This window comes from Punica granatum, chromosome 4 (assembly GCF_007655135.1).
Source record: "Punica granatum isolate Tunisia-2019 chromosome 4, ASM765513v2, whole genome shotgun sequence".
NCBI classification, from domain to species: domain Eukaryota; kingdom Viridiplantae; phylum Streptophyta; class Magnoliopsida; order Myrtales; family Lythraceae; genus Punica; species Punica granatum.
In genome coordinates, this window is record NC_045130.1 from 29,402,288 (window position 1) to 29,474,376 (window position 72,089).

The 72,089-nt window shown below is 40.2% G+C and overlaps 2 protein-coding genes, 3 long non-coding RNA genes and 1 pseudogene across 7 annotated transcripts; 2 read left to right on the top strand and 4 right to left on the bottom strand.

The window, feature by feature from the left end:
- Positions 1-11,105: 11,105 nt before the first annotated feature.
- LOC116203697 lies at positions 11,106-13,385 on the bottom strand. The gene is made up of 3 exons (XR_004156294.1): positions 13,098-13,385; positions 11,648-11,716; positions 11,106-11,404 (listed from the first exon to the last, which is right to left on the bottom strand). It is a non-coding gene; the product is annotated as an uncharacterized LOC116203697 (long non-coding RNA).
- A 13,484-nt stretch (positions 13,386-26,869) lies between these two features.
- Positions 26,870-27,478, top strand: LOC116204301 (annotated as a pseudogene).
- A 1,304-nt stretch (positions 27,479-28,782) lies between these two features.
- LOC116203695 lies at positions 28,783-31,813 on the top strand. Its single transcript, XR_004156293.1, has 3 exons — positions 28,783-29,074; positions 30,199-30,262; positions 31,495-31,813. It is a non-coding gene; the product is annotated as an uncharacterized LOC116203695 (long non-coding RNA).
- A 4,471-nt stretch (positions 31,814-36,284) lies between these two features.
- Positions 36,285-38,967, bottom strand: LOC116204303 (G-type lectin S-receptor-like serine/threonine-protein kinase At1g11280). The gene is given in 7 exon segments (XM_031536394.1): positions 36,285-36,584; positions 36,666-36,816; positions 36,892-37,078; positions 37,081-37,128; positions 37,227-37,439; positions 37,523-37,682; positions 38,749-38,967. Coding segments are annotated over 7 exon segments (1,278 nt in total).
- Positions 38,968-40,457: 1,490 nt separating this feature from the next.
- On the bottom strand, positions 40,458-42,838 carry LOC116203698. Its single transcript, XR_004156295.1, has 3 exons — positions 41,587-42,838; positions 41,033-41,497; positions 40,458-40,929 (listed from the first exon to the last, which is right to left on the bottom strand). It is a non-coding gene; the product is annotated as an uncharacterized LOC116203698 (long non-coding RNA).
- An 11,401-nt stretch (positions 42,839-54,239) lies between these two features.
- Positions 54,240-57,921, bottom strand: LOC116203693 (G-type lectin S-receptor-like serine/threonine-protein kinase B120). Of its 3 annotated transcripts, none has more exons than XM_031535560.1 (8): positions 57,470-57,921; positions 56,259-57,376; positions 55,992-56,099; positions 55,680-55,909; positions 55,376-55,586; positions 55,033-55,273; positions 54,797-54,944; positions 54,240-54,698 (listed from the first exon to the last, which is right to left on the bottom strand). In XM_031535560.1, the coding sequence occupies exons 1-8, from the start codon at positions 57,733-57,735 to the stop codon at positions 54,387-54,389; spliced, it is 2,634 nt and encodes an 877-aa protein (XP_031391420.1). In that variant the 5' UTR covers positions 57,736-57,921; the 3' UTR covers positions 54,240-54,386. The 3 variants fall into 3 exon arrangements, with proteins under 3 accessions (XP_031391420.1, XP_031391421.1, XP_031391423.1); XM_031535561.1 differs by having other exon boundaries at positions 55,033-55,270; positions 57,470-57,920; XM_031535563.1 differs by having other exon boundaries at positions 57,477-57,616.
- Between the last annotated feature and the right edge of the window lie 14,168 nt (positions 57,922-72,089).

A 72,089-nucleotide genomic window follows, 5' to 3' on the forward strand; every position in this document is an offset into this window, starting at 1 on the left:
CTGCTAGATGAAATACCAATTGATCACGCCAGTGAGGATCATGTTGTCAAGTATAGAATCTACTTCAGTGTCTACTTTTACTAAAGCATGTAATAATAGAAATAGCCCACGCACATCAAGTAGGCTTCAAATATTGCCCCTAGTGCGAGGGGAGCATCTGCAAGATTGCCCTGAGGACCTGCCCGTTATCAAGTGAAGATCGCTCCACTTACTCAATCGAGGTAATTTAGACTCGAAGTAAATGATAATCACTTCACTTGATCTGTCAGCTATTGCTCAACTGGCTCCAAATCGTAGTCATGCTCGAACGTGATAACCTTTAGAAGGAAGTTGCTCAGTGGGGGAAAGCTTTGTGTGACAAAAAAAAGAAAAGGCGGCTGGATGCCTTCAAGAAGTCGTGGGATGAGCCTTTGGAGGAGATCGAGGCATTGAAGCACGAGCACAGGAGGGAGCTTCACCTCCATGGTGCCAAGGTATTAAGGCAAAGGGATCTCTACTCGTGAATCAGTTGAAGTTACCAACAAGCCTCATGCTGATGCTTTAATATGATGTATTTGCCTTTATTTTGGTAATCACTTGTAGGAGTTAGTCGAGGATAATATGACTTTCGTACTTCCTCTTTGAACTCTCGAGTGACACGCGTCTATTTTTCGAGCGAGTATCATATATACTTTTGCTCAACTACTGCTTTTGTTGTGAGCTCTTTCCCATGTATCTCGCTTTATTTACAAGTATTTGAATCAAGTTTTAAGTTTGAAACAATATTCACACGGGGATTAACTTCTCAACCAACTGCTTGGATGAGGCCAAGTTCTTTATTTTTGACTCGCAGCCAGCGATGCTTGTCGCTCTTACCCGATCAATTGATTGGATGAGACCGAATTATTTAGTTTAACTTGGATGGGTGAAGCTAGCTGCTTTCGCTCAGCCCATCTCTCAGTCGATGCCGAGGCATGGAATGTAACTAAAGCGAGCGCTAAATGTTGTATTGATTTATCCCAATACCAGTGAGAGCATTTCAGATGGTAGCATTAATGATGAAGATCCCAGCACATTAAGGAGCCTTTGCATATTGCCTCCAGTACAGCATAGCGTTTGTAAAATTAACACCCCCATCTCTCTGTACCAGTAGTGGAGTGGCTTGCTACCTTCAATCAGAAAAGGAAGATTGAGCAAGGCAAGGGAGAAAGAAGTCCCCTCTTCTCTGGTAACCCGCAGAGAGTACTGCACTAAAGAATTATTACGCTTGAAGATTACGACGCTTGATCATGTGAGGATTATTGTACCTTCCTCAGACAATCGCTTGGCCGAGGCCAAGCTATTTAGAGTTGACTTTGAGTGGACCTTATCGCTTTTTCTCAGTAAGTCGCTCAGACGAGACCAAGTTATTTAGTTGACTTGAAGGAAGTGAGGCCCCAGGCCTTCACTCTGCTAGCCTCTCAATCGAGGACGAGGTATGGAATTCAACTAGAGTGGGTGGAGCTAGTTGCTCCAACCCAGTCAGCCTACTTGTCAGTGCATAACTATCGAGTTACTTGTCACTGTCACTTAGCCAGTCGCCCGGACAAGGCCATGTTATTTAGTTGGATTGGAGCGAGCGAAACTTGTTGCTTTCGCTCAACTAGTTTATCCGATGAGACCGAGGTGTTTAATTTGACTGGAGCGAGTGGATCTCGTCGCTCCAACTCGACTACTTTCTCGGACAAGGCCGAGGTATTTAATTTAACTAGAATGAGTGGAGCTTGGTGCTCCGACTTGACTAGTTTCTCGGACGAGAACGAGCTATTTAAGGTGACTGTAGGTGATTGGAGCTTGGCGCTCTGACTTGGCCAGTCTGATGAAATGACCGGAGACGAGCAAAGGCTCGGCCAATCCGATGGAATGACTGGAGGCAAACGGAGGCAATGCTTCATCTTGGCCAGTCCGATGGAATGACTGGATGCGAGTGGAGTCTCGACCAGTCAGATGGAATGACTGTAGGTGAGCAGAGGCTCGGCCAGTCTGATGGAATGACAGGAGACGAGCGGACGTTGATGCTCCATCTCGGCCAGGCACTCAATCAGGTCAGGACAATTACACTTGCTCAGCCGAGTGGCGACAGGCTTGATGATGATTCCTTGATGTCGGCCGCAGTCTTCTCAAGCTTTTCGAAATCACATTTCGAGAAAATATAATAGTGGCACATAATAAGTGCATCTGTAGTCATTGTTCATCTAATAATTGCACCAAGTAACCAAAAGCACGATTAAAGAGATAAAAGAAGGGGTGCTCATCTGCATGTTAGGGTCTACCGCCCCCATAGTGCACCCAGTACACCGTCGGTTTATTAAATAGCAACTTGCCGTGGTTGTCGAAGCCTTTTGCTAGACTGTGATGGAACGGCCACCCTGGTAGAGAGTTAGCCTTGCTGTTTATTCTCGCTGCAGAGTGAAAGCTTGAGTTTAGATACTCTAGCCCTTGGCACCGTGAGTGCCTCATCTGGGGTTAGTGCTTTAAAAGCTTATAGGATATTTATAAACAAGAACTGAGAGCATAGATAGAGAAAGGCTTAGCTCATGATTTAGAGGAGGCGAAATCCACACATCACTCTTCCCAGCGTATGCACTACTCCTCTAAGGCATGATATAGCTTATGAATGCACGATGCGTCGACAAAGCTCTCATTCCCACGCGACTCCTTTGACATGCTTCAGCCATTGCTGGAACCGGGATCTCTCGATGCGTCTCATCCCACAAGTCACACCATTTGACACATTTTCTTGGCGTGTGACTTGTCTAGCCGGCACCTAATGAAGGTGCGGGGCTTGAACGGCGATTATGGGCTTTGTGCTCTCGCTAGTTGATGGCGACTGATTACGGTGGGTCTTTTGCATGGCAGATATATAACCAAGAAAGACTTGACTTTATTTCTTATTCATGGCTTGGCACGAGAAAGTGGAAAATATAGATAACAAAATATTAAATGAAATGGAAAACCAGAGAAATGGAAAAGCTGAGGTTATCTCATCTTCTTTGCAAGGGTGGAGCTGCTATGGAGGCTCTACGCCTGTGGTATTGGTCGTCCCCCTTTATGCTCCCTATTTCCCAAAGAACAGAGGAAAAAAAATTCTCTCCTTATCTGCTTTCCCTTATTGAGAGCTTTGAATCGAGTTTCGGGCCTCTCCCTCGCGTGGACTTGACAATCGTCCTCTCACCTTTACCGTTATGTTTCTCTGGTCCACGTTTCTTTGGCTATGCGCCATGGGGTTTTTTGTTTAGATTCTTCGCTGCGCGAGGGCTGTGTTGTTACGGTTGGCGCTTTTCATGCCTCACTGTTGGTACGTGGTCCCTAGCTGGTGCATGAGGTTTCCAACTGGTTATCAACGAGCCTAGGAATCTGTGCAAACTTCTTGTTGCTAAGTGACATGCGGACTCTAGCACTGTCACTTGCTGCAGCTGCTTCGGATTTTATCGGTCGAAATTTTGGTCATGGCGTTTGCTACCCCTGTTCCACCCGACTATTCAAATTGCTGCTTGTTTGCCTCCCAGCTCTTTGCACTTGGACCTTTGATCTGGTTCATTCGAGGAGGTACCCAACATGAATTTTGAAATCAAAGGGTCGCTCATGTATTCCTGGGGATCGCAATTCGTAGTTCTTGCTTGTAGTTTGTGACTCCTTTGCCTCCTTGGTTGTACAATCGGCTCCTTTCATGGGTACACAATGTTTCTCAAGAACAATTCTGGTGAAATCATACACTTCGTAATTGCGTATAAACAAAATATAAAAGGAGCCACTCGTTTTATTTCTTCATGAATATTGTGAATATACAATATATGAAAGAGCATGAGAGACTTATCTCCTTAAGTCCTCAGCGTTTGACATCAATATTGTGCATGTTTCTTACACTGTGGAGTTGCTTTTTCGCATACACATGAAACATGGCTAGCACTTCGCTTTCGTTTCTAGCGGCGGAAGATACACTGAGTGCCTCGAGCAAGTCGTTTTGACAGCAAGCTCAAGCCGGTTCCTCCTTACCAAAAGGAATTATATTAAGAGGTTTCCCTACTTCCGCTTTGTTTTCATATTCCTGCCATTCACAATAATTAGTATACCGATATATGGACAAACGAATCTCGCATGGGACACTATCAAAATGAGCAGAGGGGCTGCCAAGTGACGTGGGACCAGAGGTACAAGGGCTGGGATGTGTAGTGAATCAACAAGAGCCATCACTGTTAGCCCGTCATCAGGCCAGCACATCCGACTTCGCGAGTACAAACGTCTCTCCGTGCCTTCTTTCTCCACATTGTTTAAGAACACGTCACACTTCGCACCGCAATTTCATGCTTCTCATATCATGTTGGTTGGCAAACACCACATCTCGCAAACCATACCTTCCATAAGTTACGTATTTTCTCATGCTATGGACCCAGAACCGATGCATGTGGTTTGCGACCTGTAATCAGTTTTTGCTTTGCTGTGCCCGAATAGGTGTTGCATCATGTAGAGCTTCCTGTCTCCTTGCTTAGACGTTGCTCACACGGTTTTGCTCGGTAGCACACTTAAGTTCCATGATGTTCAGCTCACACGGAATCCATGCCCCACGGCCCTGCTACTCCCTTGCTCGCTATCTGACAGTTCTCATCAAGTTTCATGGCTGGTGCTTTATAGGCACATCGACGCTTCTCGATAATTGTACAAAACCAAGAATTTTATGAATGGTTTTGTTTAAATTCATTAATATCATGTCTCTGTACATATAGCCATGAGCTAAAGAAATACAAGGAAAGAGTGCTAAATGTCACAAGTAATTAATCCTGACACCTATCTATCCCATAATACAATGTTATATACAAGGAAATAAATCATCGAAATCACGGGAGGGATGATTTCCAGTAATACTCCCCCTCAAGTTGGAGAATGAGGGTCTGGAATTCCCAACTTGCTGAGGAGAAACTGAAAACGATCACATCCCAAAGCCTTGGTGAAAAGGTCAGCAAGTTGAAGACGTGTGGATATCTGATTGGTAACGATCTTGTTGGATAGTAAGTGCTCCCTAATGAAATGGCAGTCAATTTTGATATTCTTTGTTCGTTCATGGAATATTGGATTAGCAGGGATGTGGAGTTGTCACAACTTGAAATTTCAGCAGAGTTTCCGCTATATTTCCCTCGATATTCATTATCACATAAACTATTCACATAAAAAACTTGTTTTCTCTAAATTTTCCAAAATATATAACCAATCCAGCAAGCTCTTACATATATACATACATTCCAAGAGAGCCACATCACTAAACCAACTAAACGAAAATTTTAGGTCGTAACATATTCGGTACATTTTATACAAAAATTATACTTATCAACTAACTAAGGTCTAACTAAAAAAATCCTTTCGTTAATCCCCGATATCTAAAAAGTTCTCATGTGCTTCTAGTCTAGCTCCTAGCTCATCTGAAAAATACATGCAGGGTGTGAGTTGCATCTCAGTGAGTACTATATTTCAAAGCAAAATGAATTATTATTATTAAATAAATATAATTGCAAACAATCAAATATTCAAATAAATAATACAATTACATCCAATCCAACTATTAGCTCACCCGCAAACATATACGATAGATATATATATATACAAACTATAATAATAATTATATCTAATATAGTGACTAAATCTAAGTCTTACTAACAAATGCGCACAGTTTTTCCAACCATTTTTCTAATATTTAATATCACATAAACATCAAATATCCATTCATTTAGTGTTCTATAGAAAATCACTATACAATCACTTAACAAATTAAACTCTAGCATCCCATGTGCATTCAAGTATAAGAACATATTCCGACAAGCTCAACAATTATCACATCCATCAAAATCAATCCGAACAAACAATGCACAACACTAGTTAAACAATATAGCCATAGGGTCGCATTTCCTTGCGACAATTTAGGATGGTACCGTGATCTTGACCGTGATCTTGTACATCTCACTCATAATATCATCAACTCCCAATATCCTTATCTCATAAGTGGGGGCCGCCTATTAACCTATGGAGGTAAGAGTTGACCTCAATTTATATCCCGCGCTTGTCTAGCGGCTGATAAGGCCCCTTTTTCTATCCTGCCGGGTTTAGCGACCGATCAGACCCCTATTTATAATATTCCATCGGGTCCAGCGGCCGATCAAGCCTCTATTTGTATATCGCCAGGTCCAGCGACTGATCAAGCCTCTTTTTATATCCCGCCAAGTCCAGCAGCCGATCAGGCCCATTTTGTAATCCGCTGGATCCAGCGGTCCCATAGCTATATAAAAACAATATCGGTATACACAAGCATAATCCCAATCACATTATAATGTTTGTCAGCACCCTATTCTGGCTCACCGACTCTAATAGAGACGACCAAGAGCGACCTGGTTCAAAACTCGACAGGCAAGGCAAAGGAAGGTCCAGCAGAAGCTCGAACCACTATTCACAGTCAGATCAACAGGAAAAAACACACAAGCACAGGCATGGACTACATAAGAGAAGCCAGGGCCACCATAAAGGTCACAGTGAGAAACCGGAGAAGCCGATCAGGCAATAGACATTGGGATCACAAAAATCGGCATTGTAGCACTATTCATCGTCGGATCGTCAGAGTGTCAGAAGGTATCCAATATCACTTCCGAGCGTATTTCGCAAATCATCTGCTTAAGCCGGGACACCCCGATCGGTCATAAACAACCTTTTTGACGGAGCTCTTGAGACTCCCGCTCCACAAGTAAATCAACGGCACCTGAAGACAGGCTTGGCCGCACCCAAGGGTTATCAAGACCAAGAAATGAGCCTCAGACTGTTTTCGGAGTCAACCTGATCACTCGAGTAGATCCTGACTCGAGAAAAAGGGCCATTTCTATAATAAAAGAAAACCATAACCGAAGACCTTTTTGACAAATCGGAAGTGCATGAAGTCTATGCCAATCAATCACAGGGACCTCAAAGGCTTGGGAAATAAACCCTAATCACATTGCATGAGTCATTTGGGTCTCCCGAGTACCGTTCAGGGGAAAAAATGGCCATTTTCAAGTGGAATCTCACATTCAAAACCTATTCAGTGAAATATTGATGTCCGAGCTTTGCACCACCCATTCCTAACAAAAACCAGGACCCATAAATCATTTCGGCTAGGACCACACAACTCACCAAGGTCCCTTGATAGCGTTAAAGTGGTCTCAAACGTTCCCAGCAAACCTTCGGGGCTCGTTCTCGACAAACGGAGATCACAGTGGTCTCCGAACACGTCAGAATATTCAGGAAATATTGAGAAAGCTCCGATCGCGGATTCCTATGATGTCTTCGGTTCTCGATCTCCGACAAAGGTCAACAGACCAATTGTTCCGCCTATAGTACAAAGCACGTCAATGTGAGTGGTACAACACGTAAAGACATGAAGAGGCGACAGAAACAATTAACTTCGCTCCAATCACCCAAACCGAACAAAACCAGCTTCCAAGCTTCTAGGCTACATGAGCATTCATTAAAGCAAAGCATGACAATATTGGGCTCATTGGAATCATTTTCGTGCGCACATTGACAATTCGTCGCTCAAGCGAGTCACGAAGTTCAAACACGCGACCAATCGAGACCGGAGCTTCCCCCGACTTCCTCCACAGCCAAGTGGGACCCATGGCTCAGCCAAGCAAGCCAAGTCAAGCCATGGCATCCATGACTTCCTCCATTTTCCCCCCCACCACACATTCAAAATATCTCTTACACCCCATCACCTCCATTCTTCCATCCATCATCTCCCATCACCTTTTTCTAGACATTTTCCCCTCTCTAATCCCTCTTGAAAATCCGGCCACCCCTAACCCTCTCCCTAATTGCACTATACTTCCACTAACTGAGCCATTAAGCTTGCCTATATATGCCTCAAGCATCATTAAGTTAATCACAACAAACCATCCACCTTCTCTCTAAGTCATTCTCTCTCAAAAACCTCTCGAACTCTTCCTCAATTCCTCTTGGGCGTCCAGAAGCAGTAGCCTTAGTAACAAGGCCAAAACAAGTCATTTTTATCGGAAAAGCACTCGGTTTTCCGGCGACCACCCACCCGACTCGCCCGAGCACCAAACAAACCACTTATCCCACACGTACTCGACCTCCCGAGTCCATTTTCAAGGTCCGTTTTAGTATTTGAAGCTCCTAGTATGCAATTCCAGAACCAGTTTCTTAGGAGCTTTTCCCGGGTTTCTTGGCTCTTCCTTCCTCCCACGACTTAGGCGAGTCATGCTATCACTCCTAAGGGTTTCTCACGACCCTCACTCTCGCCCATGACAAGGAGGTCACGGTCCAAGAGCCCTTCAACCTTGCACAACCACCCCTTTCTCCCTCTTTTCTTTCTCGGGTTTTTACCGTTTTTACAGGTCTTATTGTCAATTTTCGGACCAGCTCAGGTCCTTGCATGTCACGAGCCTTTCATAGCCACCTCCAGCAACCTCTAGGGAGTAGGAAACGTCCGTGCCGACTTAGTGAAGCCATCCCGAGTAACCCGTACAACCTCAGTTAACTGCAGCTCTTCTTGGTTCCTTCTCAGGGTTGTTTCCGTACAGTCGGGTTAGCTAACCCTCCAGCCACTTCTCTGACTCTTTCCTCACATTTCGAGACTAGGTATAACACTCTTACGACTTAGAGGAGTAGGACTCTTAGTTTCCTAGGCTTGTGGAGTGATAAGGCGATCCATGACCAAACATATGTGTGATTATCATTAATATTTTTTTACCTCATTTATCATGCTCATATGTTGTCATAATGCATGTATCCTGGTTGGAAATGACCGAGTTCGAGGTGGAAGAGGCCACCATGGCTCGATAAGGCCATGGAGAGCTCACGGTTACGTCCCAAAGGAGGGAGTAGTGAGCCTCCTTAGCTCACCGAAGCCAAAAGAGCCTCTCTTTCCTCAAACTTAATCGTTTCTCGTGTTTTCGTGTTTTCCCATTTCATGAATTGGTGCCATTATATCGATTCCATTAAAATTTCGTGTATGCATGCTTGCGTGTTGGGTTGCGTTTCCAAAAGCATGGCGGCACTGGTTTTGCAAAACACGTGTTGCTTATCGTGTTTGGTGTCTTGTGCATGCAAGAAACGACTTGGAATTGGATAAAGAGACCGCTCGAGACTCGAGTCGGGTCAAGTTAGCTCATGGCCATCTCTTGAGGAGATGGCCAAGAGCTCTTGACCCCTCTCGGGTAAAGAATGGCCTCTTTTCCCAGTTTAGGGACGGTTCTTGGATTGGTTGTAATCGTATTTTCCATTTTCTCGTTAATCGCATGAAAATCTCATGTTGGACGTGTTAGTTTAAGTAATTTGCATGGATTTGAGTATCAATGACTATCTCGGGCCTGCGTCAGTCTAAGAGCATATTGGCCATCATTGGCCGAATGTTCTTGTCCTCGGGGGACCCACCTCGGTCATAGTGTCACAAATTGTCTCTACAACTGGCGCACCAAAGGAATTTGATAATAACCATTAAAATTCTCACACGCGGGAAAATAAGATGCAGCATTCAGCTAAGTAAACCACTCAACTTAAAATATATCACGTAAACCGGCTAGTAACTTGTAATCGTGTCAACGGCTCACGAACCGTTGGGAATGCCCTTTAAAAACTCACAATTTCAAGGCACCGAGACACACGACACATGTTGCATGAATGTCTAGGGAACATTCGTGTGCCTCAACTCGAGTCTAAGCCTAATTTGAGGCAGCTCAGGTCGGAGTGTGCGAGTCTTCCTTAGACCACTCCGTGTCACATGATCTCAATTTTGAACGAGCACTTTACACATTTTACACTTCAAGGGGACAACCGTCGTTTCGTGACTTGCCGACACCCTAGGCGTTAGGGTGATCGAAACACTTCGATTCACAATTGAAGGTGGGCAGCTTGTTCGGGTACAAGTCTCATTTGAATAGCCCTCTTCATCCGATTTAGGTGTTTCTGTCATCCTACTGTAGATACAGGTACTTAGATTTGTATCTCTGTCATAAAACATGCAAAATCTAATTAACCATTCATTTGACTTAATTGAACATTAGATAATGGTTAGAAGAAACTCTAGGTTCCAAATATATGGTCAAAACACGTGTTTGGCATAATCAATGAAGCCACATTGTCACCATACAGAACAAGCTTAAAACAAATCCACGTACGTATAGTCGAATTAGCGCCGCGTTCTAGCATGTTTCCTTCCTTGTCTAGGCTATAAAGTTGCTTGCCAATTAACCCCGATCCATAATTGGCTAATCATGTACATATGGCACAATAACACAACTTGTTTGTATTTATCAGTTTTTGTCTATTTTCATCTGTTTCTATCAGTTTCTCTATGTTTTTTGTTATTACTTGCTAATTTGTCGCAGTTCAAGTCCAAGCCCGTAGGTCACGCTTTGCATGGGGTCCAACGCCACAAACCATCGATCATGGGGTCCAATGCCTTCATGCACATCGAGCGCACACAACCCGAGTGCGGAATGGGGTCTAGCCTCGAGTTACCGCTTCACTCCGAATAGTGTCCAAGTGGAAGACAACTCGAATTGAGTGTGTGAATCATAACTTGACAATCGCCCAGGAGCTCGACCGGTCCCATGGCCGTCTTGAGAGTCAATCGATTTTTTTGTTATCCGTCGATCTGGTCGGACCCAACCCTCGGCTTTTTGAGCCCATGTTGCTTTAATTTATTTGTTGGTCATTCGACACCTCATGGTGAGCCAAAACGGAATATTGGTCCAATGCAAACCGATCGAGATCCATGTACATTTTTGTGTATTCTGTAATTATTTGATAGTATATTTGTAAGGATTTTATTTGTACATTCCATTCATTCGTTATAAGGATCCCTGGTCGGTGAGCAAGAGGTCTGAGTGTAGAACCGGTTGAGTCAATCCATTAAACCCAAAGACATTAGATTCCATAAGTCGCGGTTTCGATTCGCACGGGGAATCGACCACCATGGTTCGGTGAGCCGTAGAGCGAGGATAGTGAACCGATTCCTCGACGTAAGAGCTTACTTTTCTCTTGGGTTCTTAATCCGAATGAATCGTTTCACCGAATTTACGGTGTCAAAACGGGCAAAAAGAGCACAACCCTAAATCAAGCGGTAAATAAATAAAAACGACAAGCCCTAGGCAAATAAATTACCAAAAGGGCGTGCAGGATATAGGCCCGAATGTAATCGAACCCTCGAACTCGGAATTTTCAGTTCTGCATGACCATTGCCTTAGCATACTAGGTGTATCCCTTACCCCCTAGACCTTGGTAACTTACCGGCCCTCAACCCTCGGATCGTAAAATAGTAAGTGGCAACTCCTTCTCACGCGTGTCCATCACGCACCCCTGGGAAGGTGGACATTCCCAAGCCGTGCACATAGGCGCGCGCATGCAGACCCTGATGAGAGCACATTCCGATCCTCACAATGTTATTACATTGTCATCACATACCTCATACACAACCAACATACATAATCACACCGCATACCTCAAGTCAAAATGAAATATAAAATGGCAATATCTCTCAAATCCTTTCACACAATATAACAAGATTGATTCCTTAACCTAACTATCACAATATTCTTCTTAAATAATTTATATAACTATAATATATCATTTCACAAGGGAATAAAGGACTCACCGATAACTCCAAGAAAAATAGCTCATTAGGTCGCACCTTCAGAGTGCAAGAATTCAGTCTGCTCGATCCCTATGATTTGCAAACATAAATTTAGAGAATAATTAACATAGCACCGTTACGGCTTCCACACCTCCTACAATCTTCTTTAGAGCCTATTATTTTCAGTAAGTCCCGATTTATATATGTATAGATATACATATATCATATTCATTATAGCCATTTCTCATCTATGTCAAAAACTACTTAAAACAATCTCCATAATTCTTATTTAAACAAACCTGATTGTTCTTGTCAATTTCAAGGTAAATGAGAGATTCATAAAAGACCAAAAATATATAATCACAGTAATAGCAATAACCAAATAATACTCTATACAAGAAATTTGACATCATGAAACTCAAGGCAGTAAAGAATAATCTCCTAGCATTGCCTATCCAATATTATTTATAAAAATTTATAATAACTTGTCTAAACTAAAATAGCAATAACTAGAACTTTAGTAATTTAACAACAATAGATATAATTGAATTCAGTAACCATATCTAGTTAGTACAAATTGAACAACAATCGTTATTCTTTAGCTACCTCACCAACTCACATATCTAGCTAGCTCCCAACTTCCCCAAATTTTCACCTCAACTAACGGTCATTCTAAAACTCAATTTTTGATCCATTTCATCTAATTCCCTAAATTCATTATTTCATTCGGATCATAACTCAAGCAAATGAAATGTGTTCTTAATTACTTCACAAACACAACTCCCATTTTAACTCAATAAACTAACTATAGAACATTGAAGCAATAGCTAGCAATAAAGGAAAAACCGAATGCCTCGAAGGTCCTAAGACCCTGAATAAAATACAAATCCTACTTATTAACTAACTACTTGAACAGATTTTCACTTCATAGCCCATAGAAACAGTTAACGTTAAGTAAAATGGAGATCTAACCAAACGAAAGAAAACAAGAATGCAACTATATACATACCCAAACTCTGTCAATATCCAACTGAAAATGCAATACTAACTCTTCCTTGTGAGATGACATCTATCTCGATAGTTCTCTCTCCCTCGTTGTTCGCCATCTCAATAAGACTAAAAAATACTTCCATGGAAAAGTCTATTGCTTATATTTACTATGCTTCTATAAGAATATAAATGATAAGAATGAAACTTCCCCTACCTTCCACTAATCTATTTACAGTACTTTACCTCAAACAAATCTAAGGAAAAATGCTTCTTGCAATAACCAACCAAATCAATATCTAGCTCACAAATTTAAGCACCATCAATGTGGCCTAGCTTAGTTCACTAAACGTTCAAATGTATTAGTCTAAGTTATTCCATCAATTTCTCTAATTTAGTCATTCAACTAACTTCTTGTTTCTAAATCCATAGCAAGAACACAATCAAATAAATAAAGCTCAATCAAGAAGAATTGGCAACATACCTAAGCTATCCCATAACCTAATTCGATGCAGTTAAGCTTTTCCCCATTCGATGCCTCTCTCATCAGTGAGCTCCTCGACATCAGAACGAAGCCAAGCCAGCAAGAACAAGCAAGAGGAACATCAAATCGGTAAAGGTGAGAAGCTAGGGAATCAATTAGAAGCTCATGAGATAGAAAAAGAGAAGCACGGACAAGCTTGACGAAGCTCGAGCAGGTCGTCAATGGCAGGCTCTTGTTCTCCTCCGTCTATTATTCTCTCTCTCTCTCTCTCACCCTCTATTTCTTTCATTTCCCCCCAGCCCTAGGCAGAACAAGAAAAAGGAAAAGAAGGAAGTCAATGGCGGTGGGAGTTCGGCGAAGAATTTGGGTCCACGTGGAGCCCATGCCTCCATTTCTTTTCTTTTTTTTTTTCTCCAGCAGCATAAAAGTCCATATATATAACATATTTCTATATATATAAGTATATGTGTATGTATGCATATTGAAAAATATGTCGGGTCTCACATGGGTGCTACTTGGTGGTCACAATATAGTTGAGTAGGACCGGATAATGTGACACCAAATGATGAAAGTTGACTGTGTAGCCAAATAACTTCACTAACTATAGCTACCATAGCTATGTCAGCTTTAGTATATGAACGAGATACAGTTGTATGTTTCTTGGTCTTCCATGAAATTGGACTACCTCCGAGTGTTATGAAGTGGACCGTGACTGACCTTCGAGTCATGGGACAGCTAGCCCAATCAGAATCACAATAGGCTACTAGCTCCATGGATTGTGGTCGGAGAAAAATTCCCTATCCCAGTGATTGTTTCAAGTATCAAAGTATGCGCATTGCTGCCATCCAATTATCTTGGCGTGGATCCAGCATGAATTGAGATAAAATGTGAACATAATAAGATAACTCGGGACGAGTGATTGTCAGGTAGATGAGGCGACCAATGAGACAGCGATATCTGCAAGGATCAGACAATGAAGAACCCGAATCCGAAGATAATCTGTGATGTTGTTCCATGGGAAATGAAGAAGGTCGAGAACCGAGCACGCCACATTCTGTAAGTATATCAAGGACATATTTTCTCTAGTTAAGGAATAATCGTTTGTCCATCTGAGTGACTTCAATCTCAAGAAAATAGCGCAAAGGATGTAAATCCTTAATACGAAAACATGGCCAAATATTGCTTGAGCGAAGCGCAGAACTCTGAGTTATTTCCGACAATGATTAAATCGTCAACATACACTAGAACCGCAAGAAAATTCTCATCTTTCTGCGGAGTGAATAATGAGTGGTCGACGCTGGATTGAGCAAGTCCATAATTGTGAAGCGCGGTTGCAAATTTGGAGAACCAATTCCTAGATGCTTGTTGTAGGCAATAAAGAGATTTACGTAAGAGACATGCATATCCTGGACGCCGATAAGAAAATCCCGGCAGCATGCACATATAAACTTCCTCAGTTAAATCACCATGTAGAAATGCGTTATGAACATCTAATTGGTGCATTTCTCAATTGTGAACAACAACCAAAGATAAAAGTACCCGGACTGTGACTAGTTTAGCCACTGGAGCAAATGTCTCGGTGAAATTGATCCATTCAACTTGAGTAAATCCCTTGGCAGCAAGACTAGCTTTGAGCCTCTCGACACTCCCATCAGCATTTCTCTTGATTTTGAAGACCCATTTGCATCTTGTGGGTTCCTTATCAGGAGGTATTGGCTCGATCGTCCATGTCTCTTCATTCATGGTAGCACGCCAATGAGGATCTTGAAAAGCTTCTTTGTAAGACCTGGGCTCAACATCAGAGTCTAACACAGCAGTGAATGCAAGATGTCGGCTAGTAAACTTCGAATAAGAAAATAATTGCTCAAGGGAGGCGGACTTACTCGAGCAGGACGAAGGAGCTGGTAAGATGAAGGGGGGAGGGGGTTCGAACGATAGCTGTGTTACACACGAAATCCTTCAGATAGTCGAGGGGATTACGAATTCTTTTTGAGCAACAAGATTGTTGTGTCAAATGTGTCTTTGTTCCAGGTAAAACTGGAGCCAATGGAAGCCCTTCTTTTACACGATAATTCGATTCTATAGACTATGGGATCGCTGTCATAGATGTTAAACCTCTAGTGGAAAGCTTTTGCGACAAATTCTGCTTTGTTGCAGGCAAACTCGAAGCAGGAGAAAGCTCATGCTCTGTAAATGAAGCCATATATGCAGATTAGGGAAGAAAAATCCCAATCTCGAGGGATAACCTTCTAAAAGGGTGAGAAGCTGATATGGGTTGTGGGTTTCTCTATGGGCCTGTAATGTCTGGGCTACGATTTGTTGGTGAAAAGGATTCAGCCCGTCGCACTGTATTGGGCTGAAGTCTTTCTTTAATGGGATGTGGAAAGGGGCCCGGCTCATGTGAATTGTCCAGCCCAAAATTAAACTCTCCTCATCCTCATGGTTCGGCTAAGCCAGGAACAAAGGAGTATCCCTTGAATTGAGGTCATGTGAAACTCGATTATCTCGAGACAAAGAAAAAACGTCCTAATAGAATTGCATATCACTCAAAATAAATATCTCATGAGATTGTATATCATAAAGACGCCATCCTCTTTTTCCATATGGGTATCCTACGAAAATGCATTTACGCGAACTTTCTCCAAGCTTATCTCTATTTCGAGGCTGATCATGTGCATAGCATAATGAGCCAAATACCCATAGATGTGAATAATTGGGTGTCTTATTGAACAACACTTCATAAGGAGATTTACCCGATAAAGCCGATGTTGGTGTGAGATTGATTCAGTATGCCGCGGTAGAAACGCATTCGCCCCCAAAGCAAGTAGAAAGCTCGGCTTGAAAAAGGAGTGATCTAGCCACGTTGAGAGTGTGGTGATGTTTTCTTTCCACATGCCCGTTCTATTCCGTTGTGTTTGAGCAAGATGCCTGATGAATTATTCTATTCTGAAGAAAATACTCCCTGTAATTCCTTGGAAAGAAATTCTAAGCCATTATCGCTTCGAATGATTTTAACAAATTTCTCAAATTGGTTCTTCACTAAGTTACAGAAACCAATTAACTTCTGTTTAGCCTTGGTTTTATCGGGCAACGGGTAAAGCCATACTACTCTACTAAAATCATCAACTACTGTCGGGAAGTAATAAGCACCGGTAATCGATTTAACTCGATATGGTCCCCATAAGTCACAGTGGACCAATTGAAATAAATGACTTGCTTTATTAATACAAATAGGAAACGAAGATCGAGTCTGTTTTTCCCTATGACAAATATCACAAACTTTGTCCCCAGTTTTATTTGAATCATATGCAAGTCCTTTGAAATTAACACCTTTTGATGGGTGTCGCAACCGCCTGTGCCATAATTCACTGTCCTCATGAGTAGCCGGTGAAGCAAAGGCCGATGAAGACATATGTCTCAAATAATAGAGAACCCCCACCCCTAACCCCCCCCCCCCCCCCTCCCCGCGGACTATTCACCCACTCCAAACATCTTCCTCATGGCTAGGTCCTGTATCAAGCACATGTCAGTGAGAAATACCACTCAGCAATTCAAATTAGATGATAATTGAGTAATTGAGATTAAATTGCATTGGAAGGATGGAATTCCTAAGACTTCATTTAAAATGAATTTATCCCAAATATGTATATCTCCAATTTGAGCAGCTCGAACCGATTGCCCAAGAGGAATTGTAACCCAAAAATTCTAAATGGGCCGTATGGACTTAGATAAGAGATTAGCCGAGCCAGTCATGTGGTGTGATGCTCCTGTATCAATAATCCAACTAACACTTGGATCAGGTGAAATGAAATTATTACCAACAAGAGGCTTGGTGGTCTCATCTTAATTTCCTATCATATTCAGATTTGTCTGGAATAGAGCGAACTAGGCCGGAGAGAGCTCAGATAGTTGATTGGGCTACCATGTGCACTGGGCCAACTGTTCATTTGTTTGGACAACATTAACCTGGCCTGATTGCCTGTTGGGCCGTGTGGCTTGGGATTATTTGTTGGCTCCTCTCCTCATCTGCTCATAATCTGTCTGCTTCGTCTTCCCTTTGGCTTTCCAGTTCGTTGGTTTGTCGTGTAGTTTCTAGCAGGTACTTCGAATAGGGCCGATAAGATGGCAGCAGTCGCAGAACAGGCGGCCATTTGAATGGATCTCTGGCCGGCCTCCCTCTTCTTTTACAAAGAAAGTAGCCACATCTGTTCCTGTCTCATTCACATGGGATACAATCTTCTGCCTCTCCTTGTGTACAACCATGGAGAATATCTTTTTAAGAGAAGGAAACGGTTCCATAGTCAAGATATTAGATCGTACCATACTGAATTCGAGGTTGAGCCCCATAAGAAATTAATAGGATTTCTCCTTCTCCCTTTGCAATGCATTAGATGTTATAGCTTCACAGGTACAATGAGTCATCTCAAGAAAATTCTCGAGTTCATCCCACAACCCTTTTGACGCCGAATAACACATGGAGACGACTAGCCCTTCCTGCTTCATAAGACAAATTTGAGACTTGAGTTCATAGGCTCTCATTTCATTACCTTAGAAAAACCTTTCATTGAGATCATCCCATAGATTCTTTGCATTTTGAATGCTGGAAACATTGGGCTGGAGCTCCTGATCAATAGAATTGGACGGCCACGTCACCACCATGGAATTGCAGGTAATCCACTGTTGATAATTGGCATTCCCTTCATTCAGCTTCTATATCGTTCCATTAATGAAGCCTATCTTGTTCTTTGCAGCCAGTGTTGTCCACATAAGTTTCGACCAGGTGAGATAGTTCTCGTCATTGAGAATGCACAAGATCAGTTGATTTCCTGATCCATCAGAAGAAGACACAATGTAGGGAGATGGAGTGTTGAAAGCCATCAAATGATTGATGAACAGAAAACGAATATCAATGATAATGTGATCGGTCTCAAGCAAACTTATCTCTAATACCATGTACAAAATCGAGAATTTTACGAATGATTTTGTTTAAATTCATTGATATAGCCATGAGCTAAAGAAATACAAGGAAAGAGTGCTAAATGTTACAAGTAATTAATCATGTCACCTATCTATCCCATAATACAATACTATATACAAGGAAATAAATCATGGAAATCACGGGAGGGATGATATCCCGTAATAATAATAGTATAATTATCTCGAAGTTGGCAGGCTCTATCGCTCGTTAGCTTGCAGGTCATTGTACGAATTCACACAACCGTGCCTTGCTTGGTGGTGACAGGACTTGCAAATCGGAATGACCACCTGTACTCCACTGTTCGTTTCATGTCGATGCACCTCGTTGTTCACTCGATAAGCTTCCTCTAACGGGTGCTTGAACTGGAATCACTATGACATGTATCCTTGTGATATACATGGTTTATATAACATATACATATAATATGCATTGAGTCGAAGTCAGCCTAGTGGTTTTACGCCCTTGAGGCACAAAGACGTAGATCATTCACCATGAGCTACTCTTGGCAAAATCACTTTGAGAGAAGGTTAGCTGAGTTGGACTCCGAGGGGGTCCACGGTTCCAATTATCGCTAGGGACTAACTCGAAAACGACTGATGTTGGATTGGTGCAACGATCACTCGGACTACAATTGTCGCTTTATGCCAAGCATGACGGGCGTGGAGCAGCCTGCGCCCCCGACAGGAAACACCTCGATGCCTACTCGATAATGCCACTCTTGGGTCAAAGCCTTTCGTGAATTTTGTCTTTCTGTCCCTCGCCTCCTTCCTCAATAGAGGAAAATCCAGGTGAAAGATAAGGTTTTCCAGACATACCTTGGGCTTTGCGATTGTGGAATCAAAACTAGGATATTCCATCACTTTGTCCACTCAAAATAATCTTAGATTCGCTCCATTCATACACACACACACACACACATATATATATATATATTTGCACATATGTATGTGCATCAATAGACTGCTGGGCGGAAGCAAGAACTTATTAGTCATGTCTCTGAATACGGTAAATTTGATGAATGATTCTCGAGAATAGTTCCGCTCATATCCTTTTGTATCGTTTCCCACATACGGTGCTAAATGATGGAGTCGAATTTGTACCTCAAAACCTGCAAACAAGGGAGATCGAGGGTTTTTGATGCGGCAAAAGACGTGGCAAATCGATATATCAAGAAAAACAGGTTCTGACAACCCTGTCTCAAGGGAAACGGCCTCCGAAGCCAAACAGGGAATTTTATGGCCTCAAACAGACAATTTTATGTTATTTGGGCGTTTTTTCAATTTTTAGGGAATAGTTTATTTTACTGAATAGTTTATATCCTTCGTTATAATTTCGTTTAAGCCTATTTAAGCGTTGTAAGCCCTAGGGCTAAAGACAATAGTTTTTTGGATGAATAAAATTTCAAGAGAGTACTTTCTCTATTATCCCAAATTCGGGATTGATTGAATCAACGAATTTGATACCTATTCCCTAGTATTCGTAGAATCAATAGTTTATAGAAGATTATTTTCTGGCATTCGTGCGCGAATCAACAAATTACAATTATTTTTTAATTCCACTGTGTCAATTGGTATCAAAGCCCATGGTAATGATCCTGGGGGCGTGTATGCGTAGGAGCCCACACCACGCTAGTGATTTCCGAGTTCAGAAGTAGAAGCCCAGCTCGTAGTCATTGACCCCTCTCGCCCGAGTGTGGAAGAAGAAGCCCACCTCGAGGTAGTTAAGGCCTGAGTCCGGAAGAGATAAGAGACCAGCTCGAGGTAAGTTATTGAGGGCGGACAGTTAAGGTTCACGTGACTTGTGTAGGCAAATCATGAGAAAGACCACACGGTGCCACGTGAGGGTGGGTGATGCGACAGAGGTAGTGGCAAATCGGTACCTAGAGAAAAATAGGCTCTGATGACTCTATTTCAAAGGAAATGGCCTCCGGAGTAAAACTCACTACTTTGCCATGATTTTTCGATATTTAAGGCAAATTTCATCGTTTAGGGCCTCAAACGGGCATTTTATAGTTATTTGGGTGTTTTTGCAATTTTAGGAAAGTTTATTTCTTTTCATGCAATTTAGGTTTTCTTAATCCCTATTTAAGCTTTGTAAGCCCTAGGGCTGAAACAATTAATTCGGATTTATCAATAAAGTTCAGTGCTTTCATGCTCTTTGTCCAATCTCGGAGTCTATTCAAGTTTGATGTCTATTTCCTAGTATTCATAGAATCAACAGGTAGTAGAAGGTCGTAGTTCATGTATTCGTGCACGAATCAACATGTCTATGATAGGTTACTTGCGTGTACGCTGCGTCAGTTGGTATCAAAACTGTGTTCGTTCTTGGATCAACGATGCCGCCCAAGAGGAGGGATCGTGTGGAAGATATTCATGATCATGAAAATCTGCGACATCTGGAGCAGAGGCTGGATCAGATGGATCAAAGGGATTAAAGGATGGATCGTATGATGGAGCAGCTAATACAGCATGTGGCTGCACTTATGGAGAACCAGAATCGGCGAAACCCTAACTTGAATTCAGACCTTGATCAAGAGGAAACTGAAGAGGAGTCAGAATGAGAGAATTATTTTGCTGATATTCCAAGAAGACAGCAAAGGGGGCCAATCGAGGGAGACAGGCAGCGATGGGAGGCGAGTATTCGGACCGATATTCCTGAATTCCAAGGGGGCTTGCAGCCAGAAGAGTTCCTAGATTGGCTAACGACAATAGAAGAGATTTTGGAGTTCAAGAAGTACCTGATGCTAAGCGGGTACAGCTTGTGGCGACTCGGTTACATGGTAGGGCGACGGCTTGGTGGCAGCAGGTGAAGCTTACCCGTAAAAGGATGGGCAAACGTAAGATCACGTCGTAGAAGAAGATGAAGAAAAAGATGAGGGCTGTCTTTCTGCCCTATAACTTTTAGCGGATCATGTACCAACACCTGCAGAATTTGAGGCAGGGCAGTAGGTTGGTGGACGATTACACCAACGAGTTCTACCAGTTGGTTGCTCGAAACGAGCTTCAGGAAACCGAGGATCAGCTAGTGGCGAGATATATTGGCGGGCTGAGAGTGTTACTACAGGACACGGTCAATTTGTTCGACCCTGTCAATGTGTCTTCTGCCCATCAGAGGGCCTTGATAGTTGAAAGACAGCAGAAGCGAGTCAACAACGGGATGTTCAGTGGAGGTGTCACCATTGCAGGAACTGGTGGGGTCGTACGGGTCGGTGGTATTAGTACTGTCCAAGGGGTTCCATCGAGGTCTGCTAGCATTGGTCCGAGCAGTAGTGGAGCGAAGTGCTTCAAGTGTGGAGAACCCGGACATCGACAATCTGAGTGCAGAAAAGGGGAAAAGATAGCGATGTTTATCGAAGATGATCAGTCTGATGACGCAATTTATGTAGCAGGAGGTGATAGAGAGGCCGAGTTTAACGAGGAGGAAGAAATTGTGACGAGATGGGGTGCCCAATCTGGTGGTGAGGAGGTCCTGTATGACCCCGAGAGCTGCGGACGAAGACTGGCTAAGTAACAGCATCTTCCAATCTACTTGCACCATCGGGAATAAAGTCTATCGTTTCATGATAGACTTGGGCAGTTGCGAGAATATCGTGTCTGCTGAGGCCGTGTAGAAGTTGGGCCTGTGCACTGAATAGCATCCCAAACCGTATAAGTTGACGTGGCTGAAGAAAGGAGGTGATGTTAGCGTGTCGAAGCGTGCCCTAGTGACGTTTTCTATTGGCTCATGATACAGAGATTTTGTTTGGTGTGATGTTGTTATAATGGATGCATGCCACTTGCTATTGGGGAGGCCCTGGCAGTTTGACAAGAGTGTGAGCCATGATAGGAGGACCAAAAAATACAGCTTCACGCATAAGGGTTTAAAGATTGTACTGGTTCCAAACAGAGACGGGGACACCAATGAGCCCCGACCTGCGAATCCAGCTTCCGCAACCAACTTGCTGTCCCTTGCTCGGTTTCAGGAGGAGTTGCATGATGCAGAGTTTATGTTTGCTCTCGTGGGCAGGGAAGTTGTGGAGGAGGGCGTTACGTCTTGTGAGTCCTTACCGATTTTGAAAGAATTTCAGAATGTCTTTCCTGAGGAACTGTCAAATGGTCTACCACTTTTACAGGACATCCAACACCTTATCGATCTACAGCCTGGTGCGTCCCTTCCGAACAGGCCACACTACAGGATGAGCCCGGCTGAACATGAGGAGTTAAGGAGACAGGTGGAGGAGTTGGTTTCGAAGGGGTTCATTCGAGAGAGTATTGGCCCATGTGCTGTACCGGCGCTTCTAGTGCCTAAGAATGATGGATCATGGCGTATGTGTGTGGACAGTCGAGCCATCAATAAGATAACAGTCAGGTATCGTTTTCCCATTCCTCGCTTGGATGATCTGCTTGACCAGCTGAGTGGTGCTAGGATTTTTACTAAGCTGGACTTGAAGAGCGGTTATCACCAGATTCGGATTCGTGTTGGAAATGAGTGGAAGACCGCATTCAAGACTAGGGAAGGGTTACATGAGTGGCTGGTGATGCCTTTCGGGCTGTCAAATGCGCCGAGTACGTTTATGATAGTAATGAATTAGATCCTACGGCCTTTCATTGGTAGGTGCGTGGTTGTGTATTTTGATGACATTTTGATCTACAGCCTCGACCCCAAGCAACATCTGACCCACTTGCGAGAAGTTCTTTCTGTCCTTCGACGCGAGAAATTTTATGATGCAGTGAAGAAGTGTATTTTTATGAGGTCGAAAGTTCTTTTTTTGGGTTATATTGTTTCTGCTGATGGCTTGAAGGTGGACTCGTCCAAGGTCGAGGCGGTCAGACAGTGGCCCAGACCTGCGAATATTACAGAAGTAAGGAGTTTCAATGGTTTAGCCTCCTTCTACAGGCGGTTTATTCCCCACTTCAGCAGTATTATGGCTCCATTAACTGACTGCATGAAGGGAGGTAGATTCGGGTGGACTAAGGGGGCAGAAACGGCATCCCAAAAGATTAAGGAGCGTTTGACGACCACCCCGATTCTTGTCCTGTCTGATTTTCAGCAGCCCTTTGAGCTGCATTATGATGCATTAAAGGTAGGGATTTGAGCAGTCTTGAGCCAAAACAACGGGCCAATTTCCTTTTTCAGCGAGAAGCTGACGAGGGCGAAAGTGAGATACAGTACATACGACGTGGAATTCTATGTTGTAGTGCAGGCGGTGAAGCATTGTCGACATTATCTTTTCCATAAGGAGTTCATCTTGTACACCGACCATGAGGCCCTTAAGCACCTCCATAGCCAGGATAAGATGTTAGCTCTTCATGCATCATGGGTGGCTTACCTGGAGCGTTTTACTTTCGTGGTAAAGCACAAGAGCGGAGTCACTGACCGCATTGCTGATGCTCTTAGTCGAAGGCGAAGCATTCTGAGCAGGATGACAGTTAAGGTACCTGGTTTTAGTTCTTTTGCTAAATTGCTTGAGGTCGATCCCTATTTTGCGGTGACGTTAGCTAAAGTTCGGGCTAGAGAAAGAACAGAATACGTGTTGCAGGATGGTTTTCTTTTCAGGGGAAATCAGCTTTGTATCCCTGAATGTAGTTTGAGGGTGCCCATTATTCAGCAATTACATGGCGAGGGGCATGTGGGGAGAGACAGGACCTTGCAGCTGGTCCGGATATCCTATTTCTGGCCTACAATTTGTAGAGAAGTGGAAAAATATGTGCAGCGTTATAAAGTTTGTCAAGTGTCTAAGGGTACTGCAACTAATGCAGGGTTGTACATGCCCCTGCCAATTCCCTCGCAGCCATGGGTGGATATCAGTATGGATTTCGTCCTAGGCTTGCCTCGGACCCAGCGAGGGAATGATTGTACATATGTGGTCGTCGATAGGTTTTCCAAGATGGCACACTTTATTCCGTGCCAGAAGCCTACTGATGCTGTGCGGATTGTTCAGTTGTATTTTTGGGAGGTATACTGTCTGCATGGTCTGTCGGTCTCTATTGTGTCTGATAGGGACACCCGTTTCCTAAGTCATTTATGGCAGAGCCTTTGGAAGATGGTGAACACCCAACTAAACTTCAGTATTGCGTATCACCCGCAGACAGATGGATAGACAGAAGTGGCTAACAGGTCCTTGGGCAATCTGTTGAGGGGTTTAGTAGGGGAGCACGTGAAGAGCTGGGATCAGAAGTTAAGCCAGGCAAAGTTTGCGCATAATCACGCTGTTAATCCAAGCACTGGTTTCAGTCCCTTTCAGGTGGTATACTCTGTTACCCCCATGGGTCCCCTTGATCTGTTACCTGTGCCGGGTAAGACCAAGGTCCATGGTAAGGCGGCTTACTTCGTTCACGGACTGCAAGAGATTCATGAGGCTATGCAGAATAATTTAGAGCAGTCTGCCAGGAAATACAAGACTGCTGCTGACAGAAAGCGAAGGCACGTGGAGTTTGAAGTTGGCGATTTTGTTTGGGCTATCCTTACGAAGAATCGTTTTTCTACTGGTGACTACCACAAGCTCGCAGCAAGAAAGATTGGTCCTGTGAAGATCGTGGAGAAGATCAATCCAAACGCCTATCGACTTAAACTTTCCAGCCACATTCGTACTGCCGATATGTTTAACGTGAAGCACCTAATTCCTTACACAGGTGACAGTTCGGATTACGACAATTTGAGGGTGAATTCTCTCCACCCAGGGGAGAATGATGCGGCAGAGGCAGCGACAAATCGGTACCTGGAGAAAAATAGGTTCTGATGACTCTATCTCAAAGGAAATGGCCTTCAGAGCAAAACTCATTGCTTTGCTGTGATTTTTCGATATTTAAAGCAAATTTCATCGTTTAGGACCTCAAATGGGCATTTTATTGGAAAGTTTATTTCTTTTCATGCAATTTAGGTTTTCTTAATCCCTTTTTAAGCTTTGTAAGCCCTAGGGCTGAAACAGTTAATTCATATTTATCAATAAAGTTCAGAGCTTTCGTGCACTTTGTCCAATCTCGGAGTCGATTCGAGTTTGATGCCTATTTTCTGATATTCTTAGAATCAACAGGTAGTAAAAGGTCGTAGTTCCGGTATTTGTGCTCAAATCAACGGCTCTGTGATAGGTTACTTGCGTGTACGTTGCGTCAGCGGGTGTTAAGAATATAAAAGAAAATAGAGTGGTTTATATGGGATTGGATCTCACAACTTATCAACTCGAGCTTTTAAGTTGAAAGTTGAGTTCAAACCCATGTAAGTCTGGTAGAATTTAGATGAAAAAATCCACTGGGCTATAAATTATTGGAGCCATCTCCAACCTAAAAGCTCGAGCTGGTAGATTGTGATACCCAATCTCTTATAAACCCGTAGATTTTTCTTTAATTTTTCCGTGTGGGACAATCTCTCTCAACACCCGCTCTCACGTGGTACCCTATGGTCTTTCTTACCATTTACCTACACGTGCCGCGTGAATACATAAACACTCGCCCTCAATAAACTTACCTTGAGTTGAGTTCTCCTCTCTTCCGAACTCAGGCCTTAACTACCTCGAGCTAGGCTTTCTCTTCCACACTCGGGGGAGAGAGGTCGAATAAACTGTGAGCCGGGCTTCCACTTCCGAACTTGGACTTCATTGGCCCCAAGTTCCACACTCTGGCATGTTGTAGTGTGAATCCCCACACGGGCGCGCGGAAGCTTAACCCGCTCTGATACCATATAAAAATCCATTGAACTATAAGTTATTGGATCCATCTCCAACCCAAAAGATCGAGTTGGTAGATTGTGAAATCCAATCTCTTATAAACCCGTGGATTTCTCATTAATTGACCACAAGCCTGTATGCGCCAAAGAACGAAAACGGATCAGGGCTTCCGGAGGTTATGTCTATGATAGGTACCTCAATGGCCAATTGAATGCAATTTTATATCCAGACTCCTAGGATGAATTCGAAAGCGAATTTTCTCTACCTATAGGAGAATGATGCGGCAGAAGACGTGACAAATCGGTATCTCGAGAAAAACAGGTTCTGACGATCGTGTTCGAGGGAAACGGCCTCCGAAGCCAAACGGGAAATTTCAGGGCCTCAAACAGTCAAGTTTATGTTACTTGAGCATTTTTACAATTCTTAGGGAATAGTTTATTTTACGGAATAGTTTATTTCCTTTGTTATAATTTCGTTTCCTTTGTTATAATTTCGTTTAAGCCTATTTAAGCGATGCAAGCCCTAAGGCTAAAGACAATTGTTTTTTAATTCCGTTGCGTCAGTTGATATCAGAGCCGCGTTTGCTCTTGGATCAGCGATGCCACCCCGAAGAACCTCAATCAACATCGTGTTGTGGAGGAGGACGAAGTATATCGGATAATCGAGCAAATTATTGATACCCGACTGGTGCGTAAGTTGGACGTGGTTTTGGACAGCCTAACTAAGAGGATGGGGGCGTTGATGGAGGCCCGACAGGCAATCGACCCGAGGCACGGCCGAGTCCCTAATCCGACTGCAGACTTGGATGATGTCAAGTATGAATCCTATTCTGAAGGGGACACAACTTTGTTTTCCGAAGAGGATTCGTCTGATGACGCATTTTTTGTAGCAGGAGACGATGGAGAGCCCGAGTTCGATGAGGAGGAGGAGGAAGATGAGGGAGATGACAAGGGTTATGATGAGAACCAAAAGTTCGATGAATTTTAGGGGAATGATGTGGGTCTCTTTGCTTCTGCTGGGTATGATGAGGACGATAAAGAGAATGATGCAGTCTGGGAGACCATCGACAAGAGGATGGACTCGCGAAGAAAAGATGGGAGGGAAGTGAGGCTGAATCAGGAAATTGAGAAGTACCATGCCTCGAATCAATAGATGAGAACGAGGATGTCAGATGTCTCTATCAAACCAATCACTGCGACAAAGTATTTTGAGTCAGGATTTTTTTCAATCATGCATTCTGGAGCATGGGCTGACATCGGTTTCCGGTCAAGTATGGAAAACGTGTATGTTTGTGTGGATAATTTTGCGCATGATTATGGATTCGAGAATCTAAGCGGTGGACCTAATACCTTCTATGGGGTTTTCGTTGGGCATGGGGGAAAGCATGCTGTTGATTTTGCCTGCTGTCACTTGTTGAGGATCATTCTTGAAGACAAAGACTTTCCTCATGAGATTGAGAATGTCATTTCTTCTGCCTTCTTACAAACGGATGCTGCCTTTGTCGAAGCATGCTCATTAGATGCAACCCTCGCTTCTGAAACAACAGCATTGGCAACAACAATCAAGGGGAGATTACTAGTGATGGCTAACGCTGGAGATTGTAGAGCAGTCCTATTTCGCCTAGGGAAAGCAATTGAGATGTGAAGGGACCACAAGCCTGTATGGGCCAAAGAATGGAAACGGATCGAGGCTTTCGGAGGTTATGTCTATCATGGGTACCTCAATGGGCAACTGAACGCAACTTTATCTTTGGACTCCTAGGGCGAATTCTCTCCACCCAGGGGAGAACGATGTGGCAGAAAATGTGGCAAATCGGTATCTTGAGAAAAACAAGTTCTGACGACCCTGTCTCAAGGGAAACGACCTCCATAGCCAAACGAGAAATTTTAGGGCCTCAAATAGTCAATTTTATGTCATTTGGGCGTTTTTACAATTTTTAAGCAATAGTTTATTTTACAAAATAGTTTATTTACTTCGTTATAATTATGTTTCATTTTTTATAATTTCGTTTAAGCATATTTAAGCGTTGTAAGCCCTAGAGCTAAAGATAATAGTTTTTGAATGAATAAAATTTCGAGAGAATATTTTCTCTATTTTTCCAAATTCGGCATTGATTGAATCAAAGAATTTGATGTCTATTCCATGGTATTCGTAAAATCAACATGTTATAGAAGATTATTTTCTGGTATTCGTGCACAAATCAACAGATTACAATTGTTCTTTAGTTACGCTGCGTCAGTTGGTGTTAGAGCCTAAGGTAACGATCCAAGGGAAGTGCACATGCTATGCGTGGATACCAATTTGTCACGTCTTCTGCCGCATCAGTTTTCCCGAAATTTCTTATGCTTAAGTCAAATCTATGTCTGAGATTGTATAATATTGTTTGGAATTAAATAACATACCTTCTAGGGTTTATATAGGAGGGGTATGAGGTGATTGGACCCCGAGATATTTGGGATATTTGATATATTCCACATATATTTGATGTGATCTTCCCAAAATATATTATGAAAATATATATTATAAGAGATAGATATTATTTCTCGCTTAGGCCAGCACATGAACCTTATTTAGTTAGAGTGGACGCATGCCTTGTTGGCCTACTCAGTGGGCGCTAGGACGGAGTCCGTCATTAATCAAACAACTTTTGCGTAAATTTGAGCTCATGGAAATAAGTTTTGTTATTCAATGGAATTAATTACATGTGACCATGCTCAAATTTGCAACTACAAAATTGGTCTAGTTCGTTAACCGATTCGTAAATCTGCAAATCAAGTACATATATGAATGTGAAGACTTCCCTGACCGTAATGTAAAATGTGCAAGAAACATGTTTCGGGCAAAATAACAATCGGTCAAGATGTGAGACCTGACATTTATTTTTATTTCAAATAGTATATGTATGTATGTACATGTTTATATATATATATATATATATTACGTACATATTACTGGAGCATCAGGTCAGGGAAAAAAAAAAGAAAAAGAAAGGGGTGGAAGGGCCCACGTGGCCTCATTTCCCCTGCCATTGCATTTCCACCGCCATATATTTCTTCCTTTTTCTTTTGTTCCTTTCCTTTCCTGTTTGCTCTGTTTTTCGGGCTGGGAAAAAAAATTGAAGAAGGAACAGAGGACAACAGAGGGAGAAAGAGAGCATACGAGAGCAAGCTAGAGGAAGATGGATTCAGAGGGGGCCTCTAGGGGGAAGAAACGAGCATAGAGCTCGTAATAGAGCTGAGCCCAGGGAGGAGGAAGGAATAATCGAGTGGATAATTGGGGCAGGGCAGCAGATTGAGAGTTGAGTGAGTAGGGGGAAATGGGGGAGCACTAAGAGGAAGAGTTTAAGCTTATAATTGGGTAAGTTAACAGATATGTTTGAGCATGTGAGATTGATTGTATTATTTATATTGTTTAACCTTTGCTTTGCCTATATGTATCTCTTGTGATAAATTGAGGTCTCTCAGGGATATTTTTGTTTCGGTCCAGCTTTGTTCGGAATTAAATTGCCTAGGTATATCATACTTTACATGAGTTTGTGAATTTACTTGAATGCTATTTTTATAAGTTCTTTGTATAATTTATGAGAGTTTTATTTTCAAGTTGAATTTAGTTCAAATTATGGATTAGAGTATAATACAGTATGAAGAGTGACAGTGGGAGAAAAGATTGAAAAGAGAATTGAGGGAGGGGTGATGTGCAGATATTGAAGCAGAAGATGGACATAGTTGCTTGATAGTATGGTAGAGTTTGAATGGATCATGTGAGATGTGGTAAATGGCGGTTCTTCTTTTCATGTGATTGAGTTTTCTTTGAGTATTGGTTTTATGTGAGTTTAAATCACAAGTTATTATTGTTACGTTTTGCAAGAATTATTTACTAGCTAAATCTACAAGAAGAAACATATTTTCTTTTAACGTGAAAAGTGTGTATTTCTCTTCTTTTATGGCTACTAGGGATTCAGGATGGTCTTGCCTTACTAATTTTAGTGAATTAGGATTTTTGCTTAATTGTGACGGGATAAACATGCCAAGTTGGATATTGAAGAATGTGTTAAGTTTAAAAGGATTTATTTGTTTGATTACTTGAGTAATCTATGAGTTTAAAGCTTATTAAAGGATGGAATCGAGGTAGAACGATTGGAAGTGATTGTAATAAGTTCCTAAGCTTAAGACTTCTATTTTAACTTGTGTGAGTTTATATGATTTTAGTTTGTTGAATTATAAGGATTAGGTTGTTAAGTTTATAAAGAAGAATTTGCCGCTTTAATATACCTTTTGATTGGTTGACTTTTTATTGATTATATGATCGACCATTATAGCTGTATGAGTGCTTAGAATTTAAGAGCAAATGGGTTTGAATCTCTCATCTCTTTAGAATTTCAAATGGTTAGGCATGCTATATATATATATATATATATATATATATATGTGGATAGAATTATATGAGATATGATGTTTTCCTGTCATGCTTGCAATTGATAGGGGCTGAGGACACCAATATTATGCATCCTGAAAGTCAAGTTTGATGAATCATTTTGGGTGTTTGGTGAGTACTCTATTCCATCGTGAAATGATATATATATATATATATATATGTAGGTCATGTGAATAATCTAGTCCTTTGTGAAATGATGTGTTCTAATTATATACATTGTTAAGATGAGTATTGTGGTAGTTAGATTAAGAAATTGGTCGTGCTATGTTCCGTGATGGAATTTGAGAGGTATTGTCTTGTATGTTTCACTTTGATTTGAGATAATGTGTTGTGATTGTGTTTATTAGTTGTGTATGAGATATGTGATGGTAATGTGCTGCCATTGTGATGTGATTGGGATTATGCTTGGGTATAATAAAGTATGATGTGAGATGGTATGGCTACAATTGATCGTGATTGTGATTGTGGTTTGACTATAGCCATGGGACCGCTGGACCCGGCGGATTACAAAATGGGCCAGATCGGCCGCTGGACCCAGCGGAATACAAATAGGGCCTGATCGGCCGCCAAACCCGGCGAAATATAAATAGGGACTTGATCGGCCGCCAAACCCGGCGGAATACAAATAGGGACCTGATCGGCCGCTGGACCCGGCGGAATACAAATAGGGGCCTGATCGGCCGCTGGACCCAGCGGAATATAAGTAAGGGCATGATCGGCCGCTGGACCAGCGGAATATAAATGAAGGTCAACTCTTACCGCCAGAGGTTAATAGGCGGCCCCCGCTTATGAGAGATGGATATTGGGAGTTGAGAATGATGTGAGCGAGAAGTGCGGGGTAACGGTACCGTCACAACTCTGTTGCGAGGGAATGCAACCCTATGGCTATATTAGTTTGGTTGTGTTGTATGTTGTTTGTTTGGTTGGATTGCTGTAAATATGATGATTGTTGAGATTGTCTGAAGTTATTCTGTGAAATCCGTGTTGTTTCTAAAGTTGATCTGTCAAGTTATTGTGTGGTGTGTTGCTATGGATTGCTAATGAATGGATATTTGATGTCTATGTGAGTTTGGATGTTAGATAAATGGTTGGAAGAGTTGCGTGAATTTGTTAGTAGGACTTAAATTTAATTACTATTTGGATGTAATTATTAATATAGTATATATATATATATATATACCGTATATGGGTGCGATGAGTTGATAGTTGAATTGGATGTGATTGTATTAATTATTTGAATATTAAATTGTTTGCAATTAAATATTTATTTTATCATAATTCATTTTGCTTTGGAATTTAGTATTCACTGAGATGCAGCTCACACTCTGCATACATTTTTCCAGATAAGCTTCCGATGGCTCGGATAAATCACTTTTTGATATCGGGGATCAGCTTGGAGGACTAGGTAGGAACCTTAGCCATTTGATAGATATCCTTTTTGTACAGAATAATGGACTTGAGAATGTTACGACCTGAAACTTTTGTCTAGCTGGTTTAGCAATGTAGCTTTGCAAAAATCGTACTTATATAAATATATATGTGAGAGCAGTTGTAGTAGTTATATGCTTTTGAGAGTTATGGAAAGCAGATTTTATATGAACAGTTATGATGGATTGGTTGTATACTTTGGAAATTTATGAGAAGTAAATTTTTATGTGAAAATTTTTATGGTGATAATGGATTCGATGAAATTTAGGAAAAACTCTATCGAAATTTCGGGTCGTGACAGGTCAAGAGAGAGCGGCCAGTGTAACAACTACAACCCACATGACTATTGGATCCTGGACTATGTCATATGCAATACAAGCAGATGGGTTACCAGCCTTTCTCGGGGCAACGAAATGCTTAAGGAGAAAACGGCAATAATGCATTAATAATGGAACCTTTCTGCAAGACAATCCTTACATCCCTTTTCTTCTGCTAACGATGAATTCATGACAGAGCATGACATCCAAACTTCACAGCATAATCTAAGTGAACTTCCACCCCTCGTCGTCTCCTTGAATCAAATCATTGAGCTGGCTAGGCGTTCTATCGGCTAGAGTAATCAGAATGTCAATACATAGGAATTTGGTTGATGATCATGGTGATGGTCGTCTACTTTCAAATTAATGGCCAATAGAAAATAAATCACTCATAGCCTATATATGCAGATCAACTCCCACGCTAAACGATATAAGCCAATGGAAATTAATCTCTGAAGACTTTGGCCTGCAAACAAATTGTATCAATAATCCGTTAACGCAAATTTCATATATAGTTTTCTGCTTTACAATTTATTGTTGTATATAAATACTGAAGATCCCTTCTTCTTTTTTTTGCATGAAAATATATTTTTTATTATATATGTTTATATTAAACAAAGAATATATTCGGTCCACTAATTTTGCTCACTGATATTGTTTAAAAAACAGGGGTGGCTGATATCTATGCCCTGTATATGGGATGGGAGACCCCCGATATCTAGGTTCTTGGGCCATTCTTATTGGGTCCTGTTTGGTTCGGCCCATTTCTTAGTTCTAAGGCCTTTCCATTTAAGTGGCCTGAAGGGTGACCCATCACTTTTTTATTTTACCCTTAGGTATTCACGTGCACGTGCGAGAAACTTTTATTCATTTTTTATGTAATTAAATATAAAAATATAGCAATTAAGTTAATACACAGGGATAGAGGTTAAATCTAATCTCTACATGTCCTTCAGGTTTTACATAAAGAATTGTATAATATTGGAAAATTTTCCTTCAAATATGGTCATTGATAGAAGTTTCCAGTATTGATAATATTTTAAATATATATATATATATATTTATCATGATAGCAGTGGAATGTTGGGATGGAAATTATTAAAATTGCACGAAAAGATCATCGATAACTTAACAAAATTATTCAAATTTATGAAATGAATGTTCAGTCTATTAATTGTTATTTACCATGATAAATGAGTAAATTGGGATTAGCCCTAATCATATCATTTGAAGTTAATCAAGTTATTTACAACTTTGAAACACTTAGGCAGAAAAACAAAAATCAGAAAAGAAGAAGAAGAAGAAGAATAAAACTCTCTTTTTTGGGTAGAAATAAAAGAACCTGGGTCATTGAAATCGTTTGAGCACGTTGTGACCGTGTTCTTTCTTCTCCTATTGCGAGAGGAGAAGGGGAAAAGGAGAACGAAGGAATGAGAGACGGTTATTTTCCTTTTACATTCAATAGGAAGATTGAAGAGTTGAGTCTCTCCAATCTTTTCTTTTGTTTTCTTTTCTTTTACTTTTTTATATACTGAAGATTCATCATATGTCATCAAATAAAAAAATGAACTGAATATATTGAATATACCTGTGAATATGCATAACAGAGAGTTGTTGTTTGATAACTCGGTGAAAACCGAGTTAAATTACCACATTTTGAGATAATTTGTATGCTAGGACTTTGAGTTAGTCATGTCTTAGGTTAGTTTTTAGTAATTTTAGTGTTAGTTTGGATTTAGTAGAGATAGGTACTTTTTTACCATCCCTTGTTAGTTTTCGAGAATTTAATGTCAATATTTGCTATTGATGTCAAATTTTGTGTTTTGGGGATGATTATGGAGCTATGAGGAATTCGAGGACTAAGTTTGAGGTTCGGGATGCAAGGAGAATGCGTGGAGTCATCTCGATATTTATTGTTGTGGTAAAATCCTGTAATTGCCGTAACAATTTTGTTCAACCGAATCAGATGAAATTGTTGTGGCAATATTGTTGTTTTGTCGCAGCAATATGAGTTGAGTGCATATCTCGTTTCTCTTGAGTATTTTAGGCTACTTTGGGTATGTGACATCTTTGGAAGTATTATGCAATAGGATACCCTGTGGACCAAGTCTAGAAAATAATATATTAGGGATAGCTTTTATTTCAAATTATGAAATTAAATTGGCATTTTAAGAAATTAGAGTTCGAGATATTATGGAGAATTTCTTGGGATTCTTTTGGGGGTATTTAAAGGTTTTTGGCTGAATGTGAAGAGGTGATCGACATCGGGAAAAGAGTAAATGTGGAGAGCATCCAGAGACCAAGGAGAATACGGAGACAACCTGAGTCCAAGATTGGCCGTGTTTTCTTTCAATTCTTCTTTATTCTTGCGTTCCATTATGTTTTCTTTCAATTCTTGGTTGTTGAACTCCATTATCATGAGCTAAATCTATTTTTATTAGGGTATCAATGGAACCTAGAGTTTAATCTTAATATGTGATCTTGCTTCTTTGCTTATTGATTGATTGATCGTGATTAATTTATTTTGTTCTTAATGTTATTTGATTGTTTGGCCTCCAATGAGATTGTTCTAGCAACTTAGATAAACTTGGGAAACAGATTCTAAGTTTAGCTTCAGGATAGGATAGCCTAAGATTAATTCAAGTTGGAAAATGAGATTAATTTTTGAGAGGATTAGGAATAATCAATCGCTTCAGGTAGGCAATTAGGGTTCGGTCTTAATAAGTCATCACTAGTTGGTTGCCTAGGAATAGTGTAGTTGATTTGATACATGAGGATTCATTCTCGTGATTATCGCAAGACGTGCAAGAAGATAGAAAATCCTAGGTTAACAAAGAGAGTCAATCATTCAATAGTAAGTGAAATAGGTGATCAGATTAGGAATAGCCCTAGGGGAAGTTGTATGCTTTAGGCATCTTATCACCATTAGGATTCTTGTTTTTATCAATTTCATACTTTTTCTTAGTTTTAGTTAAAAAAAAAACTTAGAAATCAATTGTCTAAATAAAAGCCGATTATTCAAATTTCGGTACTTAGCAAAAGTCTAGATCAGTCCTCATGGGAACGATACTATACTCACTCTTTATTACTTGTTCGATACGTGCACTTGCGCAAATCGATTATATTTATCGCGACAGATTTTTGGCGTCATTGCTGGGGATCGATCCTTTGCTTATTGCTCATATTAGGATCAAGTAGTCACTTTTAGTTCATATTCTTATTTTATTTTAACTCTTTGGTCCAGTTCTTTTTCTTATTTTTCCTCTTAGATGATGGCATCGAGAAATTATCAATGACTAACGAAGTCGATAAGGCCAAGCGTGGAGGCAATTACATTTGAGAGTCCATCTATCAGTTGTGATTTTTGTGGAGACTAGCATGCAATTGAGCAATGCCTGACATACCAATATTCCAACACATACAATTCGGGCTGGTGGAGTCATTCACATGAATTTCAATCGCAACCAAGTCTCACGATGCAAGACAAAAAGCTGAGTATCGAAGAAATTTTATTTCAATACATTTCTAAGACTGATGCTCTCTTGCTGGAACACGCCACATCCCTTTGGAATGTAGAAAATCAAGTTGGCTCTCAAGTAGTGGACATTCGAAATATTGAGAACCCACTAGGGCAATTAGCCCATGCTTTGAACTCAGGATTCTAGGATGCCTTGCCAAGTGACAATGAAGTTGACTTGAAGGAAAAGGCTACGGAAGAAGCCACAAAATCATGGTGCAAACTGGACAATTAGAGGAACATCCGGCTGCAAGCACCGTAGAGCATGAGACCTACGACTCAATGCCAGGATCTTTGTCCATCCAACTCTAAATGTAAGAACCCGGAAGTTCCACCTGAAGTTCTCTTAGTCCCTGAATTAACGAATGGAGATGTTGATTTTATTGTTGTACTTTAATAGCTCGAACCCACACAAACTACACCAAGGGTGATGACTCAATTTGGGATTCGAGAAATTTTCTATTTACCAAAACTAATTAAAATTTGTTTTCCTCCAGAGGGGAAACAAGAATTTAAGGAATGGGCAGTATGGATGAAAATTGTATTGAAGTGGCTATACGAAGAACTCAAAGAGAGAGTCCTCAGACTAAAGAAGGAGCTAAGGTGGCAATCGAAGTGAAGATGGTTTTATTAGGATCGAGAGGATCACCTCCTCGATAAAAATGGTGCAACCTCGAGAATTCTGCAAAGTCGAGCCTTCGACTTTAAACCTGGCGCTTCTTGGAAGGCAACCCAAGTTTCTTCCCTTTTGATTTATTTTATTTTATTTTTGTGATTTTTATTTATATTTTGATTAGTGTCCAATGCAATGTATTTATGTTGTAGTTTTTTGGGAGTTTAGTGATGGCACAAATTGAGGAAATCGTTTCTGTTACTTTTGTGGTGGCAAGATCCAAAATTGCCGCGGCAAAGTACCTGGAAGAGGAATTTGATGTTCAGGCGTGCTTTGAAATGTAAACATGGGTTCTTTCTGTTGTGCAGAATCAGATTCACCACTTGCCATCAGAACAGCCGAGGACATGTTCTGTATATCTGCAGCATGGTCCTGGACACAAAGAAGCCCAATCTGTATGTATTTCTTCATTACCACTAATGTCGATGAAGCAGAATCCACCAGTATTGCTTCTTCAATCAACTCCAATCCTCTATCTTCCTTCCAAATTGTCCACGCCTTCAGAACAAATCAAGCATTCATTTATCAGCAACTGCAGAATAAAGGTTGAATACGAACAAGGCAAGAACTCAGACTTACATAAGAAAGAAGATAGAGGTGCTCTCCGCGGCAGTAAAAGCTTGTGCTCTTGCTGCTGCCAACAGTCTCTAACATCAAAACTCCGAAGCTGTACACATCAGACTTCACGGAAAATATCCCACCCATGGCATACTCAGGCGCCATATATCCCCTGCATTTAAAGAACAGTCACTCATACTGTGATATATATTTGTTAGGTTCAAGGGATAGCGAAAGTCATCCTTACAGCGTTCCCACGACCCTCCGAGTGTTTACTACATCCTGTGTGCCATGAAACATGCGCGCCAACCCAAAGTCCGAGATATGCGGATTCATGTTTTCGCCAAGAAGAATGTTGCCTGCTTTCATATCTCGGTATATGACCCTCAGGCAAGAATAACGGTGGAGATAAAGAAGGCCTCTTGCCACACCTCGATGATGTGAAGGCATGCTTCCCAACTGAGTTTTGCCTCCCTCTTTGGATCTGTGTAAATGTAAGGAGCGTCATTTACCTTCTGCAAGATAATCTTAACTCCGAAATAGATTGCAAAAGATATATATGCTGTGATACAAAATAAATACCAAAGAGAAAAGTATCCCAACTGTTGTTTGAAAAATAGTTGTATGCTAAAATCTTTTCGTCTCCTTCAATGCAGTAACCAAAGAGCTTGACAAGATTTCTATGTTGAAGCTTCGATATTAACATGATCTCATTCTTGAACTCCTCTGTGCCTTGTCCTGAGCTACTAGAAAGTCTTTTCACTGCGACATCCTTCCCATTCTGCAACTTTCCCTAAATAAAAAGATTTACAATGTTATCAATAAAATTCGACGTTTCTACTATTTATTAATACATATGTAGTGAGTGTACCACAGCTTATACACAGGACCAAAACCGCCTTGCCCAAGTTTATTGATGTTGCTGAAATTTTTTGAACCAACTAATATGCTATGAAAATCGATCTGTGGTGCACCTCCTTGGGAATCAATCACATCCGATGAGCAGACGAGAAAGGTTCCTGGAGATGGATTTGCAAACTGTGAGATTATGAATTTGAGTTCAAGGAAAAACATAGGGAAGGTAAATTGATCTGTAGAGCAATAATGGAAAGCTGAGCAATATATTTACAAATATTGGTGCCATAACTTAGTCATCATACTGTGTTGTTTTGCTCTGCTCCTCCATAGATCATAGACTACCGCTCCCAGAAGGACAATGCTACTTGTAGTAGTAAAGCCAATTCTGAGTTTTTGCAATCGTGATAATGCACCTAAGAGTGAAGAAGACTTTACTTGGACTTAGACAGTTGCGACAATTCCAAAATAATTCGTTTTCTATATTGGAAAGCCAGAGATACAGATCTTCTCCAAAATCACGGAATTCTTGAGTATCCATGAGATCTTTACTCCAAACCATGCAACCTATGCCACTCACAAAAAATAAGCATAGCAAGAGCAGTTGCCCTGGCGCCAGCCTCTACATCTCACAACAACGTTCGCATCAGATAGTAGTTCTGAGAAATCAGGGAGTTTCAGTAGGCTCATTTGAAGAAAAACATCTTGCTTTCTACTGATAGATGAGCTCGTGGTCCTTTGACAGTTCAGTTCTGATTCTCTCACGCACCCTCAGGTCCAGTTCCCTCTGTTCCGATCATCGTATGACTTTGGTTTAAACCCTGTGAAGCAATGGCAGATTGGGAATGTGAATGAATTGCAAACCCCGTAAGATCCGCAGGCTCCATAGATCTCACACCAATTTGCCAGTACTTCCCATCTCCTGACCCATTCTCTCACTCCCTCATCCCAATAGTTTAGGTTGAATATTCCATCTGATGACATAGTAAAACAAGAAAGGAAAGGAAGGAACTATTAGGAGCATCAAAGGAGAAAAATACTGTTTCCTGTTCTATATCATTTTCGATGGTGTATCCATTTGTGTATCCTCCATCCATATTGGAATCCCTATGAACTTTGATTTGTCCGACTGTTCACCTCGCCGGTAAGGGGACGAGCCACTCCAAATGAATGTTTAGGTCGAAGTCTCGTTAGTCAATCCAAAGGCAAAATCTCCATGGGATGGATCAGCGGCATTCTTCCATGAAACCAGGTAGTGTTGGTCTCCGGCTTTGGCATTGATCCCGATCTTCATTCCAGGAAGAAGAGTATCACAAGGATCATCAAAGCTCTCCCAATTATAATTTCCCAATTTTGCATCAACTAATACGAAACTTCCATCATCCAAAAGAACCGCAAAAGACTCATCCAACTGGCTGGAAACATTGGTTGTTGACCATATAGTATTGTCTTGCTCATTGATGAGCATCACTTCTAAAATTGAAATTATACCGATCACTCGTCTAGATCTTGGGGGTGTTTCACGGAAATTTCAATCGATGCTTACTGACAAAAATGAAAAGAAAGAAGACGCACTTCTCTTGCTTGAGCTGCTACAGAAACCAAAAAAAGCGCGCCTGAATATAGAAAAGTAAGCTTTGAATTGTCAATTTTCAATTAATTTCATGAAACGAATGTTGGTCTCCCCCTCCCCCTTTTTCTTAGTGTTTGTTATAATCTGCAATTAAGAATTTATGTTTTTTTTTTTATGTATACTTGTTTTCCGTTGGTCTGTGTTTTATTAGTATAACTATAATACAGGTTTTAGGTAAGTTTCGTATTGGATCAAGTAGCCTTCGGTCCATGTTTATGTTCACACCTGATTTTCAGCTCAATTTCATAAAGGAGATGTGCAAAGTTCTCTGGATATTCGAACTGATCCTGAGCTTTTGAAAGCACCGCGTGTCCTTTATCGAGGCTGATATTGATTCATCCGTTTAGACCGATGAATGGAACTCAATAATACACAGAATTAGCGAAAACGGCATTGTATAAAGCCGCTCTTGAATTTTTCTGTTTTCTTTCTTATGAAGTAAAAGGAATCGGCGTAGCACCACAGGGACCAAGGAAAAAACAACATAGATTTTTTTTTTTTGTGATAAGCACCATATCAAGACCAATGGGTCGCAACTATTCAAAGATCGAGCTGGGTCAGCCCTGTAAAGGTTCTAATTAAGGTTGCTGTTTTTTATTCCACTCCCCTGTTGAATGAACTTAGACGTTTAACAATACTCTTATTTGCTTTGTAATGTCTTGATGCTTTGTTCAATTGTTGATTAGCGGCTGCTTGCGTGACTACACTTGGTTTTCGGTCCTTCAGGTAGAAGCATTACTATTAGAACTTTTCCTTGGCTGAACCCATGCAGCATGCCCGATATACTGCCCGAGCATTGACAAGTATTTCGCTAAGAACATAGCACTGAAATACCTCGCATAGCACGTTGCCTGAATTTGGAGATGTTAAGTTTCCAAATCAGGTTTCTGAGTAAGATGTGCATGGACATACGAGGCTCAAAGATGTTAATGCTGATGTTTCTATAATTAGTTCTTGCTTGCAGTCTGACTCAAGTTAATTGGATCTTCGGCGTGATTTTTACCTTCTTAGTGAAAGAAGAGTGAGAGAGTAACATGGGCTTGAGATTTCTGTGCAGCAATGGCATCTGAACAGAGGAATACAAAACATTGTCATTGTTGAGGAAAAAGCCGAAACCAAACGTGAATTTTAGATTGTTCAATAAGATTATGAAGTTACTTGGTGTAAAGCAAGTTCTTATAACTAGCGGTTAATCTTGATAACTTGTTATTGTATTCAATTGGGGAATACAGATGTACATATCCACCCAGAGAAAAAGACTAATAATATAACTACAAGAAAACAGCATTTCACCAACAGAAGAAATCGGTTGGTAAGAGGACAGACGGAATATGCAATTACAAAATCAGTGATGGCACAGGAATCCTTCTATTTCTAGGTCAGCCATAATTCTTGCATTACCATTTTGTATGACCCTACAGCAAACGAGTTTGTTCGACAATTACAGACCAATAAAAGGCAATCGAAACTTACCAATAATCTATCGTCCCTCAACTAGTGAGGAGTTGGTGACCGTGTTTATGGACAATATGCTGTCATGTTGTAGTGGATTTTTATGTTCAGGGGTGCTTTGAAAGGTAAACATGGGATCTTTCGGTTGTGCAGGATCAGATTCACCCCTCAGCATCAGAAACAACTGAGGACATGTTTGGTCTATCTGCAGCATGGTACTGGACGAATAGAAGCCCAATCTGTATGCATTTTCTTCATTACCTCTAATGATAATAAGGCAGAATCCACCAGTATTGCTTCATTGATCAACTCCAGTCCCCTAACTTCCTCCGAAAATTTCCATGCCTTTGCAACAAATAAAGCGTTCATCAATTATAAATCAAGCATTCATCAATTAGCAGTTACGGAAGAAATGTTGAATACAAACGAGTCACGATCTCGGACTTACGTAAGCAGGAAGTTGAGGTGCTCGCCGAGGTAGTAAAAGCTCATGTTCTTGCAGCTGCTAACAATCTGTAACAGCAAAACTCCGAAGCTGTAGACATCGGACTTCTCAGAAAATATCCCACCCATAGCATACTCAGGAGCCATATATCCCCTGTATTTCAAGAAAAGTCACTCATACTGTGATATGTAACTTGTTACTAGGTTCATGGGAAGACCAAAGTCATCCTTACAGCGTTCCCACAACCCTCCGAGTGTTCACTAGATCTTTTGTACTATGAAACATGCGCACCAACCCAAAGTCTGAAATACTCGGATTAATGTTTCCATCAAGGAGAATGTTGCTTGCTTTCAGATCTGTGTATGACTCGCAGGCAAGAATCACAGTGTAGATAAAGAAGGCCCCTTGCAACACCCTTGATGATGTGAAGGCGTGTTTCCCAGTTGAGCTCTGCCTTCCTCTTTGAATCTATGAAAATGTAAAGAGCATCATTTACTTTCTCGATGATATTCTGAAATCAAAAACAGATTACAAATGCTATGATATGAAATACATACCATAGAGGAAAGTATCCAAACTTTTGTTTGACAAGTACTCCTATACTAAAATCTTTTCGTCTCCTTCAATGCAGTAACCCAAAAGCTTGACAAGGTTTCTATGTTGAAGCTTCGATATTAACATGATCTCATTCTTGAACTCCTCCGTGCCTTGCCCCGAGCTGCTAGAAAGTCTTTTTACTACGACATCCTTCCCATCCTGCAACTTTCCCAAAATAACAGATTTAGTGTTATCAACAGATGATTTGACGTTTCTGCTATTTATTTCTACTTTTGATAGCAAACAATTGCACTATAACTTGTAGACGGGACCAAAACCGCCTTGCCCAAGTTTATTGATGATGCCGAAATTATTCGTAGCAGCTTATATGTTATGAAAGTTGAAGATCTGGGGTGCACCTCCTTGGGTGTCAATCCCATCTGATGAATAAACGAGCCCTGGAATCCTGAATAAGGTTCCTAGAGATGGGATATATTTGCAAAATGATGGCTTAAAAATAAGTTCCTTGTAGAAACATAGGAAGTTACATCCATAAAGCAACAATAGCAAAGCCAAGTAGATAATACTACAAACCATTATGCACGTATTTCTTTGTCATAACTCAGTCACAATATATAACGTGTTGTTTTGCTCTTCTCCACCATAGACAGCATGCAACCCGTCCTAACAGGATGAAGCTAGTTGTAGTTGTAGAGCCCATGGCAAATTTTTGTGCTCGCGATAATGTACCTAAGAGTGAAGAAGATATTAGAGCAAACTGTCAGTTTGGTCCTCAAAAGATTTGTCGGCCATCACTTTAGTCCCCAAAAGAGTTTTGCCAACACAATGGTCCTTGAATGTTCATTCCGCAAGATAAAATAGTCCCCCTTTAGTTGGCCGTTACAAATTGCCGAGGTAGCATGTAACGCCATCAAATTATTTCTTAAAAAGATCAATAAAATGACTAACACATTATTTTTTAACACACAGAAGAGGGGTAGACCGGAGGGGGACCCTCCTGGCCAGCACCTCCCCTGCTCTCTCTCTCTCTCTCTCTCTCTCTCTCTCAGTAGAAACTCTCTGGTGGAAACCCTTGAACCAGAGGACCAGTGGCGTGCCTTAGAAGCCCGAAACGTTTGGAAAGCGATCAAAGGGTATAGGAGGAGCACCAAAAGAAAGAAAGTTTGATTGGGAAGGAACCAAGAGAGAGCTTGATATGACCAGGGCCGACTCCAACACCCAGCTCGCCTTCCTGTTAATTGGGAAATGTGATGGACATTGAAGACTCGGCGACCATCAACCGAATGAGAGCGAATTATAGTCTGAAGAAGCAGCTCGGACTAAGGTTTGCAGGAATACGCGATGGTCAATGATTGGGAGAACAGTTAGAGGAAAAACTGATGTATGTTTTGCTTTATGACTCTCCTTTTTCTCTCACCATTGATCACCAGTAAAAATAAAAATAATAATAATAATAATAATAAGAGGAAATGAGAAAGAGATAGGTGATTAACTGTGGAGGAAGTTTGCCAGCGGCCACCGCCGACCTCCTGCGCTGCGCATTCAAGGGAGAAAAAACTTTTCTATCTTTTTTTTAAAATTATTTTTTAAGAATTAATTTGATGGTGTTACATGCCACCTCAGCAATTTGTAACAGTCAACTAACGGGGGATTATTTTGTCTGACGGAATGAACTTTCAAGGACAATTTTGATGGCAAAATCTTTCGGGGAGTAAAGTGATGGCCAACACATCTTTTAAGGACCAAACTGACAGTTTTTACTTGGAATTAGACACCTGCAAATAGAAATTCTAAAATAATTCACTTTCTACTGTTTTACTACCTGATTCTATATCGGACAGCCTGAGATATAGATCTTCTTGAGAATCGCTGAATTGTTCCATATCCATGAGATCTTTAGTCCAGACCATGCATCCTATGCCACTCACAAAAGAATAAGCCCAGCAAGAGCAGTTGCTCTGGCACAAGCCTCTGCAATCTGCATCCTTCAACACCCTTTTCATCAGATAGTAGCTCCAAGAAATCAGGGAGTTTCACTCGACTCATTTGAAGAAAAACATCTTGCTTTCTTCTGATCGATGAACTTGCGTTCCTTTGACAGTTCAGTTCTGATTCTATCACACACCCTCCAGTCCAGTTCCCTTTGTTCCATTCATCGTATGACTTTGGTCTAAACCCCGTTAAGCAATGGCAGATCGGAGATGTCAATGGATTGCAAACCCCATGAGGACCGTAGGCTCCATAGATCTCGCACTGATTAGCTGGTGATTCCTGACTCCTAACCCATTCTCTCGCTCCGTCATCCCAATAATTTTGGTTGAGTATTCCGTCTGATGACATGGTAAAATAACACAGCAAGGAAATATTAGGAGTGTCGAAGGAGAAAAATACTGTTTCCCGTTTTGTATCTTGTTCAATAGTGTAACCATTAGTGTATCCTCCATCCATGTTAGGAACCCCCATGAACTTTGATTTATCTCACTGTCCGCCTCGCAAGTAAGGAGACGAGCCATGCCAAATGAACGGTTGGGTCGGTGTCTCACTAGTAACTCTGAAGGCAAAATCTCCATGGGATGGGTCAGCAGCATTCTTCCATGAAACCAAGTAGCGTTGGTCTTTGGCTTTGGTGTTGATTCCGATCTTCATTCCAGGAAGAAGAGTGTCACAAGGAACGTGAAAGCTCTCCCAAGTATAATTTCCTGATCTTGCATCAATTAATGCAAAATTTCCATTATCCAAATGAACAGCGAAAGACTCATCTGACTGGCTGGAAACATTGGTTGTTGACCGTCTAGTACTATTTTGCCTACCGATGAGCTTCAAGTTCTGCTCGGCACCTATCATTAAGCTTGCAAGGCAGTCCATGCAGGAAAGCGGGTTCTCTCTGTTGGCCACCCAAAAAATTGCGGAGGAAGGTTAGTTCTTTTACCAGATCCTGACGAACATGTTGTCAGAGCCGTTAGCCTGGAATAACCCCATCTCAAAGATCCCGCTCGGGGATATGAGAGTTTCATTCCGAAGGAGCGGTTTCGACGAGGTGATGTTGTACAGCGGAATACAACATGGTGGCTGAAAAAGCACCGAAAAGAGAAGCAAGCAACCACATGAAGAAACCATATTTCGAGGATGTCTTGAGTATCAAGCATCCGTAGAATTATGATGAGCAACTATCGGAGGAATTCGGGAGAAACTGATTCCCGCAAACATGGTATGGCATCTGGAGCTGCACTTTATGTTATTTTACTTTTTGGATCAGATAAAAACAATTAGAGAGATGCTAATTCCTCCTATTTGCACAATTCCTTGTGGCAGAGAGGTTCGCATGATTCGGGGATTCACTTTTTGAAGGAAATTGCTTTTCTCAAACAACTAATTATGATTATGAACATAAAACATTATCAATTCCTTGACCCCTTGTTAAGCTTCTATGACCAATAAACTAGTTCTAACTTTTTTAAGTTTTTATTTTATTTAACAAATAATTCAACTTTGATTACATATCCTTATACTAGAATATATGCAAGTTTTAAAATCGAAGTTATACCAATTGTCTAGTTCAGGGGCGAAGCCAGAATTTTTATTCAAGGGTGGAGGCAAACTGATACTTTTAGGGTAAAATTTCAAAAATTTAAAGTTCAAGGGGGCAAAATACAAATTTTACATAGAAAAATTCATACTTTTGGGGTAAAATTGAAAAAAAAATAAAAGTTCAGGAGGGGCAATTGTCCCCCCCTGCTAACACACTGGCTTCGCCCCTGGTCTAGTTGGAGTGTTTATCAGGAAATTTCAATGATGCGAAACCGTTTCAATATGACGAAAAGGAAAAGAAAGAACAGGCATTTTTCTTGCTTGAGCTGCAAAAAAAGGGCGCTTCATCATAGAACGGTATGTTTGAATTTTCTATTTTCTATTAATTTCAGAAAACTAATGCTGCTCTGTTTTTGTTTTTCATAGTGTTTGTTTTAATCTTATGTAGTTAATATATGTTTGACTTTGATGTGTACATGCTTATTTGCGTAAATGAATATATGAAATTATCAATCCTTGTTTATCATCGGTCTTTGTAATATTAGTATGACACGGGTCTTACGTAAGTTCCTTATTCGATCGAGTAGGCTTCGGTTCATGTTTATGTTACACGCAGCTCAGTCTCATTGAGAAACGAGTTGCTGAAAGTTCTCTGGTTGTTAAGCTGACCCTGAGCTTTTGAGAGCGTTGCTATGTTTTATTGGGGTTGGGATTGATGAGTTAGACCGATGAATTGACTGAAGGCAAAATTTAACTGCACTAATGAGTAATGACTCATTCACGAGACCGGATCAATTGGATACTTGTCATGACGGCAGTATAAATTGGCCATGAAGTACTTACTTGCACCTAAATGTCGTCTTTCCAGGCCTCACCTCCATAAAACAGGGTCCAGGATATCGGTCCCTAATTAATTTTGAAGCTGCATATTAGAGGTCCCACAACGCTTCATCAAAATTCATCGGGCATTGGAACTAGGGCAGATGCATATATTGTATGCATCTAGATCATATTGATGGGATCCCTCTCGCATCGTGGATGAAAAGAAATGGCATGTCATGAGCGCTGACATATAGCTAGCCTGTTGGACGGGACCCCACGTAGAGGTGCCTGCTCTCATGGACACTATCAGCTCGCTGAGATTGAAACAGCTTTAGCACCTAGCAAGACACTCATGTTCAAGGCCATATCGTGTGATGATGTGATTCGACCGGCATACATCAGCCATCCAAGGTGAATTCCCACCTGAGTTCAGCAAGTCTGTTCAGAATGGACCTGGACACTTGGCCCCCGACTGACCAGTTCGGGTACTGGGGGTGTTTATAGATCTAGCTGTAGTGGCAATGAAGGCAAATAAGGTTCAACTTTGAGAAGTAAATCTGTCCATTGTAAACTCAAGATCTGTGGTTTTGGACCAGGGAGAGTTGCTTGTAGAGATTTGCGCATTACTGTGCTTCGGAGTATGGGTAACTTCATACCCGCTGACAGTCATTACGGTCTGATTACTAGACATGCTTCGTCCTAGTCCTAGCATCCATTTAGAGTTCCGAACCCCTCTACTTAAATTAATATTTTTTTGATATCTCCGATGATTTGATAATGCTGCTTCAAGACAGTATAAAGTATTAAGCCCATGGAAATTTAATATGGTATCAGAGTTCAAGTTACGCGTATTAGTCCCCCTCTCCAAGCACGGAAGATGAGCCCGGTTCGAGGTCAGTTGTTGAAGGCGGGTGTTTAAGGCCACGTGACAACGTATAGGTAGAAAAAAATCATAGGTAGCACGTGAGGGCAAGTGTTGGAAATTATAAAATTTCACATGGAAAAAATGAAAGAATAATTATGAGCTTATATGAGACTTTGGTACTAACACTTATCAGCTTAAACTTTTAAGAGAATATGGACCCAGGTCCGTATAAGTCCGTGGAAATTCAATACAAAGCACTAGAGCTTTGTGGATCGCTTTTCTGTAAGGTACTTGTTGAATATATAGAACTCAATAGATTAGGGAGTTAAGTGTAAATAATCTTTAGTTTTTACTCTTTGTGTAAATAACTCTCTGAAGTATATAAAATACAAAGTATGGTTGATCCCACTTACGATTTTCCTTACGATTTATGTGTTCTCATGGTATCAGAGCCTAGGGTTTGGGAAAATCGTCAACCCAGTCAAGCTTTCGATTCTAGTCACCTCTGTTGCTGCTTGAATCGTCAACCCAGTTGAGGCTTTCTCCTCCAGTTGCTACTCCAGGCGTCCCAACTGAAGCTTCCTCCAGTCGCAGCTTCTTTGTCTCCAGTCACAGCTTCCTCCAATTACTGCTCGTTGTCTCCAGCTGCTTCTAGTCGCTACTTCAACCTGGTTGCAGCGTACTTCAGTTCCTGCTCGTTGTCTCTAGAGTGCTCCAGTCACTACTTCCAGTCTCCAGTCGCAGCGTGCTTCAGTTGCTGCTCGTTGTCTCCAGCTGCTTCCAGTCGCTACTTCAGCCTCCAGAGGTATTGGTCCCATCTCTGTGCTTCAGTCCGGTTGTTGATCTGGACGCTTATCTGGTTGCTGGCTTATATCTGCTTGCGTTGCTGCTTCAGTCTGCTTCTGCTCGCTGCTTTCGTTGCTGCTTACTGCTTGCAGACTCTACTTCAGTCTCTATTGTCTTTAGTCCTCTTGTCTTTAGTTAATATGTCAAACTCGATGAGTACTGTGAGTGTCTCCCCAATTTATGGGAGCCCTATAATTTCTACTGTTAAGTTAAATGGAAAAACCTTCGCCGATTGGAAGGCTTCTGTTGAGCTATGGTTTTGGGTCAAGGGCACATGGAGCATCTCACCAAAGATGTTTCAGAAATTGAGGAGTCAAAGAAGGCAACTTGGATTCTAACTGATGCATACCTGTGCACCCTTTTATGGCAGTCCATTGATCCATCTCTAATGTGTTGAGTTATGAAACCTGAAGTACTGTGATTCCAGATCGAAAGCCCATGTTTTGTTCGGCAAGATTTGTTCCCTTTATAAGTAGCAGCTTATATCTCTAGCAACCTTAACTCAAAATAGTAGAATACCTAGCTTGGGGTTACCCCCAGACGTAGTTAGAATTTCTGATGAACTGGGTAATCAATTTCGTGTGTCCTTTCTGCTTTTCGTTTATATTGTCTTCCACTATCGTATATCAGGCGCAATATAATGTCCATGTTCCGCCCTTACAGGACATGTAAATCAATGTAGACGCGTGTGAAAGAGGTGTATACCCGTGATATTACTCGGGTGTATGATGTAATTTCTAATCTATTTCAATTAAAGCTTTTAGATACAGATATGCACACACACATGGCCCCACTTCAAGGATTATTTATCGAGTTTGATGAGGTCATGCTCTACACTGCTGATCTCAAGGAACAACAGAATCAACGTGACAAAATGAAAGCTATCATCTGCCTGCAGAGTCTCGAAGTCGAGTATGAACATGTGAGAAGTCAAATTCTTAGTGGAGAGGCAATCCCTCCATTGGCCAATGTGATTGCTAGGCTGATCCGAGTGACTGATGTTTCGCAAACTCCATGTACAGTTAAGAGAAGGCGGCACTTGCTACCGAGTCCAACTTGTCTAGTACAACCTCTAGTTTCGCTGGTGTTGCCTATTCTCACAAGGGCCATCGAGCATCCAAAGGAGGAAAGGGTCGGGGGAATCCCCCAACGTGCACTTACTGTGGCCGACGCGGTCACAGTCGGGAAAAGTGCTATTCACTACATGGATTTCCTCCTAAGGTCGCAAATGCTGCTCAGGTGCAAGTGTCGGTCGACACTGACAGTAGTTCTGCATCGTACAGAGGGACACCCACTAGACTGTTATCTTCTGTGGTTATTTCGGCGGAGGACTATGCTCAGTTTACTCGTCTCCTTCAAAACTAGGCAGTAAAGCAAACATCTCATCCTCCTGTTATTTCCTTCGCACAATCAAGTCAGCCAGTGGCATGTCTCACTAAATCCTCTCCAATTGGCTCAGGTGCATCCGATCATATGTCTGGTAACTCTAATTTGTTATCCCACTTCCATAATGTTAGCTCTTTGCCCTCTGTTACTTTAGCTAATGGTTCTATCGTTTCGGTGAGTGGTCTTGGAACAGCTCAACCTAATGCTTCCATTTCCTTATCTACCGTCCTATATCTTCCTAATTTTCCCTATAACTTAATATCTATTAGCAAACTGACCAAAAGCCTCAATTGCATTGTAACATTTGCCTCGGACTCTGTGATGATTAAGGACTCGAGGACAGGAGGAACGATTGGAACGGGGCATGAGTTTCAAGGCCTCTACCGACTATCTACTCCAGTAACTTCTGAGGTACCTATTGCCTGCACCGCTGCTGCATCTCCAAAGCAGATTCATAATCGCCTAGGTCATCCCTCTTTAGCTAATCTAAAACAAATGGTTCCAAGTTTGTCCAAGGTCAGTCAATTAGAGTGTCAATCATTTCAGCTTGGAAAACATATTAGGGCCCATTCCTAGTAGAGTCAGTAAACGTGCTAGTGCACCTTTTGTTTTAGTTCATTCAGACATTTGGGGTCGTTTTCCAATTCCTTCAAGTCAAGGTTATCGTTATTTCGTAACCTTCATTGATGATTATTCCAGAATGACATGGTTTATCTATTGAAGAATCGTTTTGATCTATACTCCACATTTGTGTCCTTTTGTGCTGAAATCCAAACACAATTTAGTGTTTCAATTCGTACTCTTCGTAGTGATAATGTCAGAGAGTATTTCTCAGCTTCATTTCAATCATATATGTGCTCTCGAGGCATGATTCATCAGTCTTCTTGTGTGTATACTCCACAACAAAATGGAATTGTTGAGCGAAAGAATAGGCATCTTGTTGAGACTCTACGCACTCTCTTGATACATATGAATGTACCAGTCAAATTTTGGGGTGATGCACTTCTCACTGCATGCTATTTGATTAATAGAATGCCTTCCAGTGTCCTTCATGGTCAAATTCCATTTTTCAGTCTTGTTTCCTCGTGATGCAATCTATTTGTTGCCTCTACGTATTTTTGGGTGTCTCTGTTTCGTCCACCAATTACTCCCAGGTTCATCAAAACTGTCTCCTCGCTCTTTAAAGTGTGTATTCTTGGGATATCCTCGAGGACAAAAAGGATATAGATGCTACTCTCTAGAACAACGCAAATATTTTGTGATCACTGATGTCACCTTCTTTGAGTCCACTCCTTTTTTTCTGCGTCTCCCAATCAATATAAGTTAGTTTCTAAATCACTGCCTCTCCTTTCTCTATATGTAATTGTCCCGTCTAATATTCCATCCACATCCACTCCTCCTGAAATACCTGAGACAGCTGAACCACGTGAGTTGATCACTTATCAGCACAGAAAAAAGGTACCTCATGTTGAATCACAGTCGGTAGAAAGAGTACAGGTGATCTCTCCTGCGAGTCCAGAAGACTCTACCCCTGTTCCAGTCGTGCCTCCATCCTCGGATCCACCAGATTTACCTATTGTCCAAAGAAAAGGTACCCGTTCTCCTGCCAATCCTTATCCTTTATATAACTTTCTCAGTTAAAGTCGTTTGTCTCCTACCTATACTACCTTTCTTTCCTCTTTGGATTCTGTTTCTATTCCTCAATCCGTTAGGGAGGCATTGTCATATCTTGGCTGGCGGGAAGCAATGGAAGATGAGATGTCTGCTTTACATACCAACGATACTTGGGAACTTGTACCTTTGCCACCTGGAAAGACTGTTGTTGGTTGTCGATGGGTATATACCGTGAAGATGTCACCAAGTGGTTCTATTGATAGATTGAAAGCTCGTCTAGTTGCCAAAGGCTATACACAGATTCCTGGACTAGATTATGGAGATACATTTTCTCTTGTAACCAAGGTGGCTTTTGTACGTCTATTATTGTCATTGGCAGTTATTCGTCATTGGTCGCTCCACTAGTTGGACATCAAGAATGCCTTTTTACACGGAGACTTGGAAGAGGAAGTTTATATGGAGCAACCACCTAGGTTTGTTGCTCAGGAGGAGTACTTTGGCAAGGTATGTAAACTCCGTAAATCTTTGTATGGGTTGAAGCAATCTCCTCGGGCATGGTTCGGTCGTTTCAGTTCAGCTATTCTTAAGTTTGGTCTAGTGAGAAGTCAATTTGATCATTCGGTGTTCTTCGGACACTATGGAGGAAGACACATTCTCTTGGTTGTATATGTTGATGATATTGTGATTACAGGGGATGATGTAGTTGGCATTTCTCAACTGAAGACTTATTTACACTCACAGTTCCAAACTAAAGATTTGGGAACCTTGAGGTACTTTCTTGGGATTGAGGTTGCTCAGTCTGAGCGTGGTATTTACATATCACAACGGAAGTATGTGTTAGACATCTTAAAAAAAACGGAATTGCTTGAGTGTAAGCCCGTTGATACACCAATGGATCCTAATGTCAGGTTATCACCAGGAGAAGGGGAATCCTTTTTAGATGTTGGGCGATATCACAAACTGGTTGGTAAGCTGAACTATCTCACGGTTACTAGACCAGACATATATTTTGCAGTGAGTGTTGTCAGTCAGTTCCTAGATTCACCAACTGAAACTCACTGGAATGTTGTAATTCGAATTATGAAGTATCTTAAGGGAGCTCCTGGTAGAGGATTACTATATCAAGATCGAGGTCATAATGCAGTCGTTGGATATACTGATGCAGATTGGGCCGGTTCAAAATAAGACAGAAGATCCACAACAAGTTACTGTGTATTGTTTGGGGGGAATGTCATTTCTTGGAAGAGTAAGAAGCAAAATGTTGTTGCCCGATCGAGTGCCGAAACTGAATATAGGGCGATGGCTTTAACCACCTGTGAATTATTGTGGGTGAAGTAAAACAACTTGGTCCTATGAAGTTATTTTGTGATAATCAGGCCGCACCGCACATTGCATCGAACCCGGTTTTTCATGAGAGGACGAAACATATCGAGGTTGACTGTCATTTTGTTAGAGAGAAGTTGCAATCTCAGGATATTGTGACAGTCTTTGTTAGTTCGAATGATCAATTGGCAAATATTTTCACTAAGGCTCTTAGAGGTCCTCGAGTAGATTATATTTGTAACAAGCTTGGCATTCACAATATATATGCTCCAGCTTGAGGGGATGTGTTGAATATATAGAACTCAATAGATTAGGGAGTTAAGTGTAAATAGTCTTTAGTTTTTACTCTTTGTGTAAATAACTCTCTAAAGTATATAAAATACAAAGTGTGGCTGATCCCACTTACGATTTTCCTTACGATTTCTGTGTTCTCAATACTCATTGCTTTGCTGCAAATTGTTATTGCTGGGAGTTGGGGGGATCAAAGAGAATTTGACAGGATGACTAATGATTTTACAGCTTCATTAAATCTTGATCTGCACTTGAGAACTTGCTAGAGATTTGAAAATGTTCAATTTCCTAACGGTGTTCAGAAGTTGTATCGCCACTTTTTCATGTTAACTGAATGCAGTTCACAACCGCAACTGATATGTGGAGCGTCGGCTGCATCTTTGTTGGTTTACGAAAAGGAAAGGCATTGTTTCCTGGAAAGGATGTTATTCCTCAGCTCAATCTAAACATGGATCTGCTCAGGACGCCTTCCCCCGATGTCATCTCACCAGTAGAGAAGTAAAACATACACTTCATATATCGTTGTTGTCGGTAACTTTCGCTCCAATGCCATCAGGGGATAGACCTGCCTTTGTCTTTGTCTGAAGATCAGGGCTATGAATGTGAAGGGATACTTGGCTAGTGTAAGAAAGAACCCAGTTCTGTTTCTGCATGGATCTCCTAAAGTGGATTCTAAGACTTATGTACAACCTGAAGGATCGACCCACAGCCAAGGAGGTTTATATATGAATTAACCGCGCTTTATCCATTAAAGGAAATCAGAAGTTCGGTTTATAGATTGTCTAGATCCAGGATAGTTTCATGCATATAGTTTTCATTTAGAACTGAACATTTGATATATGCTGAATCATTGGAATGGCTTATCTAGGCACTAACAGATCCACAATTTCAAGGGAATAGCAAATGCAGAGGAAGATCTTTCATGTCAGCTAATTAAAAGATGGATTTCCAAGTGCAAAACACGACGAGTTACCGCAGAATGAACTGATTGGTCGAGAATTACTTGAACATCATCCATGGCTTCTCGGTGAAGACTTGACCAGGATCCTGGCTTGTATACAAGTTTGGATGGTTGACCTCATGCTGTCGTGTTATCTGCAACATTTTAGGCCTTATTTTGGAAGCGAGGAATAGCAGCAATGAATGGAATCATTTAGTAAGAGTGATCGCAAAAATACGATTTTATAGCACACTGCCAAAAATTGGCAACACTTCTGATTGCAACATCCCTTTACTTTTGCAGGCCCAGCATCGTTCTGAAAGTTGCAATTCACTGCAGAAAAATCTGCTGCCAGCAGAAAGATCTATCAACCTCAAAAAAGGACCATGTATTTAATTTTGGGATTTTGTATTGAACCTCCACACTCTGATTTATATACCTTCGTTTCTAATGTCAACAAGCATCCATGAGCGAACTGTGATGAACTCAGGGAGGATGAACCACGTTGTTACATGTTAGAAACTCAGTCCAGGGTACAGAACATGTGAATTCAATAATAGTTCGAGTACAATCATTTGAAATAATTGATATGGAGAGGAACTCCAATAGTATTTCCGGTTTTCCTTGTCGAACATAAGTCCCGTATCACTGAAAGCAGTCCTGCCAAACTAGGGCCCAGCCTATTAACAAAGAACATCGCGCCTTTACCAATTTGATCTAAATAGAGATGCAGGCTTATTATGGGACACAAACCAACTCCTGTTTGTCAACTCTCACACCACAAATGGTCCAACCGTTTCCTTCTCTTGTGACCACAAAGTTCACACTGCTCTGCTGAAAAATCTACAAAATAATTCACCAAGCCGATCTTTTCTGTTCGGTCTATTGAGCATTGCAAGCCATTATTACTCAGTTCACTTAACACTGACATGACAATGACATGTATTTGCACATGGTATCAATGCTTACCAGTGTAATAATAAATTTGCTTTGTGGTAGGGAATCAAATTCTAAAGAATTGAATTGATAGACATTGATTCAGGATAAAAATGAGAAATGGTTCATGTGTCTCTGTATAACTAATTAAGAAAAATTAATATACATTCACAAGCTTGAATATTACAATATCTATACTATCAATCACATATTCACCCGAAGAAGAAACCTGGAAACAATTTCTTGTCTTATCTACCAACTACCCTTGTGATTGATGCATTGTTCAAAGATACATTGACATCGTTCTCGTCGAAATAGTGATCCGAGTCTATGTCACTCCTCTTTGAGGTGAATGTGGGCTGCCTTGGTAATGGAAGACTTGCAGCTTCACTCTCTAGTAACAGAATAACTGAGGACATGGTTGGCCTTTGAGCTGCTGAGTCTTGCACGCACAACATTCCCACATGGATGCATCTCTTAACCTCGTCTCTCAGACATGAACTTGCAATTGAAGGGTCGACGAGTTCCATTACCTTCCCTTCATTCCATAACTGCCATGCCTGAAAAGGAAAACCATGTCATAGGTTACTGTTAGGAGAGAACTGGGAGAGAAGCTTGTTTCAGCATTGAACATGCATAAAACATTCGTGTGACTCACTTGTCCTATGAGGTTAGACTGCTCAGGTGACCGAAACCCGATGTTTCTCCTTCCGCTCACGATCTCTAGGAGGAGAACTCCAAAGCTGTAGACGTCAGACTTTATAGAAAACAAGCCTTCCATTGCGTACTCAGGAGACATGTAACCACTGCAAATGGAAGCCAACTTGGTTTAACCTCGACGACTATATCAACTTAGATATCACATGAACCATTACACGTAATAATTTCACTTACTATGTGCCAACAACCCGAGTGGTGTTGGCTTCATCTTGATTTCCACCAAATATTCTCGCCATGCCGAAGTCAGAAATCTTGGGATTCATCTCTTCATCCAGCAAAATGTTGCTTGCCTTCAAGTCCCGGTGGATTATTCGCAACCTTGAATCACGGTGAAGATAGAGGAGCCCTCTTGCGACCCCCTCGATGATTTGGAACCTTTTCCTCCAGTCTAGTTGGTTTTGCTTGGATTGATCTGCTAAGAATTGCCCACAAGCAGGTAAATCTCATGAATGACCTCTCACTTTATAAAAGTCTGTTCTTGGACAAAATGAGCAAAAGTCTACAAGGATAAACTTACTGAAAAGAAATTTATCCAAGCTCCTGTTAGGCATGTATTCGTAAATTAGCATCTTCTCTTCCCCTTTGATGCAGTAACCCAACAGCCTCACGAGATTTCTATGCTGCAACTTAGCAATCAATACAAGCTCATTCTTAAATTCCTCGAGGCCTTGCCCTGACTTCCGCGAAAGCCTCTTAACAGCAATTTCTTGTCCACCAGGTAGCTTCCCCTGTTAGAATAACTGTCAAAATCCAATTCCTTTTCGAGCATAAAGTCACTCACAGATTTCTCGAATTTTGCAGCATCTGAAGTGTGTGCTTACCTTGTATACAGGACCGAATCCTCCTTGTCCCAACTTATTCTGTTCCGAGAAGTTGTTCGTAGCAGTAGCTACAGCATTGAAGTTGAACAATGGTAAATCGGGACCATTCACTTGCTTCGCCTCAAGATCATATTGTCCTGATAATTCTGAAGAGGGTTCGGTGATGCTGTTGCTGATATCAAACAATGGTAATTCATTCTTCCTGCTTCCACAACACAAGATTGAGCATGCTGCGAAGAGAAGGAAGACAAAAGTTGAGAAAAACCAAAAAGGGTAAGAGCTTGATGCAAAATCTGAACAACACAATAGTACCTTTGACATCCTCTTTAAACCTCCAGAGAAGCCACAGAGAGACACAGAAAAGGAAACTTCCAATCACAACAAGAACAATGATCAATATGGTCGAGATTTTTCTGCTTGCTGCAAAAGAAGGAACTAATGTCATCATCCGATGCCAATAAGGTAATGAAACACAGTACTTTCCTCTTGAAAATGATTTCACAAACTAGAATGTGCAGTATGTTATACGGATGAGTCCTATCTAAAAATGTAACATAAACTCCAATTTAATAACCTTACCTAGTTCAGAACCCGCAACGCGAACAAAAAGGGTCCTTCCACCAGATTCGAAATGCTGAACATCGATCAAATCACCACTCCAAACAAAACATCCGACAGTACTCAAATAAGAAAAAGCATAGCAGGAGCAATTGTTCAGACAATTTGCTTCACAGTCATTGGCGTTCTTGGCCGAACCTATATCCGCAAAGTCGGGCAACTTCACACCTTCTATTTCCAAGAACCCATCTCCTCCGCCTTCCTCTAGTGAACTACTAGTGTTCTTCCCACACCCTAATTCTGTTTTCCTCACACACCCACCTGTCCAATTCCCCTTCTTCCATTCCTCCGCATACTTCGGAGTAAAGCCATCCATACAGCTACATATATTTGGGGACTTCTTAATGTTGCAAATCCCGAAATCCCCGCACCAGTTGTACTTCTCACACTCATTCACAGGCTCCGATTGCAGAATCGTCCACTCGTTCCCAGTCGCGTCCCACCTGAGCATTTCCTCCCGTCCCTCCCAGCTGATCCGGAACCTCAATAAGTCCGAAGTGTTCAACGGAGTATAGGTAAAGTAGGTGCTCCCATCGGACTCCACGCTCGAGAGCCGAAACCCGTACAGATAATTTGCAGTCATGTTTGGGACCCCGAGAAAAATCAACCCATTCCAATGCCCACTTCTCCACCGCCGAATCGACCCCTCCCAGATCACAATCTGGGGAGTTCCACGCGGGTCCACCCCCATTGAGTAGTTCCCCCGGGACGGATCGCTATCCGACTTCCACGAAGTGAAGGCCCGATTCTCGCCCATTGCCGAGTTCACCCTCACCCTCATGGAAGGGAGGTACGTGTCCGTGGGGTGCTGGAGGCTCTGCCAGAGAGAGCCGCTGGAGTCGTTGGTGTCCTCGGTCGGGTACAGGATTAGATTCCCGGTGTCCATTAGGATTGCAGTTGAGTTGGTGAACTGGGAAGATGAAGAAGAAGAATTGGAGCTAGACCAGACAGAACTGTTGCTGCCGTCCAAGATAACCAAACTGCCATTGCTCCCAATCGTCAAGACCCCATTTTTGTCCGACAGAGGATTCTCTCTGTTCGCAACCCACACAACCGATTCCACCGAAATGTCGCGATACCTGTACAAAATTACAGAGATCCAACAAGATTAACAGGGGGGGAAAGAAAAGAAACCGCCACGAGAAGATCAGATTTTGATGAACTAGCAGTACCATATACCGACAAATCGAAGCGTCGAATTCCCGGGGCTGAAGAACCCCAGTTCGAAAGTCCCCATGGAGGACACGAGAGTTTCGCCGTCTCGAAGAACTTGGCCCTGTGACAACGAGTTCTGCCCGTTACAGGGGCAGAACAGGGACAGAGACATGAAGAGGAGGAGGAAGAAGGAAAGGTGAGAACTTGATGATGGGTTGTGAGGGGAAGAGGAGCAGCCCATTGCTCTTCCACTATGGCTGAGCGGTTTAGGCATCTTCGTCATGAATGGAAGAAGAGGGGGTGAGAGGGGGAAGGAAACAAGAAAGGGAAGGGGCTTTTGATTCCGCGGGGAGTTCAGCGGCCGCCGCCCATCGAAGTGGGCAGTGTCATGGAGGGTAGGCAGTGTGGAGAGGCTGACAACTTGGACCCAGCAACATGTTAAAACGAGGAAAAGGAAAACGTGAATTGAATGAATTTCATAATTTCATCCTTGTTTTTTAAGGTTGAGCAGTTCGAGGTGACAGCACTGGTTTTCATGGGTCAAAACGAAGCTTCTCCGAAGCAAAGTTCTTGTCTTAAGCTTCGAAGTCAGCAGTTGGCGGATCTACCGTCCAAGCCCCAGAAGAAAAAAACTGTCATGGGTAAATCGAAGCGCAAATTCCAGAGAAGATGTTAGCGCGTAACCATTATTAATACCCAAAAGCTTTTATATATGGCACGTTTTCTCGTTGAGATCGTAACGTTTATTTGTTCAATAAAAGACCTAATTCAAATATTCACGACCTCAACATGGACCTTTCGGTTTTTCTTTTTTCTTTTTTTTTTCTTGATAAGTGATGTATTTCATTAATCAAAAGACTGTACAACTTACACTTACCCAAAGAAAACATATAATAAACCCTATGAAGACTATGTACATCAAAATTCAAAACTTCTAGCAGCTAACGAAGACCTGAGCTTAGCCTGTACATTAGGAATAGATCGCACTCTAAGCTTTATAAATCATGTTATCTACTACAAGATGGAAGAAATAGAGCTCCGCTTTCGTTGAGAAATACGAGCATTCCGTTCCTGTCAAACCTGATATATGCAGCAGGTCCAGAGTAAACGCAAAACTATCAAATCAAGCTTCCTGCCTCTCATCAAACAAAACCATTGCATTTCAAATTCCTAATTCCTCACTGCCTTCTGGATGCCAAATCGACTAAGCGCAAATCTTTCAGAGCAAGCCAACATAAAAAAGAAGCTCGAGTGATATTCCATGGGAATCATATGGCCTGAGTTGTTCCCAAACCGAAATTGCAGTAAACTGTCCCGTCTTAGGTAAAAACCAGGTAACACCACCTTGTTGCTTCAATTGAATTGCACAAATAATTGTCTTTAATTCCTCGGAATTGGAGATCAGACGTTCTAGGCCAGGTAATACCTTTCGGGTATTTATCACCATAACCAGCACAAATTATACACATTTCTCGCATGATTAACGATTAAGTAGCTAGATTCAAGTTTTAAATATTGGCAAAAAAAAGATATTTCTTCGAGGCCTTCTTTGATTTTCTTTTTCTAATTTTGTGTGGCCAGCGGACTTTTGCATGATGAGAATGGACAATGGATACACGGCTTTGCACCGAGCATAGGCATTCCCACGGCAGTGGCGGCCGAGCTATGGGGTGTTCTCTCCGACTTAGAGCAGGCACGGTTACTTGGATACCGATATATTGGAGGTGGATTCCGAGGTGGTTCGTCGCTTAATTGTGAGCCACGATGCATGTACACCTTATCTCGCCATGCTAGTCAATCCTATTCGGGATCTGATAGATAGAGAATGGAGGGTTGAAGTCAAGCACACTTATAGTGGGGGGTAACGTCACCACAGACTGGTTGGCAAGGCGAGCACTTCAGTTGGCCCTCGGCTTTTATCTATTTCAGCACCCACTTTCCAAAGTAGAAGCGCTAATCTTCGACAATATCGTTGGGGCTGCCATACCCCGCCTTTGTACCTCTTAATTTCTTCTCTTTCTTTGGCCCTTATGTCTCCGTTCCACTGCACAAAAATAAAAACAGAAAATCGTATGAAAATCTTTAATTCGACCTACGGAGAACAACCAGAACCGATGCAAAAACAGCATTTCAGCACATTATCATATGTTTATGGGTTGCTGATACTCATATCACCAGGGGGTACAATGGGAATTGTAACAAGTAACAGTTGACATCTTACATTTGCGTAAGAAAATTGACATACTTCCTAATACAGAGTTTTTATATGTTTTGTGAGGATAATGAAAGTAACAAGGGGATAAAGACCTACAAAACAATCTCATTGGCTTGGTGGTGGTTGAATTTGTGATATTCTACAAGCATCCAAGTTCAAATCTCCTTGTAATCAGGCCACCAGAGTAATCTAATGAATTCCCTAAGCTTAGCATGAATGATTAGCATTTGGCTCATCTCAAAAGGTTGAGAAGTCGACATGCACACAAACTGACCCGAAAACCAGCAATTCCATAAAAAATGAAAATTTGAGAAACATGTGGGGAAGTACGATTTTCACCGACAATGTGATATTTGGGTTGAAATACGATGGTGGGAACAGAGTGCATTCAAACATACCAAATCATTTGACCAAAAAATGGGTCCCACCAAAAGTAGAGATTGTGAGGGCCATACCATGAAAGGTGTGTTCCATCTTCTTCTTCCTTTCATTTTCAGGATCCGGCGACTCTGGTAGTTGAATGGTGAAAAATTATCCAGTCCTGGCGGGGCCAGTATGGGAAGGGGCTCAAATGAACATAGTCATAGTGCAACACAATTGACCAGAGTTAAGGTGTAATAGACTATGTTGCACTTTGTGGTCGACTATATGAAATTCCGGACAGTTCCTACCTGAGACCAAATAAGCTCCCTAAATTGGTATGTCCCGATCCATCTTGCGTCTTGTCTCTTCCAACTCCCATCTCATTCTAATCGGCGTAGATGTAATTACCATCCAATATTATATGTATAATAAATAAATAAGCAATCCTACTCGGTGTAGAATTATATTAAACATGCACTTTCCTCATAATAATAAAAAAATTCATCTTTTATTTTCTTAAGGCGTGATCTATTTTCTCCGGAATTTTTTTCCGTTACATATTTTCGGCCATTTTTAATATAATTTAGCTATGAAATCGTTTTCTATCAAAGAAATGCTTGACGAGGAAATAAATTTTAATTTAATTTAACTTTTTTTTTAATTAAACAACACAATCATTACTTTTTTATTTTTACCTTTAAATTTTCTCTCTTACTTTTTCTTATATATTATTACAATTAATTTTTTAATATTAAATTCTTTCAACTATTCAATATTTTTCCTCAATTTCAATATTTCTTTCTCAATTCAACAACACAATTGTTACTTTTTTTATCTACTTCTTTAAATTTTCTCACATACTTTCCCAACTACTTTTGCTTTCATCTCTTCGAATCAAACTAAATCAAACTAAATCAAATTAAATTAAACTTAACTTCGTTACCAAACTCAATGTAAGTTCCATATCTTATTATTATAAAAGAGTGTAGCGCAGTAGCACATTTTTTCGTCTGATAACTAAAATATTTCAAATTCAATACTCGTTGTGAGACTATTCAAACCCCTTTATTAGCTATTGAATTTCAATTTTATTATACTAATACCATGCACTTTCCTTATAATAAAAAAAACATATCTTATTTTCATAAGGCATGATGATTCATTTTAATTATTTTATTTTCTCCGGGATTTTTTTTTGGTTACATATTTTCGGCCATTTTTAATATAATTTAGCCAAGAAATCGTTTTCTATCAAGGAGATGCTTGACGAGAATTTATTTATGGGTAAATCGAAAATGAAGTTTTTAAATGGACATTATATCATAACCACACTTTGGAAAAAAAATATATAGTGTGATCGATTATATCGTAACTTAGCTTATGTAATTGGAATTAATCACATGGCCACCTCAAGATGTTTGAGTGAGAACACGCCATGCTGCAAATTAAATTCACAAAACTAAACTAATTAATTTGTCTGGAATAAAAATAGCACCTCCTCCACATGTCGACTGTCGCATTTTTTGCACCAAACTTGCTTGTGGATGTTGCCGCTTCAACATTAAGCATAATAATTACGTCTAATTAGAAATTACACTCAAACCCGGTGCCTGATGAAACAAATGGACTCGAATTTAACTAATCTGTTTCGTAACTTTCATCAAACGCGAGGTCAGTATATAAATTAACTAACAGCTAAACATCCCAGTTAACATTACTGAGGAGTAGAATCCCACGCCGGAAAAGTAATAAGGAAAAATTGAGCATATAGAAAACAGTTGAGCTCCATTCTCCATTACCGTAAGTTTGATTTGGACATAAGTCCAGCTATTCATAGGCATAGTAAAAATTTTCGCGGGATGCTAGGGAGGATGCACGCGTCTTATGGTATTAGAGAGGTTTTACGCATCTTTATCATGTTAGAGAGGATTTACCCGCATATATGAGTTCGTATTGCTCCTATGCCCAGTGTACTGTTCAGTGGTGCAAGAACACGCCTCATGCTATCAAGTATCATCTAGAAAACTTTGTGTTTTAGTATCATCTAGAAACTTTGTGTTTTCTTTTTTTCTTTTTCTTTTTCTCCTATAAATTTTAGCATGCTTTAATGGTTTTTAATCTTTTTTCCACATCATGGGCCCCCTTAATTAAACCAGTCCGAAGAGTAAGCGATTATCGTTGTCATTAAGCCCGCGTCCGGAAGAAGTAGTCCACCCAAGATTCCGCACATATGTGGGATGTATTCAAAGAGTCGTCGTAAAGAGTACCTTCCGTAATGTTGGGTACAACTACGAGAAGTATACAATGGGATGAACTAACAAATACCATCTTCGTAGTACCACCAATGAGATTTTAGAGGAATAATACAATGAAAATTGCTCTTGAGACTTAACGAAGAACTATTCCTGAAAATAATTATAGAGAGATTGCTACAATCGAATATAGTTTTTCACATACTGTTTCATGGCATACAAAAGGGCTATTTATAAGAGGAGTATAAACAACTGGAAAAATACGATGTAGGTATAGGTGTATATAGGGCAATTATTATTATCCCCAACAAAGAAAGATCAACTAGTTCCACCACACAGACTTATGCTTTAAATAAATAAATACAAATTAATGTCAGACAAGCTTATTCTTATATAGTGAAACGTTTATAAATATCAAGTATTAGTTTAATAACTAGTTGGGGGAGTTCCGCACCATGCCGCAAGTTAAAAATTACATAATTTTAACTTATTTCTCTACTTTCACGTCATTTTAATAATTTTATATGATTTATTTCTTTTGAAGATACACTTAAATTAGGAAAATTTTTATATTATTTTGATAAAAAAGAATGCTAACTAAAATAATATATATTGGAGTACCAATAAGAGTGAAAATGTTGAGAAAAGAAGTTGATAATATCATAATACAGTAAAAAATATAGATATAATCAACGTTAATATTATTATAATGCAATATATTTAGAAAATAAATTGGACATACTCTTTCGAAAATTATTTTGGAAAGATCAAAATGGAAGAGCCAAAAAAATAATAAAGAGTATTAACTTAAAAGGATAAAAAACTTATAAGATGGATTCTTTTGGAAAATTATCTAAAAATCATTTAGATTCACTTTTGTTTGTTACAGTTGTGAGGTTAGTTTAACGATTTCAAGAGTTTTTTGACGGATGATATATTGTTTCAAAATGAATAGATATATATTAGTTAGTTGGAAGTATTTACAAAGAAATCCTAAAACAATGATGTAATATATATATATATATATACACATTGAAATAATTACAATTTTGACTCGACTCTACTGAATTAGTTGGGCGTATTGGGCTTCCGAATATCGGAATTTTCACCGAAGAAAATTATAATTTAACTTGTTTACAACATAAATAGCCCATTCTCTTTCAAATTTTACTTTCAAGAAGATGTGCTTGGAAGGGATGAGAAAAACATATGAGAGTTGTAATAAAATATATTAGAAAGAATTAAAGTGAAGGCTTATTAAGTTTATAGAGATTTTGAAATATAAAAGAGTTGGGAAACATTATTTTCTTTTTAAAGGAGGACATGTATCCTTAAGAAGTTCACATGGGCCTCTTTAATTTTATCACTATAAAATTTGTGGCAAACAATAATAAAAATAAAGAAGGAAAAATCAAGAAAGTGCCATATGGCCTCTATGTACAGTTTATTTAGAGATATCAGTATATGTTGAAGAAGTAGATGCAAGAGATTAATATAACTTGACCGTGTCGATATAGTTGTCTTGATCGCTTGAGATTAATTAATTAATAGATAGATCGGAGGTCAGCAAAGTTGACTGGTTGGAGGCTTCCCAATGTGGGATTCGATTACTTTGCATATTAGGGAGAAATACAACTATAGTCTCAAAAGTTTCACTAAGGCTTTATCAGTTCTATGACGTTTACTTTGTCAGAGGCTTTTGGTCCTAACCGTTACTGTCCATTAATCGAGTTCTGATGTGGATATAATGACGTTAAATAATATACGAGTGTCATAAACAATGTCTTCATGGCCAATTTTGTTTAATGACATGGCCTATTTTCAAAGAAGTAAGAGTAAATTGTCAAATTAATCCTTCAAATATGGGTTTTGTCTCAAATGCACCTCAATCCATGTTTTACATCAATCTGACCCTCAACCATTAATATTTACATCACTGCAGCCTTTCCGTCACCCTCCGGTTAAAAAATGAAAGGATCACATTAGAAAAATATTTTTTTATTCAATTAATGCTATGTTCATCCGTAAAATAAATATAAAAAAAACTGAAAACTTGGAAAATATGTCTTTTACGAATTACAGGGAGAGAGATGGGAGGGGGTGTGTGGAGGAGGTAAGATTGGCTGTGGGGAAACCAGACTGAGAGGTAATCCCTTCGGCCGCTCTTCTCTTCGAGGTTGTACATCACCGATGGGACGTGCAACCGCGAGTGGTGGGCACAGAGGAAGAACCCGCCCTCTGTGAGCTCGGAATCGGGGACGAGTTTTGAGTTTTGCTTTTGTTGGATGTGGAATTTAGGGAGACGAGTTGGCAGTGGAGTCTTTGATGGTGGCTCAGAAAGAGGGTCGGGAACAGGGCCGGGCACATGAGAACGGTGCTATTTACTCATCTGAATGGTCACCGAAACTCTTGCAAAAATCGGCAATCTCCCATAAATGTGGGTGGGTGGTTGGGGACCTTCCTGAATCAAATGAAAGAGAAGGGCAATCAATAATAAAAAAAAAAAATCCCTCCTTGTTTGTTTTCTTGTTTCCTGTTCAATTGTTTTCTTATCACTTGTTTTCTTGTTTGCTGAATTGTTTCCTTGTTTCTTATTTAAAAATAAGCCACATCCGACAATTCTGTCCAAAATTTAATGGTAAATAGACGGAAGGGCTATGTTGATGTATATTTTAATGGTTGAGGGTTAGATTAATGTAAAATATGGTTCGAGGTGCAGTTGAGACATAAGCCAACTCTCGATGACCAATTTGGCAATTTACTCAAGAAATAAAGAAACTAGTTTTACCAATTTACCCCTAATTAATCATCGAATTTTCTAAATCAGCCATTACTCCATGGTCAGTTCCTCGTCGACCCTCCACAATCGTCGCCGTCGACGTTGCTGGACATCCACGACCATGGTTATCATGACCATCTCCCAATTGTTCTCAAGCCAACCAAACCAAATTTGACCACAAGGAGCCCACTGGGCTCACCGGCTGAAATTTCGTCCTTCCGCTTCATGTGGCCAAACCATGTTTGTGATTATTAGTCGGAGAGTCAAAATTTCTCCTATAGCTCACGCTCACATTGCTTCAGACGAATATGTCTCACTGCGACAATCATTACACCCGACAAAAATTACAAAAAAAAATCAAGCAACAATCTTAATTCTAATTCTAGAAACAAAAACAAAAACGAAGCTTTCATCAATCAAAGCACGAAAAATCAACAATAGAATGAGTATTAGCACATGCTTTGACTGGGTTTCGGGCTGAAACGACGTGCTCATCTAGTGCTCGGGCTTGCTCATTCCTTCACTAGGCTCCCCGGTTCTTGGAGGCTTCTTCAGATCCCGCCTCCATGATCAAACAAACAAAATTGAGCAAACCTAAAAATAAAAATAAAAAAACTAAAAAGAACTTGAGAGAGAGAGAAAAACAGAGGGAGGTAAAGACCATTTCAGTGAAAGGGAAGACGAGGATGACATTTTGAATATAAATTTTCAGATTGGATTGCGCTGATTCAATGAAGAAGAAGATGGGCGTGACACTCATCGACGGTGATGACATACGCGATCAGGTAGCTAGTGGTTTACCCAATCTGGGATTATCGACATGTTGGCTTGGTTCACAAGTCCAAGATGAACCCAGCCATGAGTTCTACAAGCCATGAATAGCTGCGGGCCTACCGGAGTTACTACCTGCAGGCTCGCCAGAACTACCTAGCTCCAGCAACATAGGAAGAAGATGAATAGTATTACTTTTTTTAAAAAAAATCAATTTCTTTTTTCATTTTATTGAGAATTTGTTTTTTATGTTTATCTTAAAATTGCCAAGCCATTTAAAAATGTACCACGCATACGATTTAAAGTCACGTGTGCAAAAATAAACGACGTCATGTCCACTGTGCAAAGAGTTAATGGACAGTGATGATTAGGACTAAAATTGTTTAACGGAGCAAACGTTATAAGACTGAAAAACTAAAGTGAAACTTATAGAACTCAATATTAAAAAAATACAAACTTTTAGAACTGATGCTGTATTTCTCTCCATTTTAATGTCAAAGTTTGTTAGGAGACATAGTTTAATACAAGGAAACCCTTTAGATCGATCATTGTCTTGAACTAATTAATTAATTATTAATAGGTGATTAACTAAATATAATATATACATATATATTCAATTATAAAAAGCATAATATTTAATAAAGGAGCACTAATCCCACTGTCTATCGAATATAGAACCTCTTGATTAACATGTAAGAGCATACGTCGTTGCGTTACACTTGCTTGATGATTAACTAGATATCTAGATATAAAAGTTCAATAATCTATCATTTAGCTTACCTAATATGGAACCTATCACATGCCTGGATCTGGACTAAATCTCTAAACTCGTGTCGTCGACATTTCTTTAAAGACAATATTGATTTTTCTTTCATCATCCCAGCCAATTATAAATAGGAATACTAATTATCTGGATCCTTACTTATCCAAAAAAAAAAAAAACAAGAAGAAAAAACTATGTATCTTCTTATAATTAAGAAGAAGATACTAATCATCTGGAGCTTCTGTAGCTCCGCATCTACTATTTTTTATTGGAATGGGAATTTCAAATCCCATGTAACGATACTGGGACAATTAGACAAGATCACATATTACAACTAACTCGTGTCTCCGCATCAAGTTTGATTGTCATTTTATTTGCGAGTAAATTCAATCGGGGGCTGTTGGTTGTCAAAGCAGTATGTTGAGCCAAGTTACACTTTGCGAATATCTTTCAATAAGGCTATTATGTTTTCAAACCACGACATGAATTAGGGATTTATGATGTTCAAGCTACAGCTTGAAGGGAAGAACGTACACTCACTACAAGAAAAAGCGTCCATGCCGACGTAAGTCGGGCAATTTATGTTTTTTGCCCTTTCCTGGCCGTCACAGTTGTACCCATGTGCATTTTGTCCGATGTCTTTCTATTGAGTTCAAGTGAAAGTTGACCCGGAGGCTTCCCGACCTAGAATTCGATTACTTTACATGTTTCAATAATATGTCTATGTCTGTTAGAAGGCATTATTTTTTTTCGGTCTCTACCCTGGTATTCAGAACTCAATAGGATCTGATTAATTCAGTTGGGAGATCGAGTATTAAAGGTTATTCTCCATCCCGATAAGTACGCTTCCCGAGGTTTGAACTTGTATTCTTCTCCTTACAGGGGTAAGCTGCTTACCATTCAACCAACACTTTTGTGGATTGTTAGAAGACATTATTTGATACAAGGAAACCCCTTTATATAAATCATTGTCTTGTATTAATTAACTAATTATAAGTGATTCACTAAATATTTAGAAATTAAAGTTCAATAGTTTATCATTAAACTCACCTAATATGTAACCTACCATATATATACCTGGATTTGGACTGAATCTGTAAACTCGTGTCATCAACTTTTCTTCCAATCTTCCTTACCCAAAAAAAAACAAAAAACAAAACAAAACATTTCTTTCTATCATTTATTTTTCAATTTTTTTTTTCGGGGGGCATCGTGTCATTGACTTGAAAAGCAATTAGACGACTTTGGTTGAATTTAGGCAATCGCCGGTCAAAAAATAATATTATAAGTTCATCAACTGGGCCAATTGCATGATTTTTATCTTATCTCCACCGCGAGAATAGACCTGCCTTCTAAAATCAACAATATATGTATGGTTTTTGCGGGTTCATGGAAAGACCAAGCAAGTGAGCAGATCGAAATCATCAATACTAGAAATTTCATTTCTTGGCTTTTTCGACAGTCTAATCCGTAAGACTCTCGTAGCTAGTCCTTCATAAGAAATATATTCAAGCGACAAAATAAAGCAGGAGGTAATTTAGCATCAGCCAGTTCAGACTCATCCAAATTAATTCGAACAGATCATAATCAGCCATAAGGAACTAGCTCTCTCGGACCCACATGCATATATATGTATATATACACACTATATGAAGGCTCGGTGTCCTTTGACTAGGGGTGAACACAAATACCGTGTATACCCGAAATCAATTAGAACCTACCAGTTAGGGTATAGTTCGAGTAACTCATAGTGAAAGTAGGGTAGGGTATGAGTATTAGAATACGAAATTGGTGAAAACAGATTCCGATTATTACATATAAGGTACCCAAAATTGAAATTGGAACCGATACTCGGACCCGGATAATAATTTCTTCCATAATATATAAATATAGTTATATTCAGATATTTTTATATTTTAAAAAATATAATCGCTAATTTAAAAAAAATCTATTGACATTCTATTATGCGTGATTATTGATTATGGATGAGACATTTTTTGTTTTATTCAGCGAGACAAAAAAATTTACAGGTTCTAACCGGTTATCCGGAACCTGTGGTATAATATAGGTTCCGAATAGGTTCCGATTCTAGGAATCAACATGGTAGGTCCGGTTCCAAAATATTGAAATCTGTCCCTTACAGGGTAGGGTCCGGGTATCGTGAAAAAAAAATGATACTTGGACTCGCACACCCCTACCTTTGATGGTTACCAAACATGTGAAAAGTCTAATATACCCATTATTCTTTGCTTAATAAAAATTGTAAATGGGAAATTGATGACACAATTGTCCATCATTATAATATGTAAAAGCTGAGACGCAGCGTCATGGAGGCATCACGATTTCAAAAATAAGAACCCTCAACTTCTCATTTGAATGACTTTTTCACTTCTATTACAAGAATTATACATCTTTTTCTTATATATATTCCATTCAATCATGTGTAGTCGTTCAAGCGTCCAAGTTATTTATACAATATCAAAGAAATCATGAGTTTTCTTGAGAAACAAGAAGTTATTAATATAGGAAAAGTTTTAAAATAATTTAATCATACATCTAACTAAACTTCTAGTTAGATTCTTTTAGATCAACTCCAAGGAGTTCGACCTAGTAGTTAAGCAAGAGTTTCAGCATCCATCCGATCTCGAGTTCAAAACCCCTTGGAGCCACCGGAACACCTTTGGTGTGATTACACGCTCTGTGCGTCGTCGGGATTTTACGGAACCCCGGAAATACGATAAAGATATAGTATATATTAAGTGAATACTTGCCATTAACAGTTATCTCTAACAGAGAAAGATCAGCTAGTTGCACCTCACAGACTTATGCTTTACACAATAAAAAATATATTAATGTCAAAAGAAGCTTAATCTTAATATAGATAGAGAAAAGTTTCTAATTAATCAAGTCTTAGTTTAATGGTTTCATATATCATGAAGAAGTGCATGCAAGATACTAATTAATTTAAACACATCTTTACAGTTGTTTTGGTCGCTTGACATTAATTAATTAATAGATAGATTGGAGGTCAGCAAAGTTGACGGGTCGGAGGCTTCCCAACGTGGAATTCAATGACTTTACAACATTTAATTATGTCTATGTCTGTTAGAAGACATTGTTTAATGCAAAGAAAACCTTTAGAACGACCATTGTCTTGAATTAATTAATGGAATGATAAATAAACTAAACACGAAAATTAACTTCAATAATCTGTCATTTAATTTACCTAATATGGAACCCACCACATGCCAAGAACTGGAATCTCTAAACTCGTGTCATCGACTTTTCTTTTTCTTTCTTTCTTTTTTGGCCGCCGTGTCATAGGCTTGGAAAGCAATCAGACAACAATGGTTGAATTTAGGCAGTTCCGCGCGGGTCAAACAAAAATTTATTACGATCAATTCGACCTATTGCATGATTTTTTTAGAGTGCACCCTAGTATTCGGAAGTTTAATGGGTATCGACTAATCCAATTCGAGCAGAAACAGTCTTCTAAAGGGTAAAACTTTACTAGCATAAATCTTCTCCATTCACAAGACTTGAACCAAGAACCTTGCTTGAAGAGAAATGAGCGTCGAGCTATTTGAACCAATTCATATTCGTCCTATTGCATGATTTTTATTTAAGAGAAACTATCAAAATAGTCTCTGAAGTATAAGGTAGCCATCAATTTAGTCCTCAAAAAATTTTTGCCATCAAAATTTAAAAATATCCTTCAACTTCAATCATCTATCAAAATAGCTCGACGTTAAATCGGACTAATGAAAATCTAATGTGACTGGTCACATGTAATAACACCGTTAGAAAATAGTCCATGTCAACATTAGTTCACGTGGACAGTCACATCAGCTATTTCCGCTCTGACTTAAAGTTGGATTATATTTGACGGATGGAATTAAATTTTAAGTGATGATTTTGAAGGCAAAAGTTTTCTTGAGGACCAAAAGGCTTCATGCAGGAAACTTCAGTGACCATTTTGATATATTTTTTTCTTTATTTAATCTCTACCACCTTGTAGACCTTCGTTTGGGAACTCACTCTAATCTATGTAATTACATTAATTCGGCCTACTCTCACGAAAATTTTCAATCTGTGTAGCGAGGGCCTTAGGACAAACGTTTAGCTCATGATGGTTCGTCTCTTCGAATCTTCCCATTAATATTTACTTAGATTTTTTCATTTTTTCTATCTATAATGTTTTTATACTATTCTTGACTTTTGCAATTTACTTAAAGATGTTAATTAATAACTACTCCCAAAATATTTTTATTTATTTCTTATCTTTTGCATTATAAATTTTATAAATTCAACAATATCAATTAAAAATAAAAAAGCCAAATACCGGAAAAATGCGCAAGGTACGTCCTCCTCATCATTTTATAATGCATTAGCATTAGGCTCCTCCTCTTTCTCGGTCTCATCATCGATGTGGTCATCCTCGTCTCCGGAAATATCGTTGTCATTCTACTCAAATTGATGACCAAATTCTTGCGTAGCTGCATCGTAAACCATCTCTTCAACCCTATTCAGTGGATCTTGGAAATCCAGTTGTTCAGTGTTGACATGAGTTTCAGCTTTCTCCCCATGTTCGATCCAAATCCAATAATTTGGTTTAAATCTCTACTTTAGTAAATGCAGATGAACATCTAGATCTGATAACAAGTCCTCTCGCCTTTTGCATTTCAAATTATTGCAAGGACATTCAATTCTGCGTTCCTTCTTAAATAGATCCAAACCAAAAGCATGTTCTATAAACTTCTCAGCCCCTTTAATGAACTACTCTTGGAGGCCCGCATGAGAAGGGTTAGTCATATGATACATCCACGATCGATGCGGAGGAATATTCATTATCTTTATATTCACAATAAATAAAAAGGATCACTAGCTATAATAAAAACTTTAATATTAATCGTGCATAATTTGATATTTGTAAAAGTTTTATCTATATACAATGTTCTTATCTTAAAGCTAGGGTTTTGATGATGAAACATTCAATTTAATCGAGAATATTTTGAATCAGTAATACTTACTTGACAAAGAACAAAATACGAGCGATGTAGAATCAATGGATGCTTTAGATTCGTCGAAGATGTCGTTATACAGGGCGCAGGGGGTAAAGGATGGTCGAATTGAAAGGGAAGAGAAGGAAAACGATAGAAGCTGTTCTATTTTCACAATAATCTGTGAAAGAAATAAAGATGGCGTGTGGATTAAGTTTACTAACTATGGCCGGAATTGGGACCGAAATTTTCGTCTCTACAGTTTCCGTCTCTGTGGTTAGGCCAGAAATTTCCGTCCTAGTTATGTTGAAAGGTGGACACCGGATGCCCCATTCGTGAAACGACGTCGAAGGCATGGAGATGCAATATTTGTCTCGTATTAATCCAAATGTTTTAGACGGATTTGCTCCGTCTTAAAATTTTTGTCTCTACTTATACAGATGAATATTTCAGTCTGAATGTTCGCCTTTCTGTATATGAACGCCTGTTTTTGA

What these genes read in the sequence shown, in the direction of transcription:
- LOC116203693 (XM_031535560.1), bottom strand. Translation starts at nt 57,735, where the DNA reads ATGACGAAGATGCCTAAACCGCTCAGCCATAGTGGAAGAGCAATGGGC. An exon ending in GATTCGGTCCTGTATACAAG is followed by an intron (nt 55,587 to 55,679) that starts GTAAGCACACAC and finishes TTATTCTAACAG; the next exon opens with GGGAAGCTACCTGGTGGACA. An exon ending in AGTCTAACCTCATAGGACAA is followed by an intron (nt 54,699 to 54,796) that starts GTGAGTCACACG and finishes TTTCCTTTTCAG; the next exon opens with GCATGGCAGTTATGGAATGA.